Raw genomic sequence first — 72,089 nt, forward strand, 5'->3', positions numbered from 1 at the left:
AATAACATGACTATCGATTGTAGTGTTAAACTAGGGTGAGGATAGTACAGAATTGCATGGCACGTTCGTATAGGTCGTTGGAAAGAGTGATGATATATTCATAACGATGTGTTAATTAATGAGTATAGTCCTATTGATATGGTTTTATTCAGCGCACAATGATTTAAATGAGGTAGGATGTTGAAATGATGAACAGAGAATGTAATATTGAATAGTGTCGTCAAAATTATGAAGTGGAAGTGTAAATGCGTGTTCGTGAGTTAATGCGGAATTAATAGGTGTGTGCGAATAAATAAGGTATTAGTAGTTCACCTTCATGATATTATTTAAATGTATTGATGCGAATTTCGTCCGATAATATTTGAGAAGATCTTAGAAATGTTATGTAGCGGATTTCACACTATAAATTGAACCAAGCACTTCGAAAACGAGAGCGTATTTGGAAAATTGGTCCATCATTGTATTGCTATGTGTTGTATGAATATTAGTTGCTATTTGTTCTAGTTATTTTTTATCTCTATTTTTTTTTTTTTTTTTTTTTTTTTTGTTGCTTTTTTTTTGTATACTCTCTGGTATTTTGGTGACTTAGATTATTTATGTAATTTGTGTGTTTATCTTCCTTTTTTATTTGAAATGCCATTGTCGTTGGTGATTCCAAGTCTATTTTCCACTCAAGTATAGTAAGTTTGAAAGATAATTTATTCATGAGTACGTACTTTTGATATTTCAAATTAGATTATTTAAAAATAGTTAATTTTATGTCAAATTCAACTTGCGGAGGATTTATGTTGAGATATTTGAAGAAATGCGATACAGTTGTCACAAGCACAAATATTTATTTTTACCTGAGATTCGTACATTCAAATATTTTACTTGGAATTTTATAATAAATAGCAGTTGATTAGTGTAATATTTAATTAATGTTTATTAATTTAATTAGTGTAATGTTTAATTTCAATGATATAATCATATTTAAATAATTTATATAATTCAGAATGTTATAATGGAAAACTATTTTTAACATTGATAAAGATACTTCCAAACAGGATCGTCCACATTTCTTTGACCAAAACACGAATTTAACCTTGACGAAGAGTCATTAGTTCAATTAATAGACGTGTCCAATAATTTTATTGTCAATTCTTGTCTGTTGTTTATTTTGATACATAAATCTTAAATAAATATAAGAACTAAAAATATCAAGAGTTGTCACTTCATAGATTGGTAAATTAGATTAATTTTCTTACGAGTTATATCCCTTAAGTTAGAATCGAACTTGCGAGGAATATATCCGCCTCTCATAAGAATCTCGAACGCCCTGTGGGTAGTTTCTTGTTTCTCTCTGAGCAATGTCGTGGCATTAAACGGGTTTAACACCAAACAAGATAGACTTCACTAGCTTAAAATTTTGCCCATTGTTTCTGGTAGCAACCAGGAACATAGGGAAGCTGGATTCTATATTCTCACGCTGCTCTTGTTCCCAGGGAGTTGCCCTCCGCAGGGAATCACAAGTTAAAGACTTGCGTGGTGGACCATCCTGGGCAGACTGTAGACGTTTGTTCCTAGCCATACCCGGAAACATCCTCCGCGAATGCCACACACTTTGATCAGGGGCCTCTGTAGCCGACCAAGCAGCCAAGGAAATAGCCATCTATTCATAGCAGGCATTGCCCGCAGTCTGATGTTGGACGATGACTTATACGGGCTGACTGAGGCAATGAGCACTAGGTCTCCCTTCCTCAAATCAACCACTGTAGCATGTGTCCCATAGCGTGTACAGGATGGCAAGTATACATTTAAAAATAATAAACATTTAGTAATAATATCTTCTTCTGGCATTCGGCTGTATGGGGACGTGCATTGTCAGGCGGGGACTATTGCTGAAGCATGGCGCTCCTACCAAACTGCATTTTCAGGATACCGTTGGGTTTTCGACCGAAATCGCACACGTACGAGGCATCTTTCAAGCAGCACGCACATCAAAATTTGGAATCGGTATGCAACTAAACCTCAAAAAAATCCCCGACGGCCCCAAGAGCCGTTTAGTCGGCTTCTACGACAGGCATGGATTATCCGTGGATGTGCTCATACCCCCCCCCCCACCGCCATTCCCAGGGTGAGCAATACAGGGCAACAAAGCCATGATCCATTTTCGCACCTAGCTTGCCCCTTACGACAGGCAAGGGATACCGCGGGTGTATTCTTCATCTGCGTACCCCACCCACAGGGTATTTTTCCGTGCATGTCATTTGAAGAAAGATTTCCAGACTCAGCCGAGTGCTGGTAGCATTACGCGTACTTGCACGTCCGATCTCATCACGCTTACATCTTTTAGGATTGTTAGAAATATGGCATGTTGCTGTATGAAGTCCAGAAGTATGAAATTTAAATGTGTGTTGTTCATGCGGAAGGCTGTTTTTGTTAACGTCAAATGTAAATGAGGTGCCGCAATTTTACCGGTGGCTGCCAATAGCGTGAACCGTCGTAAATTAAATATGAAATCTATATAAATAAAATTGTAGGGGGTTCGCTGTCTGTAATTTCTTTTGTTTTGCCAATTTTTCAAGACCGAATCGGTGGTTTTCACGTTTCGTGTCTGTTTGTCTGTTTGTCTGTTTCACCATCACGTCGAAACGGCAGGATAGATCTCAACCAAACTGCATATTTAGGGTATACTCACCCCTGGGAAGGTTTCGATATGCATATCATTATAAAATCTTTGAATACACGGGGGGTTTATAGGAAAACCAGAATGGTTTTTCCACCATCACGTCGAAACGGCTGGATAGATCTCAACCAAACTTCATATTTAGAGTATACACATCCCGGGGAAGGTTTCCATATGCATATCATTTTAAAATATTTGAATAGACGGGGGGTTTACAGGAAAACCAGAATGGTTTTTCCACCATCACGTCGAAACGGCTGGATAGATCTCAACCAAACTTCGTATTTAGAGTATACGCATCCCGGAGAAGGTTTCGATATGCATATCGTTTTAAAATCTTTGAATACACGGGGGTTTATAGGAAAACCAGAATGTTTTTTCCACCATCACGTCGAAACGGCTGGATAGATCTCAACCAAACTTCATATTTAGAGTGTACTCACCCCGAGGAAGATTTGAATAGACGGGGGTTTATAGGAAAACCAGAATGGTTTTTCCACCATCACGTCGAAACGGCTGGATAGGTCTCAGCCAAACTTCATATTTCGAGTATAATCATCCCGGGGAAGGTTCCGATATGCAAATAATTTTAAAATCTTTGAATAGACGGGGTATTTATAGGAAAACCAGAATGGTTTTTCTCCATTTTCTCTCATACTATTGATTTTCTGTAAACTTCGCTTACCGTACGTGAAACGTCTCTTCATTATAAACAACTTTCGTTAAGTTCATAATTTACCTTACTCTTCACAGGACGGAGAAATTTACAATTTTCTGCTGGTATCATGCTCTGCATTTAGTGACCGACAGACCGACAACGAACCTACAGGTTACCATGGCAACGTCTCTGACTGCATCCCAGTAGGGAAGTAACGTATTGCCATTTTCCTCATCATGCTTTTAAATTCGTGGTTGTTCCTTGGGTAGATGGCAAGAGAGGCGTCAATCGGCCCATCTGCGGGATATTGGCGGAATATCGTTGGAGGTTATAACCGCCCTCGAATAGATTAAGTAATAACACCATTACTCATCTTCTTATTTGTTTACCTAAGAATCACTGGACCTAAATTTCTCCTCTGTTACCGCTTTATTATATCCATAACTCACACTAGCATAATTTATTTAGGGGCATTTGATTTTCCAATACATTCACTTGGCATTTACATATTTGTCGTTATCCGGCTGTCCTCAGTTATAATCCATTTTCTATTAGTTTCAACTTTCTTAACTGTATTATTTTCTTCCTTCATTACACCGTATGTACGTGAGTGCTAGAAACTACTGGATGCATTTCCACCAAGATTCGTATTTAGAATACACCTGTCCTTTATAGGTTTTAGGGCAAATATTGTTTCTAAATCTCTGAACTGACTGGGGGTTTATACGAAACCGAAACAGTGATTTTGCACTTCCACAAAATATACACAACCAAACTTAATGGAAGTCTACCTACCTTGATAGAAATTAATTTCTAAACCTTTTTTCTCATGTGCATAATTTCGATACGAGGATTAATAAGGGAGATATCATTAACGGACCGTTTTTCTGTACAAGTCCCATCGGACTTAACTCACGAGCGGGTGCGTGTAAAGCGTATTCCTTACAACTTGAAAACTACTGAAGACATTCGAACCAAAATTTATATTTAGCATCCACCTGTCCAAAGGTAGGTTTTAAACGTAAATAACATTTCATGTTCCGGAATGGACTGGTGGTTTATAGGGAACCAAAATGGTGATTTTACTCTTCCACAATATATACAGAACAAGACCAACCTGACTGGAAATCGACCAAACGTGATGGAATTCCACCTCTAAACCTTTCTTTCATGTGCATTTTTTCGTCAGGACGATTAATAAGGGAGATATCATGAATGGTCACTTTTGCAGGTTAAGTCCAGCGGACATAGCCCAATCGTAACGACTGTGTGCCTCTACACTGACTATTTTGGCGAAATGTTCGTACAGCTTTCCGTTTAAGGGGGAATAATGACCATCTCCATAATTTTTGGTTTAGTTTCCCGAAAGTCCTAATTTTTACCCGCCTCGCCCAAAATCCAGATTGCGGCATAATCTGCCAGAAGAAAAAGAAGACAATTGAATTTTGACAAAATTATACGTTTTAGCCTGTAACGAACGGAAAACATCCTAGATCATTACATTTTTCACTTTTTATCCCCAAAGAATATCGAAATATGCAGGCAATTTTAATGATGGTGCAGACCTTCGGAAATTCCTATCACATAACGGATTGCACAATCACCGTTCAATTTGGAATGATCTACAACCTTGGTCTTATTACTTTTTGCCGTATCTGTATCCCTTTTACGTTTGATTTTTCTCTATTAATCGATGTTAAGTCAATTTGGAATTTTCACATGCATAATTCATACTATCAATTACTTATATGAAATACAGAATCATCATACTCTTCACGAAAATTGGCCCACCCAGTAGGCATATGTGAGCCAAATGCTATGTATGTAGCTGTCACATAATTATCCGAAAAGTAATGTAATGTGAGATAATCTTACAAATCCTTTACCCTGTTCCACGTTTCTAACTCAATCTGACCCAAGAATAGATGACATATCATAGGACCAGCCATTTAGGCCACTAAATCCGGCGTGTCATATGGTATAATCCTTTGTCGATATGTCGTACGTTTAGTACCAGTTAATCTGTAAATGAAGGTCTTCAATATTTGTAAACACGCATATACTTTCGTATGTCTATCTATATACTGTATATTCACTGATGTCGATTTTTAGCGATCGAGAAGCGGTGGGTCTGATATTGTAATCAGTACTCCCCACATCGACTTTGACTGGCAGTAGGGAAGGGTTCCTTCTCCAACTCCTGTGTAACTGTCATTAGTAAGGAAGGCCTACAATTGTAATGAATAGTTCCCTTCTCGATTTGACTTGCAGAACGCAAGTGAGCATGTAGTTTTGTTTAAAACTCCCCTACCCGATTGTGTTTGGCAGTAGGCAAGGGTGCCCGCCATTATAAAGAAATGTCCTCATCTAAAATGTGACTGGCATTAGGCATATTGGCCTGCTATTTTGATGGAAACTCACCAACTTGGTGTGACTGGCAGTAAGCTGGCTGGCAGTAGGAAAATGGGCCTGGCATTATAATGATAACTGCACAACTCAATTTCGAGTGATGGTAGGATAATTGCCTACCATTATAATAGAAACTCCTCAACTGTAATCTGTCTGCAATAGGAAAGGGGGGCTGCCATTTTAACGAAAACTCCCCAAATCGATTTTGTCCGCGTAGTAGGCAATGGGACCTGCAATTATAATGTAAACTTCCCAACTCGATTGTGAATGCCAGTAGGCATGTAAGCCTGCCGTTATATCAGAAATCCGTAACAAACACTTTACATTGGAAACAACGTACGGGGACCTCCCCATGCTCTTTCTCGGATAACGCTAAGAGACATGCAATTTTAAAACAATCTTATTTACTGCATGTACACTATTTACTTCGATATTCGAATACAATGTAGAATACCGTAGCGAAGCACGGGAACATTCGCTAGTCTAAAATAATATAAACAGTGCTAAAGACTGGACACTGTTTAAATGTAAGAGTGACTAGGGATCACCAGTGTTATGGTCGCTTCTTGAACCCAGTTCCTAAATTATGTTTGAATAAGTAATCATGATAATTAAATGTGTCACGACGGTGCCACCGTACGCAAATGTGATATAAATTATTTTGTTTTAAATTGTGATTTGAGAGCACGTGATAATAATCATGCCCACGATCGTTAAATTCTTGTAGAGAAGAAAAATGACACCATAAGATCAACCGCGGAGGTTTACGTCAGAGAAACCAGTCAGTGATTATTATTATTATTATTATTATTATTATTATTATTATTATATGCGAAAAAGACCAGAAAATTGATCACGCAAAGCTCACTTAGAAGTTGTGCATTTCATTCTTTGCTAGGTAGCCTTCAATTTTTCTCTCATCGTGTTTCTTCGTTCTTCTGTCCACTTAGCTCCCGTCTTCTTCTTGTGGTTTCTCTCTGACTCTACTTCCCACTTGCTGATTTTCGTTCTGTAGCAGGTTCGGTCAGCGATGTCGGCCAATTTGATTCCTGACTTTTCCAGGTCTTGGCGGATTTCCGTTGTGCACCTATTTGTTTTGATGTTTTCTGTTGCCTCAAGTAAGATTCCTGCCAGTCTGTTTTCTGGAAGGCGTTTGATGTGTCCGTAAAATTTCAGGCGTCTTTTTCTGATGTCGGAAGCAAGGTTTGAGAGCTCCTCGGTTTTTGTACGAGATTGCAGTCTGTATCCTTCGTCAGTTAGTTTTGGGTCAGAATTTTTCTGATGATTTTACGTTCCTCTTTCAGGATGTCTTCGAGAACTGTTTTTCTGTGGAGATCCAGTGTTTCACTCGCGTACAGTATTTCAGGTTTGATCACAGTGTTGTAATGTTGAATTTTGCTGAAAACTGAAAGGCATTTTTTGTTGTAAATATTTTGCGTTCGGCCGAGGGCTCTCTTCATTATTATTATTATTATTATTATTATTATTATTATTATTATTATTATTATTATTATTATTATTATTATTATTGTTATTATGTTTGTTGTGTCAAAGGTCATCCTCTAATGGAACGAGATGCAACGAAATGAAACAATACCAATAAAAAATTCAACATTTATCCATTGACTAGAATTCAAAATGAATGATGATGAAAGAATGTCCATGAATCCAAAAATAAGTGGACCCAGGTCCCGATGCCTTCTTTTCTGAGATGGAATGGAATGGCGGATGGGTTTTATTGCCGAGAGAGTCCGAGAACAGGCTCGCCAGGTGCATGTCTTTTGTTTTGAGGCCCGTAGGCGACCTGTGCGTCGTGATGAGGATGAAATGATGATGAAGACGAATCATACAACCAGTGCTGGATTAAAGTGTTTGGGGGCCCTGGGCTATTTAAAAATATGGGACCCCTTCTTCGTAACGAAGGGCCGGGGAAGGTACCTGGGTCTTCGGGGGTGGCAGTCATTATTGCTACCACTACACCAACGAGATCGGGAATTTATTATTTACGACCCCGAGTATTCCATACAATGTGACTGAAGTTTAAAATACACATTAGGATTCCCTTTCATTTTTCCTAAAACCATCCTCCTAATGCTCATGCTTTCCAATTCCGTAAAGACCTAATCTCTCTTAAAAGAGCAGACTTAAGATATTACATTATTCGCTTACCTGTAGAAGATTTCAATTCACCAGTAACAGTCTCATCAGTCATCGATGCACTTGCAGACTTCCTATCAAAAAATTTTGGTATTTTCGGCAACTTATCAATTTCTTTCAAATGTTGTTCCTTCAATTTAAGTTTTTTGGCACCACTAGGATATTTTCTATCCATTTTACAAGAACATTACAGTTGTAACTTACGAATGGTTGAATAATCAGCGGTGAACTGGAAGTTCTCTTCCTCATGCAAAGATATGGTATAGCATGCACATTCCACCGTGCTTCCCCGGTCCCCTCCCGCTCACTTCCTAGACCTCTTCCGCCCTTCACCATCCGCCCGTACTCGCAAGCTGCCAGATTTTAATTTTCGTCAACAATAACCTTTACAATAATTACAGTGTGTAAGTAGCGAGCATTCGTGTCTCCGGACGGTAATTGATTCTAGCAGTGATGAAATACTAACGCGGACAGCTGATAACAAGGAAGGAAGAGTGCGTGTTCGATATTTTGCGAGCGTAAATATTCATATACATACACGGAGGTGGAGCAGCAGGCCTTTTTATACAATTTTAGGTTCGGCCAAGGGCCGGGCTCCCTTGGCACGTGGGGCCCGGGGCTGCAGCCCCTTTAGCCCCCCTCCCCTTAATCCGGCCCTGCATACTGTGACCTGTCCGGGGCTTCAGTGCACAATAATAATAATAATAATAATTCGTGAGTGCATCGGCCGAATGGAGAATACGTGATGAGATCTTCGACGAACGCCCCTAGAATCAAACTCTCATCATCCCTACTTCAGAATAACCACGGCTATAATTTTAGAGCATTACAGGTCTGTGATACGTTCGGACTAATGGGCATTAAATAAATTATTTATAAGTAGGGATCTCAATATATAAGAGGAATACAACGTCACTACTAAATCAGAAGAATGATGTTTTAAGGTTTTATGAATATCAAATTTATTATCAACTGAGAAAGAACATCCACAACTAAAATGAAAGGTGCCGTAAATAATCTCACTTACAAAAAAATGCGGGATTCAAATTAATGAAATTATTATTTAATTGTCTTGTGGAATTAGTATTCCACACCAATAATCCCGATATTTAGAGGCCTTTCACTTGTTACTACCTCTATTATTCACAACATAGTTAGGCATTTATTAATTAATTAATCAATTAATTATACATAATAATCGGCACTATAATGATCACCCTTTGGAATATCATTCCAGCTTTCTATTCATTAACTGGAGTTTTGAAATATTATAATTTCTTGTGATCATATCATTACGCAATCAAGGATTAAGACAGTATGTTAATTATGACAAACACATTCCAAAATATCTGAAAGTCATATTTAGCCCTAATAACTAACTTCATTATTATTTACAAAGGTGTAACTAATCGCATAGGCATATGTCGCCGGGATTAAAACAAAATACCATTTAATCATTTAACATAAAATAATACTGGACTTATGGATGACGCGCGGACACTAACACAATATTTTTACATGTAATAATACACTCAACTACTACAAAACATATAATATGACCCTTTATCATATATACAAGAATATATGGAGGGAATGGTCCTTCCATTACCAAAAATAGTAGCAATAATACATGTTGCCCTAGATGGGGTCGAACTCATGGTCTTCTCACTGCAGGATGCATGTTTTGAATTTCTAGATCGGATAGAATGAACAAAAATAAAATTGGGAGGAAGTCTATTGTTCCTACTATATTAATTCAGTCGCGGTGACATTTAGCTACTCAATGCGTAAATGTCCGTCGGATATTGTTAGAAAGTAAATGGCCATTGAACACTCCACAGTCAAGGCTTGTAACGTGCCCACAGCTTCATCAGCCCTTGTATCCAGCTGGTACTTTCTCTAGCGTAACGGTACATTCGTCCGCCTCCCTTTCGTACAGTCAGGGGAATATATCTCTCTTTAATAAGCTGCCTCGATATAAAATTCGGGCCAACACGGCTCATTCAGGCTCCACGCCAACATGTTAATTCACACATGGTTCTATTCAACCTAATCCCATTATAACTAGCATGGTGCAATTTTTCACGCTTTGCATAAATTATCTCTGGCACATATCTATATCGCCTTGACTATCAACCGACAAATATTCACCGACCATCACTTCCGGCTCAATACCAGAAACACTCGCATATATTTACATAAGGGATATTAATTCATGACATTCTAAAAAAAAATGTCATATTAAGTTCACGATCTAGAAATTATACTCGCATCTAAAAACCATCATTTTAACTCCTCAAATGCTCCGTCTTATGCATGACATACAAGTCATCCTCGTATTCTCTGAAGAGGCAGAACATCTCATTTTGTCATAACATTTGAGATTACCTAGATGGATACCACTTCCATCCATCACAACACTTCTTGAAGACAAAAAAAAAATCATTACTAGAATCTTATAACTAACATGCATTACTTTCCAAGGGAGTTTAAATTAACTGCTGGTCATCATGCCAGTAACAAACTTCCCACTACACAAACTAAAAGTTTTAATCCCTTCGAACAGCCTGCGATCATCATTCACATTTTTAATCTACTTGACATGCTAATTCTAACTATGTACAGGAGGGAAATGACTTCCAAACATAGTAAATTTTAAAATGTACTTATCTGAGTGATCATTCTTGTCCGAGGAAGCACACTCATAACAGCTTAAGCCCTCATCTTGCTGCCTTTGATGTCGTGAGGTCCTTGATTCGTTTCCGGGATGAGCTTCATCTTTTAGACTTCACCACGCATAATAATCCTGGAGGTATCCAACACAATGAGATGCTGGGTAGGTAAGTGACTCGTGTATTCTCTTCCCAGACCAGCGATCATTCGTTCCAATATGCAAAGGGGAAAACACTATGGTTATAATTGGGTCAACTTGTAATACGCACTACACTCAGGCAAGGTTAAATTTATCCCAATATAGCTGAACTATCACGTATTCACTTGCACTGTAATCCAACGTTAAGGGTCACTAATTTGCTTATTTCACATCCCTTCACAACGTAAGACAATTCACATCCACGTTTGTACTTTCAGCAGACGCTGCCCAATTATAATAATAATAATAATAATAATAATAATAATAATAATAATAATAATAATAATAATAATAATAATAATAATAATAATAATAATATATTAATATAATATATATATAATATATAATATATTAATTAATATAATAATATATTATTATTATTATTATTATTATTATTATTATTATTATTATTATTATTATGCGTGAATCGCAATTTCCTGAACAAATTTACTTTTTCGACGTTCTAATTGTAATTCCAATTGTGCTCCCACAACACTTCACTGTATTTGACTAGTAGTGAATTAATCTAGCCACACACGAATCCATCGAACATGTATCACAGTAGCTTGAATGCTACGCAGCTCATAACAGGTGGGTTATTCCTCGTTCACTATCCTCGGTGATTACACCATGATACAAAATGTTATAAATACACGAAATTTACACAATAAGTGCACGTCAATAATCACTGCGTTTAAATAATGATTTATACAGTACTTCTGCTAGTTAAATCTCACAATTGCAGTACTTCATCACTTAATGAAAGTATTGCACAATCTCACAGGTCGTGCAAAATATCAACACGTCTGAACAGCACGGAGACACAGTAGATAATGGGTAAGTGGTCTCCTGTCCGATTTCTTTTGTAAGACAGAGGAAAAAATCAAGAGTGGGAGTTAACTACGCCTTCGATGATGATTGATTGATGATTGTTGCTTAAAGGGGCCTAACATCTAGGTCATCGGCCCCTAATGGTAAGAAATGAGACGAAATGGAATGACATATTAAAAGTCTAAAATTCTCCACTGACCAGAATTCAAAAATGTGACAACGAAGAATGAATGGATGGACATGAATTTAAAACAATCAGTGGTTGCGACCCGCAATGTCGCACAGTCACATAAACGGACGTGACAATATCGTATTACTGACCAAGGGACTATTGCTATAGCATAACACTGAATCGATTATGCATGCAGTCAAAAGGGGGTCCTAAATCGAAGTTATCGGCCCCTCATAACGGTACTGATCGCTATCAAAATAGAACCATGGTAGCTGTCCTGTTACGGTACTAATCAAAAGTAGCAGAGACTTGCGGTATTCCACACATTATTGTACTACTCAGAGCTTATGAAATTCGACATTTAATACAGACCTATGTTTTCCCACTTTGCGGCGCCATTTACAGGCAACGCAAACCTATGGTGTTCATCACAGAAGAGTACTAACCACAGGGACCTCTCCCTATCCCGTGGTGTTCCTCATATAGTGGGTACTAATCATAGGCAAGGCAGAACCATGGTAGCTATCATCCCATGGTCCTGCTCATATGGTGGTACTATTCACAGGTACTGCAAAAGCCGACCGCGCGGTGCTCCTGTGTGCTGCTAATCACAAACCAATTTCGTACCTAATGTAGTGGTACTACGCACAAGTAAAAGCAACCCTTGGTGTTTCCCGCGTGATGGCACGAATCAAAAGCAGTTTCATGGTTCCAATTTAAACATCCCTTGGTCGCCCCTTTTAGTCGCCTCTCACGACAGGCAGGGGATACCGTGGGTGTATTATTCGTCTGCCTCCCCCACCCACAGGGGGTGTGTGTTTGGTCCGCGAGAGGTATTTTATTTCCCTCAAGTCCGCCGGCAAGCCGGTTAGGACCCCCCTATCCGCCACCTGGGACGCGCCACGTGGGAGTATCACCTCTCCCCCTGCTACGCCTGCGTAGCAGGTTCGTGGAACTACGCCTTCATGTCGGGGGTCGCTCCGTAAAAAAAACGTTTGTCGGCGTTGATCTGCATATCAAAAGATAGCTCTGACCTTCCATATTTTACCGATCGAATCTTATTCTCTTAGGATCGGCGGTTTAATTATAATCGCCAAAGGGTCATTTACCACTTGTGCAATGATTGACTTACGTCTTGCCAAACTCCAGGATAGGCTCACCCCGCCAGACCTGTGACGACGTTCTGTAATTCTCTGCACCGATTCAGATCACGTAATCAATGATAAGTTGAATAACTGGAAGATGTCTCGTTGTCATCTTTAACTAAATAATTCCCTGATCATGACAAGCTCTTATTCATGAATATGAGATGAGTAAGTCAATAATCACATGATTCTTATTATTATTAATATTGAAAATTCTGAAACAAATGAAGGTTTTGGTTGGTATCACTAAAATCACCAACAAATATTTAGGGAATTACTTCTCCCTAAGTTAACCCGACTTATTAAGTTTGGCTCGCGGGCTGTCACATGACCTTCTACTCCTTCCAACTCACTCGCACAGGAGAGAGAAACATCCTAATTGCTGGCTAGCGTATGACTCGCCCTTGTCATTACGCGCACAGAGCCTCTTGTCCTCTGAAATAGCAGCGCATCGTTCGTATTCCGCGCAGCGCTGTGGTCTGCTAGCTTTGCGGCTAAACGTCGTAGAATGGAGCGGAAAACGGCATATTATTAATATGGGATGTCACGATTTGATATCTATAGTACCGTGAACGGTCACAATACAATCAGCCCCAGTGCCAGCGAAATCAAACAATTATGGTTAAAATCCCCGACCCTGCCGGGAATCGAACTCGGGACCCCTGTGACCAAAGGCTAGCACGCTAACCATTTAGCCATGGAGACGGACATTTTCTGAGACGATGCTTGTTGACCAAAGGGGTCCAAAATCCAGGTCTCCGGCTCCTCATCATGGTACTAACTACCGATAAGGTAGACCCATGTTATTCGTCATATAGTGGTAGTAATCACAGGTAACGTAGACTCCCGGTGTTCCTCACATAGTGGTCCTAGAGCCATGGTTTTACTTATAACAGGTAACGCAGACCCATAGTGTTCCTCACATAATGGTACTAGTCTCAGGTAATACATACCTATGAAGTTCCTCTCATTGCGGTATTAATCACAGGTGCCTCCCAGACCCGTGGTATTCATTTTGTTGTTTGAGTCATCAGTCCATAGTCTGGTTTTGTTACAGCTCTCCAGAACTCCCTACCTTGTAATAACATTTTCAATTCTACATAACTACTACATCCTACATCTGTTCTAATCTGCTTGTCATATTCGTACCTTTGTCTCCTTATCGTTCTTACCACCTACACTTCCCTCAAAAACCAGCTGTACAAGTCCTGGGTGTCCAAAGATTTCCCCTATCATTCAATCTCTTATTCTCGTCAAATTTAGCCAAATCGATCTCCTCTCACCAATTCGATTCAGTATCCCTTCATTCATGATTCTATCTACCCATCTCGCCTTCAGCATTCTTCTGTAACACCACATTCCAAAAGCTTCTATTCTCATTCCTTCTGAGCTACTTAGCATCCATATTTCACTTCCACACGTACAATGCCACACTCCAGACGAAAGACTTAAAATCATCTTTCAATTCCTATATCAATGTTCAAGGTGAACAAATTTGTTTTCTTAAGAAAGACTTTCCTTGCTTATGCTAGTCTGCATTTTATGTCTTCCTTACTTCTACCATCGTTATTTTAATACCCAAGTAACAATATTCATCTACTTCCCTTAAAACATTTCCTAATCTAATATGTTCTGCATCACCTAACTTTGTTCGACCGCTCTCCATTAATATTGTTTTAGACTTATTTATTTTTATTTTGTATTCATTCCCCAAGACTCTATCCATACCATTCAGCAATTTCTCTTTTGCAGGGTCAGACTTAACAATATCATCGACAAATCTCAGTGTTTCCTTGGACTTGAATTTCTTTTCCAAATTATTCGTTGATTTCCTTCATCGCCTGTTCTGAAAAGGTGACGGGGCACACTGCAGCCTTGCCCGACTCCTTTCTGGATTGCTGCCTCTGTTTCAAAGTCCTCGATTCTTACCACTGCAGATTGATTTTTGTATCGATTGCAGATAGTTCTCCATTCTCGATATCTGATCCCGATTACCTTCAGAATCTCAAACAGCTTGGTCTAATCAGCATTATCGAATGCCTTTTCTAAATCTACGGACTCCATGTACGAAGGATAGCCTTTCTTTATTCGGTAGAATTTCTTTACGTGTTCCCACATTTCTTCCGAAGCCAAATTGATCTTCTCAGAACTCAGTTTCAACTTGCCTTTCTATTCTTTTGTAAATAATACGTATTAAAATTTTCTAAGCGCGATATACTAAACTAATGATGTGGTAATTTTGACGCTTGTGAGCACCGGCTTTCTTGGGAATAGGTATAACAACATTCAACCCAAAATGACACTTCTCCTGTATCATTCATATTAGACACTAAACGGAATAACCTCTCCACGCTGGTTTCTCCTAAGGCAGTGGGTGATTCCGAGGGTATGTCATCAATTCCCGGTGCTTTATTCCTATTTAGGTCTCTCAAAGCCCTGTTGAATTCTGAACTCACAATTGGGTCTCCCATGTCATCAGCATCAACAGACCTTTCATGTTCTAGAACTCTATCATCTACTTCTTTACCTTGATACAACTGCTGGATATAATACCGCCATTTTTCTGACTTGTCTTCCTTCCCTAGAATTGGTTTTCCATCTGAACTTTTAATATTCATACCTAGTTTTCCACTTACCAAAGGTTTCTTTGATTTTCCTTGACGCAGCATGCAACCTTCAACATCCTTTCACTTCCAGCCATTCTTCCTTAGCTGTCCTGCACGTTCTGTCTCCTTCGTTCTTTAGTCGCCTGTATTCTTTTCTGCCCTCCTCATTTTTTTGCATTCTTGTACTTTCGTCGTTCTTCAATCAGGTCTAATAACTCGTGAGTTATCCAATGTTTCTTGGTTGATCTTTCTTTTCTTCCTGATGATGATGATGATGATGATGCTTGTTGTTTTAAGGGGCCTAACATCGAAGGTCATCGGCCCCTAATGGTACGAAATGAAATAACAAAAATTTCAAAGGCATCCACTGACCAAAATAAAAATAAAATATGTCATGAAGAATGAATGGACATGAACCCAACAAAAAACAAAAAACAAAACAACAAACAAACAAAAAACAGTGGATCAGACTCAAAACAGATCGAAAATAATATTATTACCGACCAAGGAACCACTTATACAGCACAATGATGCTTGAGGTCTAAATGGGGTGCAAAATCCACGTCTAAGGCCCCACAGAATGGTACATGTCGCGAGTAAAATAGAACCATGGTATGTGTCATGTTGGGGTACTAATCAGAAGTAGCGAAGACTCACGGTGTTCCACAAAAGATGGTACTACTCACAAGTATTGCAATACGTACAAGTAACGCAGACCTATGGTGTGTCTCACACAATGGTGCAACTCATAGCCAACGCAAACCGAGAAGGTTCCCCACCTAGGTGTACTAAACACGGGCGCCGGTATTCCCGTGGTGTTCCTCACATAGTGGGTACTAATCACAGGCAACGCAGACCCACGGTGCTGCTCATATAGTGGTACAACTCACAGGCTACGCCCAGACCCGCGGTGTTGCACACATGGGTACGACGCACGGGTACTAGAATCCACCAGGCCAGGCTTTTACTGCTACTAATCACAAACCTATTTCGTACCTAATTTCGTGGTACTACTCGCAAGTACAGGCAACCTATGGTGTTCCCCGCGTGATGGTATGATTCAAAATTAGTTTCATGGTTCTAATTCAATCAGCCCTTGGTCGCCCCTTTGAGTCGCCTCTTACGACAGGCAGGGGATACCGCGGATGTATTCTACATGTGCGTCCCCCACCCGCAGGGGGTAGTGTGTTTGGTCCGCGAGAGGTATTTTAGTTCCCTCAAGTCCGCCGGCAAGCCGGTTAGAACCCCCCTATCCGCCACCTGGGACGCGCCACGTGGGAGTATCACCTCTCCCCCTGCTACGCCATCGTAGTAGGTTCGTGCTCTTTTCTTCCTAACTTTTCTTCAGCAGACTTACTGATCTCATTCTTAACGACTGTCCATTCTTCCTGTACTGTGTTTCCTTCAGCCTTCTCATTTAGTCCTTGTGTTAAATGCTCCGTGAAACAATCTCTCACACTCTTTTCTTTCTACTTGTCTAGATCCCATCTCCTTGCACTCCGTGATTTCTTCAATTTCTTCAACTTCAGATGGCATTTCATGACCAACAGGTTGTAGTCAGAGTCCAAGTCTGCTCCTGGATAAGTTTTGCAATCCAACACCTGGTTTCTGAATCTATGCCTAATCATAATGAAGTATATTTGATACCGTCCAGTATCACCAGGTCTCGTCCATGTATACAGCCGTCGTTTGTGGTGTTTGAACCGGGGGTTAGCAGGGTTTATATTAATTATGATCGGTGCAGAATTCAACCAGCTGTTTCCTCTTTCATTCCTTTGTCCCAATCCGAATTTTCCTACTGTATTACCGTCTCTACTGCATTCCAGTCTCCCATCGCAATTAGATTCTCCTCACCTTTTATATATTGTATTAAATCTTCTATCTCTTAATACATTCTTTCGATTTCATCATCATCCACTGAACTGGTAGGCATACAGACCTGCACTAACGTGGTGGCCATTGGCTTGGTGTCTATCTTGAACACAATAATCTCTTTACTATGCTGGTCGTAGTAACATACCCGCTGCCGTATTTTCTTATTCGTTATTAAACCAACTCCTGCATTTACCGTATTTGATTTGCTGAAAATTCTGTTAAAACCAACTACATCTAACTTTATTCTATTCGTGTCCATTTTCATACCACAACGATTCATACTTCTAACATTCCACGCTCTGACTCGCAGAATGACAGTATCCATCTTCCTGAAGATTAGCCCCTCTCTTGTAGTCCCCACCCGTAGATCCGAATGGGAAATATTTTACCCCGGAGGAAGCCATCATCACTACATCATTCATACAGAGAGAATTACATGTCATCGGGACTTAGTTTCGACTGTAGTTTCCCTTTGATTTCAGCCTTGTAGCAGTATCAACAGAGATAAGCTACGTTAAATATTATTACAAGACCATACCAGTCAATCATCTAGACCAGGGACTCTCAGGGTGCATGCGCCCGTGCACTGCACGGCGCAAGGTGCAGGACCTGGTGAGTTGGCCGTGCGGTTAGGGGCGCGCGGCTGTGAGCTTGCATCCGGGGGATAGTGGGTTCGAATCCCACTGTCGGTAGCCCTGAAGATGATTTTCCGTGGCTTCCCATTTTCACACCAGGCAAATGCTGGGGCTGTAATATATTTAAGGCCACGCCCGCTTCCTTCCAAGTCCTAGCCCTTTCCTATCCATTTCACTGATAAACAAGCCGTCTATCACCGAACGCTTCGTCGCTCTCAGCACACTACACCATCGGAGTCAAGCCGAGTTGAGCCGAGTCGGACTGATGCACAGTGCACGGAGTCTCTGCACCTCGATTTTCACGCGTGGGATTTTGGGCGTTTGAGAGGGCCTGATCTAGGCTGTTGCCCTTGCAACTTCCGAAAGGCTGCTACACCCCCTTCGAGGAACCATTCGTTAGTCTGGTCTCTCGACAGGCACGCATTCGATATTGTTGCACCTACGGCTGGGCTACCCGCTTCATTGGGACACGCAAGCCTCACCACCGTTGCAAGGTCACATGGTTCACAGTGGAGGGTTCTTTATATAGTGGTACTAATCACTGGTAACGTTGGCTCATGTTGTTCCTCACGTAATGATACTAGTCACAGAAAATCTCATGGTTCCGAACCCATCATTCCTTAGTCGCCCCCTTTTAGTCAGATCTTACGACAGGCACGGTATACCGTGGGTATATCCTTCGTCTGCGTTCCCCCACCCACAGGGGGTAGAAACAAATCAAGTGCTGTATTGGGTCAGTGAATAATATGCACTCTGATGAATATTTAAACCGTACTGTTGTCGTCGATGGAATAGAAACAGTGTCAACATTCACGTATAATAACTAATACTGCTCCAATGTATGAGCGGGAGAAGGATCTCTACTCCATGCAGATAAATAAAGGATCTACCAGAGAAATGAAAAATATATAAGCTTCCGGGCTACTGGAAACATTGAATATGAGCCCAAGGCTAGATAAATGAGTGTGCATGGGATTGCAGCCCTGTACAGTACGAACAAACAAAGACAGGCTGCTTGTATGGATATATTGTAGTGTCATGACCCGCGGGATCACAGAAGTTAATTCTCCGTAGAGGTGATAATGTAGTGGAATGCTAGTGATCACCAAAATTTAAAAGAATTTCAACAGGGTCAATAATAATAATAATAATAATAATAATAATAATAATAATAATAATAATAATTGTACCGGGAGGTACACCTCAACTCCGCTCTTTCAAAACAAGCGCCATAATGAACTCCTCTATCGACCAAACTGTGAAATTGCTACTACATAAAGTTGAGACTTTAATCAGAAGATGTCACTACTGAAATATTAAGTAACTGTGTTATTGTGAAGTTTCCTAAACTGACTGGTTTTCTCTTGGTTTTGTTTTTGCTGTACATCAAAAAGTTTGGACATTTTTCCACAGATGTCACTACCAAAAAACTATGGTCACGTACTCTGGTACCAGGAAGAACAATTTGTTATTGAAATAAATTTTGTTTTTATAGGTTTTCTCGAAGTTCATTTGTTTTTTATTTAATCCTAAGTTTGCAACACTTCTTCTTATTCCGCCAGTTTTGAATCTGGCCAATGAAAATGTTCTGTAATTAATTTTCAGCCAATCACAGGCTTCTTATTCTATTTTGAGTGTAACTTTTGGGTTCAGCCAATAAAAATGAGAGGGTGTATCCGAATTAGTCCAGAATCCTCTCGAACCTTCCCTGAAGGTATATAAACTGCGGCTTTTCTGGCTATCTTGTCAATTGATCGTCTTCTCTCTGAGTGGGTGTATTAAGGCAGGAGGAGGGTCTCCTCATTCTTCGGCAGGCAGTACATCAGCAAGGTAATGACCACCAGACTTAGTTTTCTGTTGCTACCTCCACAGACTTATCCAAGGGGAATGTCCGAATTTTTAACCATGTAACAAAATTTTCTAAAATGTAAATTTTCTTTCGGCTAATGCAAGATTTCATAAAGTATTTAACTGTAAATCGGGGATAGAGAGTGAGCTACCCTCTCGAGCTTCCCTTCATCTTGGTTTGAGGTGACTACGACCTCGTAACTGTTTTCTTTCCTGTAATGTATTAAAGTGCTTTCCATGCGAGCCACCTCAGTAGCTTGAGACTAGCCCCTGGTTCATCGGCCTGAGAGCCCTGTTAGGTTTTAATATTTCATTATCTAGGAGCGGAAGAGTACGCGTCCATTCATTTTGTGTTCGGGCCATTAATTTATCCTGTTATTCTTTTATACTCGAAGGCCCAGTAGGTTGGTACTAGATACCCCTGTGTAAAACTATTTCCTTTTGTAAATCATGCCTTGTGAGGCCTGAAAATGTAAGATTTTGATGTAATGTTGCCTTGAGTGGGCAGTAAGAAATCGAGAGCATGGAAGCTCTTTTCAAAGTTTTGTAATAGTAAGGGTTGCCTCTGAAAGGCTAAAGATTGTAACCTTTGGAGCAAGTGCTCTTGTTTTTAGGAGATGTCTATCTGTGTCTGAGTAATACCGCTTCTGAAATTGTGAACTAAGGGCCTGAAGCTCAAAATTGTTAAATTCCCTATCCTAGGGTTTTTCTGTTTTAATCCACAAATTTGTTATTGTTCACTCAGTGAAGAAATTTGTTAAGTTTGATATTCTAAAGAAATATAACCTTATAAGTTTTAATTCAGTTCTTGATATTGAAGTTAGAGCCATTCAAGCCCGCACCTTCTTTCACCTCTCTGCGTTCCACGGATACCTCGGAATAATAATAATAATAATAATAATAATAATAATAATAATAATAATAATAATAATAATAATAATAATAATTGTACCGCTGGTACACCTCTACGCCACACATTTGAATTTTCCGCATTAAAGTACTCCTCTACAGGAGAAACTGTGAACTTTAAACGGGACCTACTTAAACTTTTGCTCGGAAGATGTCACTGTGTGAATTTCAACTTGTTTTTGTTTTCTGTTTATCAAGAAGTTTGGACATTCTCTCACAGATGTCCCTACTAAAAAACTGTGATCATGCACCCTGGTGCGAAGTGGAGGAACTTTCGTGAAGAAATTTTGTACTCATAACTTTTTCTTTGCTAAATTTCGTTCTTTCATTTGTGGGTTGGCAATATTAGTCTTTTCTTTCCGCCAGTTTTGAAGTTAGCCAATCAATCATTTCTGTAATTAATTTCCCACCAATCATAGGTTTCTTCTTCGATTTTGTGTGTAACTGTGTACTGTAGCCAATAAAAGCCTGTGGGTGTGTCTTAATTATTCATGAAAGGCCTCGAAACTTCTCCGAGGGTATAAAAACTGCTGATTTTCCTGTCTCTCGGCCACTTCATCAACATCTAAGTGTATGGACGTGTAGCAGGAGGCGGGAAGCGCCTCTTTATTCAGGCAGCTGTTCTTCAGTAAGGTAATGGCCACTTAACATCCTTATTTCTTGCTAGCTCAGCAGTTTAACCCGCGGGGAAGGTCCGAAACCTTTACCATGTAACCTATCTCTATAAACATGTAAAATTCTTCTAGTAAAATCTTCAAATATCTCAAACTGTAAATCGGGGATAGAGAGTGCTTTACCCTCTCGAGCTCCCATTCATATTGATCTCAGGTGACAACGTTTTCGTAACCGATTTTCTACTCTTCCTTAATGTGTTAAATTTTATTCTGAATACGAGTCACCACCCTAGTTTGGGAATAGCCCCTGTTTCTTCGGCCTAGTGCCTTTTAGGTTTTAAAATGTGTATTTAGGAGTGCAAATTCACGCCTCCATTCATTTTTGCATTATGGGCCATTTACTTAACCTATTATTTTTCTACTAGGGCCCAGTAGGCTGGGTACAAGGTACCCCGTTTCATTTTGTGTAAGTTGTGCTTTGATGGTGATCGGTCATCATGGAGCATCTATCTAAAAGGAAAATATAATGGAACCGTTTAATTCTCAAAGGAATTGAGTTAATACAAGGTTTATCACAGTATTGAGAGGACAAAATTATCTTAGGTCTGAAAATATACGCAAGCAAATCACACAGTTTCCATCCGACCAAACTGATGGCCGAAACTATTAATCAATTGGGGTCGAACACCAATCCCTTCTGTATGACACACCCTGTGTAAAGCTTGGTATTAGCTTTAATACGCTTGGAAAACTGAGAGCGGGTCAGCTCTTTTATGAATTGGAAATGTGCCTCTAGGAGGCTTGACATTGCTAGGTGGGAGCAAGTGCTCCATGTTATTAGGGGATTTCTGCCCTTTGGTAATTATGTGTTTGTGAGCTTAGAGCTCAGAAATTGTAAAACTTGGGGCTTGAAGCCCAGATTGTTAAAATGTCTCTAAATCTTGGCTTTTCCTGGTCTTGTACCTGATTGTCGGTTATTTGTTGAATTGTTGTTATTTGTTAAACCTTGAAATTCTATGTGAAAATTGTTAAGTTTTGTCATTTTCGAAAATATAACCTTTTAAGGAAATTTTATTTCATCTCTTGACAAAGTAGTTAGACCCATTCACCCCAGTACCTTCTCTCACCTCTGCTGTTCCACAGATACCTCGGAACAACAACAACAATAATAATAATAATAATAGTGGTGGTTGCCTTTAGTCAGGCTGTGTAATTGCCAACAAGTTAGGCTTTTTTCCGGAACCTTCTGGTTAAGACCACAGCTGGTGAACACAATGATCATGATTGTGAGGTTTCAACATTACCTTCCTAGGATTTTATGTGTTGAACTGACGATGTAAATAGCAAGGTATGGTTATTCAGTCGGGTTGATACTGGCATTCTCGTACATCTGGGCGTTTAGGCTAGGATCCCTCCATCAAATCCCCTCTTGTTAACGACAGAATTTCTTAGGTAGGATTCCGGGCTAGAAGTAGTAAGTAGCTCTAGGGTAGCTCATCGCGGGGAACGTAGGGGCGACTTCAAGGGTCATTTTCGATGCGCGCCCACGGCCCCCAATTGCTCATTGATTCGACCCATACATGTTGGAGTTCGACAGGTTATGTCATACAGAAGGGATTGGTGTTCGACCCCAATTGATTAATAGTTTCGGCCATCAGTTTGGTCGGATGGAAACTGTGTGATTTGCTTGCGTATATTTTCAGACCTAAGATAATTTTGTCCTCTCAATACTGTGATAAACCTTGTATTAACTCAATTCCTTTGAGAATTAAACGGTTCCATTATATTTTCCTTTTAGATAGATGCTCCATGATGACCGATGTTATCTTCCCAATCCTATTACGGAGCCTGCCATCACAGCCCCCTTTAAAAATAATAATTTCGTGTGGCTATTTCTAGCCGAGTGCAGCCCTTGTAAGGCAGACCCTCCGACGAGGGTGGGCGGCATCTGCCATTTGTAGGTAACTGAGTGTTATTGTGGTGGAGGATAGTGTTATGTGTGGTGTGTGAGTTGCAGGGATGTTGGGGACAGCACAAACACCCAGCCCCCGGGCCACTGGAATTAACTAATTAAGGTTAAAATCCCCAACCCGGCCGGTGATCGAACCCGGGACCCTGTGAATCGAAGGCCAGTACGCTGACCATTCAGCCAACGAGTCGGACACAGCCCCCTTTGATTTAACATGGATGCGCCCTTATCCCTATAAAGTGTTGCATGCCCCGTTCCCCCATATAATATTGTTTGAGCAAATTACTTGAATATATTTAGATTTTATTTTTAGAGATGAACCGAACACCCCTGGCGAGAGCGAGCTCAATACCATCAATGTTATAATATATATACGTATGTGGGGCGACTGTGTGGTATACGTAGTTTTATCACACAGCACCCACAGGTGTCTCACACCTGTCACCACGCTATCGGATTAAGGGCTTGATTAACACAACACATAGACATTCCATTGCGAGAACTTTATTTAGGGAAGTTATTAGTGCGGAGGTGCTTTTACATTAACAGAGCAAGAAGAAATTTCATAATTCAGCCATGGTTGCAGGGGTTGATGTATAAATGCGGCGCGTTCAATGCAGCAAAATGTGGTGCTCCTTCTCAGTCTGATGGTGATGGTGAGGTTGGTACCGATGGTGGTTCTTGTGGTTGATCTAGGCCTAGTGGTTGAGGTTTTGGAGCAGCCTGCACCGCTGCCAGACACATTACTGCCACCATCATCAGCAAGAAAACCTACAAGGAAACAGAGAATATTACATTAAATATTAAGAAGTACAGGAATTCTAATTCAAAGGAAAGATGATGATTAGTAATGAGAATAATGATGAAGACTCATATTTGAAAAGGTCTAGCGTATACTTTATTATATTCTTGTTATCACGATGAGAGTTAATAATAATAATAATAATAATAATAATAACAATAATAATAATAATAATCATAATAATATAGCTAATAATGGAAAGACAGAGCGAGTTGGCCGTGCGGTTAGGAGCATCGCTGTGAGCTTGCATTCGTGAGATAGTGGGTTTGAGCCCCACTTTCAGCAGCCCTAAAGATGATTTACCGTGGTTTCCCGTAATAAAGGCCACGACCGCTTCTTTCCCACTCCCAATCCTTTCCTACCCTATCCTCGCCATAAGATCTGTGTCGGTGCGACGTAAAATAAGGACCGTATTAGAAAATAAAAATGGAAGGTGTTATTGTAGCATTGATAAATATGGGTAGTTGCCAAACAAATGCAACAATAAAAGAAAGGTTTCAGCAAACGAATTCAACTAGTCTCTTTCACTAGAACTCCAGCACGCAACCTATTAGAAATGCCCCTGTTAAGGCGTGCAACAAAGAAGAAGGGTAGATAATTATGCCTGTGGAAATCAAGATTGGCGAAACGATCTGTGTTGGCGAATCACAATGATGGTCCACAGCTTCAGCGGTAGATGTAGAATGCTAATCCTAACGATATTGTCCGTTAGGTGTGGCTATTTAGAGCCAGGTGCAGCCCTTGGAAGGCACACCCTCCGACGAGTTTGGGCGGCCTCTGCTGTGTATAGGGAACTGCGTGTTGTGGTGTAGGATAGTTTTAGAGTCGTGTGTGATTTTCAGAGATGTTGGGCGCAGCACAAACACCCCGTCCCCAAGCCAAGGGTATTAACCATTTAAGGCTAAATCTCCGACCCCCCCGGGAAATGAGCCCGGCGCCCTCTAAATCGAAGAAGACTACCCTGACCATTTAGCTAACGAACCGGGCATCTTACTGTTGAGAAATGTGGAAGAAGTAGCTTTGAAATGTAAATCCATATAATAAACTAGTGAAATATGGAATCCGAACACCAAGAAAGTGTAAACGAAATTTCGGAGGTTTTTTGCACATAAAAAATGACGCCTGTTGAAATTTGCGCATTAGCTACGAAGAATGGTATTAGCAGGGCCATTATGGCCTTGAAAAGCAAGTTTGGTTTAAATGCGTGGTGTTCACTTCGTAAGAGTTACGGTAGACATCGTCCGGTGTTGTAGTTGACGCTGTGCACCGTAGGTGTGAGTCAAGCATGTCTTGCTTACTGAGCTGGAACGAGACCATGCAATAAGGCTAGAAGATGGATTTCTTTTCGCGATATTGCAGAAAGACTTGACAGGCATGTGTCCACAGTGCATCGTTGTTGACGACAATGGCCACGGGAAGGCACTGTCTCAGGAAGACCGGAGTCCGGCCGCACACGGGCCTCTACGGAGAGGCAAAGCCATCGTATTCGACGAATGGCTGTGGTGGATCTTACTGAATCTGCAGCAGTCATTGGCACTAGTGTGACGCAGCAAACTGGAACAAATCGATTGCTTGAGGCACAGCTCCATGCCAGACGTCCTGTTAAGCTCTTGCCACTAATTTCGAATCACTGCCATCTGCTATTTCAGTTGTGTCAATTGTGACCTCATTGGAGGGCGGAATGTAGATCTGTTGAGATCAGATGGGAGCCATTTCTGGCATGGTGCCAGTGATGGTCGTAGGTTGGTAAGAAGGAGGCAAGATGAGCACTTGGAACCCACCTGGCTGAGGCGTGGAAACACTGGACCTACACCAGGAGCTATATCTGGGGAGCGATTTCCTTTGAAGACAGAGCACTCTCCTCGTTATTCCCAGCACCTTGAAAACGTATTTGCACGTCAAACTAGTCACTGCACTGCCATTCATTCGCAGTATTCGGGAGGGGCGTGTTTTCCAGCAAGATAACGCTCATCCACATACCGCTGCTGTCACCCAACGTCCTCTACAGAGTGTCGACCAGTTGCCTTGGGCTGCGTGATCACCATGCCCTTCGCCCGTTGACCACACGTATGGGACATTATGGGACAACAAATCCAGCGTCATCCAATATCAGCATTGACCGTTGCTGGTTTGACTGCTCAAATGCAACAGGCGTAGAACTGCATCCCACAAAATGACGTACGGCACAATGCGACCTGGAAACTTTCATCAAATTAATATGTTACCGAGATAATTGTCTAGCCTACACTGCATTCCTCTAAACGAATGTCTTCTTGGTGTTGAGATTTCAAATTTCGCCGGTGTATGCCTGATCCGTTAACGGTCGATGTTGCAGTCAGCGTGTGTGTCCAGGTCAGGATTGGCTGTTAAAACATGCATGGTCTAGTTGTAACAGTGATAGGACATTCCAGCTTTGGTTCCAAGTGAATAAAGTCATATAAACTACCATTATGGGAAAACACAGATCGGAAACTATCCTAGCCAGTTCAATCCGGGGCCAGAGAAATTCTGGCCTAAGCAACACATTGGATTCTATGGGCTCCGCACTCTCATACGGGGTTCGATAGGAGAATGAGAATCCCTCACCCCACAAAATCAGCACCAAGAATAATTACTTCTTATGGACGCTGAAAGTAAATACTCTCCTAAGACTTGATAAAGGGACAAAGCTAGTCAAGAACAGTAGAAAAATACCAAATCAAACACCTTGCTGTAGAGCGAAATATATTTCATTCAAATTAAGTATCAACAGGCTACCGAAAGGGGTGGCAGTTTGCGATCAGGGAAAATAAAGCATATTCGAGTCAGTCACCCAACAAGATCAGGACCAACAGGAAATTCTTCTTAGTGACGCTCGAAGTCAATACCTTCCTAAGTGTTGGTAAACAGACAGAGATATTCCAGAAAACCAGAAAAATCAAACTCTTCGCTGCACAACGAACATTCCCTTCAAATGAAGTATCAACGGGGTACCGAAGGAGCAGGCAGCGGTCGGAGAAAACAAAGCAGTTAATAAAAGGAAACCACCATGACTTCCGAAGAAAAAAGTGTTTATTAGAATGCTGTAATTATTTGTGCTTTTATTATCCTAATGATACCGTTAATAGCTGATAGTCTGCAAAAAGTAAGGAATATAAATTCACAAACAGCGTCACAATATTCAATTAACGTGCTCGGACATGGGCCATTCTCAAATAATTCAGCATTTACTGATGAAAAGTTATCATGATTTCCTTTATAACGGATATAAAGCATTAATCGAAAATTATAAGCAAGGTACCCAATTTTAGGTCAATTTATAATTTAAAATATAAAAATACGCATAATATCTTTAGAAATGAACTGAATTTACGATATCCTCACACATTAGTGCAATTTTCTTTTAACCATTTCAGTAATTCACACCCTCCTTCGCTCCGTGCTCTTAATTCTGTTGACAACTGGATCTCATTCCAAAAGTCCGGAATTTTTAAAACTACCATCTTACTTGCTCTCACTGGACTGTTTTCCTCAGGATAAGCTAGTTCGACTGGAAAACACACATGTTCATATGAAACTCCACGCAAAGCAAACTGAAATGTATGGAAAGCTATCGCATTTATTACGGTATATTCTGTCACAGTCCCAATTGCATCACCAGGGAAGATATCCATTGGAGTTGAAGCAGTTTCCATTGACCGAGCCGTCTTCGTATGTAGTTACTTCCACCAGGTCTTGAAGTGCCAGATTTCAGATGTGTGTACGACATATAGCATGAATCTATTCTTAATAGTAGAGACGATGGTTAGTTCTATACAGTCCTTTACTGTATAGGTTATGTCTGTACTTCGAAGCTTCCGTTTTATGCAACCAAAGTCTCAGGCGCATGACAAGAAAGAGTGACCTCTAAATATAAGATCAACGATCCTGAACATCCCACTGTCCACTGAAGCTTGACGTAATTAGATTAAAAGTGTATTTTTGTTTTGTGCAGGGCAGATGTCAAAAACAGATGAAGTTCTTTAATATCATCAGAAACAATTTTTTTTTTTTGCTAGGGGCTTTACGTCGCACCGACACAGATAGGTCTTATGGCGACGATGGGACAGGAAAGGCCTAGGAGTTGGAAGGAAGCGGCCGTGGCCTTAATTAAAGTACAGCCCCAGCATTTGCCTGGTGTGAAAATGGGAAACCACGGAAAACCATCTTCAGGACTGCCGACAGTGGGATTCGAACACCCTATCTCCCGGATGCGAGCTCACAGCCGCGCGCCTCTACGCTCACGGCCAACTCGCCCGGTCCAGAAACAAATGTAGTTAAATAATGTTAGAGTAAAGTAGCCACATTATTTGCTGCTTTAAGGGCTATTCCTTCATGATAAACATAAGAAACTGAGGTGTTGGTTTTCATGTTATTAATTCCAAACACACTGACAATCTCTTGCCGCAAGTAAAACGAATCTTGCAATGGAATTTTCTGAAGATATATATTCTGAAAGTAATTAAAAGTTAGGTCCAAAATAGCTTCGTTTTCGGTTGCAAATCTCTGGCTACCTTGCAAAAGAGCATAACATTTTTTTAAGCCTTTATCTTATGTACTATCTATTCACACACGCAGCACATATAGATATTTCACTCTAAAGTTCCTTTTGATTTTCACATATAACATCTCACATTCACAGCTCGTGCCACTTGCGGACTGCCGAAATGTAACTGAAAATATTGGTTTAAAATGTTGATATAGTATTCATATTCGACGAGAGAATCAGGATGGTTTTCTTTGAAAATATTCTTCTTCTGTTCAGGCCAGCACTTAAACAATGGTACTCCTTACCTGAATGGTGGGATTCATTGCTCACAAAAGAGGATAATGCTGTAGGTCAATGGACTTAGCAAATTCGTAGTCAGGTAGGCCGTACTGCATTGCCACTTTTTCCTTTGCCTCTCCCATTCTTGGGACATTAGGCATGTAGAAGAAGCTGGCGAATTCTTCTGACTCGTTTTTCATCGACTGCATGCCAGCTTAAAACGGCTTGCCGACAAACCTCAACACGATTTGTTCCAATCGTACCGAGATATTTGAAGGAATACTTCCTTAGGTTTTTAGCTGCCCTACGTCTCTGACGTTTAACGTCCCTAGCATCTATTAGACCTTGTAGATATGATACAGGTCTTGCTCTTTTTTCGTACTGAAATCAAGGAAGTGGCTTATAACTGACAACTGGTCATTTTGACTTAAAGGAACAGAGCATTTACTGTGACAGTTACAAGGTGGTCTTTTAGTTTGGGCAGGAATCAGATTGCCTTTGTGATTACGATGTTGTAACTCCTTTACCTTCAAATATTTTATCACATATATGTAGAAATGTAAACCAGTTTTCATTTTCATGGTATTATAAACTAGTACATCTTCACATTCTTGCGAAATCACTTTCTTGTTCACCCGTTTTCACAATACAGAACAACGCTGAACAACAAGAATACTCATTTGTTACCCCAAAGAGACTAGAGCTTTGTTTTAATTTTCATGCAACTCACGGCCTTCTGGAAAAGTTCCGCGCGTGGGTTGAACTCAGAATTTATTGAATGCAGAACTGCCCAATGTCCCGGACATGGGGATTTTAACACTCAACGCTAACTTCACGTTGCTATATCTGCCGTTATTGTATTAAAACACGGATCGTTACTACACTCGACGGTGGTTACACCCCTGAGGAACTAGGAATTTTCTGAAAAAAGTGATTCAGTTAATGAGTTAACTCTGTAAACCATTTGAGACAAAAACGGACAGAGATGGTCTTTCTGTATTACTCTTCCCAGAAAAGGTCATCAGAGAACGGAGATCACGAATGGCCGAAATACGGTCCCAGAATGCGACAAAGATCGGTTTTGAAAAAGTGTTCTCTCTTTCGATTGTCTAGTCTTCGCATATGAGTCTTACTTCAAGCAGACAATCGCTACTCAACAGCACCCTTAAAGTGGTTTCAAAGATTAAAAGTGTGGCCGCGGAAACAAGATTAAGAATTTCCTTGCAGAAAAGAAAGAAGCATAATTATATAGACTAAACGGATTACACCGGTAGAAATGAAACAAAATCAATCGCATTCATAACTTAAGTACCGGTGAAAAATTCTCACTCACCATGGGAATGAAATGGAAGGCATAACAGAGAGAAAGGAGAGGATATCGATAGCTTTAAGACTATGTCACTACACGTGGAATTCCAAGTCCATCGTCGTTCCAGCCAAATTCTAGTTTTACTGCACAGTGGTCATAATTGAGCGCTTCTGCGCAGTTGAAACCCCGACGAGGGTAGGGAACTAGTCAATAAAAACAGAGAAAGGAGATTGCTTACTTCTAAACATTTTGGGTCAAAGAAGGTCGAAAACGGATCAATTCACTATATGAAACCAAATGAAACCATCGAGGAAAAATAATGACAAACATGAGGAAACGGAGGCTGACATTTTATGGACCGTCAAAAAAATGAACGAAGAGAGGCTGGCCAACAAGAAAAATGGAAAACCTAACCTCGGTGGCTTACTACGCAGTTGCAAGAAAAGACATAGGAGAAGTGAGTATAGCCGAGAAAGAGAAACAGGAAGGAGATGCGTTTAGAAAAAATATTGTAAGAATGAGGGATGCAACCGAAAGACATCTTTGCAAGCCGAGGAACATGACAGTATAAGAGCGAGGAAACGGGTGAAAGACTTACGTAACTTCCGCGTGAGTGGAGAACAGAGAGACTGTATAAATATGGCCAGCAGACGGCCATAACGATGACTAATAAAAATAACATTCGGCTCATTGCTTAGGAATGCTCGCCATCACACAATTAGCGGCCTTATTTGCAAAAGCCTTCTGCGATAACGGGTGAGAAGTATATGAAGAAGTGAACTGCTTAGCTGAAAACGGTTGTTCGATAAGAGTAGATATTGCAGTCATCGATAAACAGAGAGACCGATTTGTAATATTGGACTCAACAGTACGTCTCGAAACAAGCGAACAACTGCCACACGATGTACACTCTTGAGAAGCAGGTAATTTATTTCCAGTATACAATTACATCACGGAGAAATATCGCGTAAAGTCCGTCATCGTTCACGGATTATTGGCGGGTACAAGAAGTAGGAAACATGAGATGACGGCCGAGTTGTAGAAGAATTTGACCTCAAAGAAAGCTACCTAGCCACGGTTGTGAAGACAGCTGGGAGTGGGCCGTGCTTCATTTAAGGAACCACTTACAATACGGTGTCTTAAGGCAAACCTGTTGAAGATCAGTTTCCTAAATAAAGGAATATGTATACAAGCAGATATCAGAGTAGACGTTTTGGAAATCTAACGTATCGTTGGAATTAAAAACATTTGACAAGGTGGAACATGTACGCTAAGGTTGAGGTAAGTTAAGAACATGAATATTACACAAAGAACTCGAATAAAGCGACAAAGGTGCTGTTCAGAATTAAGGAAAGCGAGTTGATATCGTGATCATAGCCATTGAATGAGAGGAATGTGGTATTTCATACCAAAACTCACAGGTGCATTGGCCGCGTAACGTTAAAGAAATGATCGGGGTTTAGAAGTAACTTATTATTTGCAAACTGAAAATGCAGATTTAAAAAAAAATGTAACAATCTGGATGAGGTGAAATTTACATATCCCTGCATGTGCACAAGAAATCATTCGAGTTCTAGTTCGAGCCTTGGTCTTAGAATAGGCTCATGAATTGTTTGGACGTTTGAAGCATTTAGGCCTACCTCTGGCTCGCTTTGTTTTATGAGTGACAGGTAAACACCCTGTTGGCACCAACAGGCTGCTCCACACGAACAGTGACGTTGTCAAGGTACCCGTATTTTAATTGTCCTATCGAACAGCTCCGTTGGTTGCTTATACAGAAATAACGTTGTTTGTACTTCATTTGTATACTTTTACCAAGGTCTCTACACTTTGTTTCCCAAATACACACGTAAAACTTTCACAATTATATGTTACAATAGCTCCTTTAATTGCAGGCACGTGCGAAAGAAGCGTGTCAAAACAATCACCTTCACTTTACATGAAAAAAAGACATCAAATTGGTCGAATACCTGTTTATGGGCACCAAAGGTTGTTTCTATTGCTAGGTCGTCTCTTATGCCAGCTTGATAGGAGGTTAACACTGCGAATGAATCGACTTCAACGAAAAATCGTTCTTTTGCTTCTTCTGGTATCTTGCCCTCTGAGAAGGTCAGTAGCCATAATACAGCCATTATTTAGTGCTTCTCGCATCAAAAAACAAACCAAACCCCATGACACTACAGCCCTTGAAGGGCCTTCGCCTACCAAGCGACCGCTGCTCAGCCCGAAGGCCTGCAGATTACGAGGGGTCGTGTGGTCATCACGACGAATCCTCTCGGCCGTTATTCTTGGCTTTCTAGACCGGACTTGCCGCATCACTGCTTTTTAATATTTAAGAATTATTTGTAATGACTTCCGGGGTCTTGTGCATTCAGACGTATTAAGATTTCAGACGGCTGTTGGAGGTTGCGCGCCCATATCCACGTTAGCTGTCTTCTCCATCCGAGAAATAAATTGATGACAGTTTTGGGCTACGCAGCTGGTACTATTCCCTATTCTTCCTTGAAATGGGATGCACAAAATTATTTCGACTCGTGACAAGGCGTGTGTAAAAGTTTGTACTGGGAATTTTACAAACCTCAGGGCCAAAGTACTTCTCATCAAAGAGGAAATACAAGAATGGACGAAACAGTGGAACATACAGCCTATTGTCATCCTTGCCCACCAAGACTGGCAGTAGTCAGCGTAATGATGTCCTCTAGCCGTGGTTTTCTTCATCAGTTCGATGTCCCTCGTATGAGACTGGCCCTAACTTGGTCTCACCTTGAAGATGGTTTTCCGTGGTTTCCCATTTTCACATCAGGAAAATTCTGGGGCTCTGTTTTAACTAACGTCAAAGTCGCTTCCTTCCCGCTCCTAGCACTTTCCTATACTATAGTCACCATAAGACTTCTCTGTGTCGGTGCGAGGTAAAGCAAATTGTAAAACTGTTGATCTCACGTGGCCCTCATTTCGGACTGTTACAGACATGTTAACACTATACCCCGCAGTCCTCTACTGTCTCAATAAACACTCTAAGGTCCAGCCGGCAGAATACGATATGGACCGAGCGATTCGGCTACGCGCTTCCCGTCACGCAGCTGTGAGCTTACATTTGAAATATGATACGTTCGAATCTAATCGTTTTTCATGGTTTCCCATTTTCATACCTGGCTGTAAGCCTACCTTTATTAAGGGGACAGCAATTCTTGATCAATCCTAGCCCTTTTCCATTGTTGTGTCGCCGAGAACACTCCATATTCTGTACGTTATGTTAAACCAGCAGCAACAAGGAAAACGGTGGGGGCCTGTGGTGGAGCCACGACCGTAGGGCCACTCACGTGGTTGTTAGAAATGTAGTTTTAAAAATACCTACATTGCTGGACTCTTCTTTTTCAAATATTGTCAAATCACACTATTTCCAATCTTCCTTGATGTTATTACATCTTGAGTGTCGTAGGGAGTATCTTTACCTCCTCAAGTTAGACGTACTTTTTGCGCTTGTGGCGCTCTGCCGCCGCGGCTTGCATGTGGGTTCAGCCTCGGTTATTTTGGATTTGTTCCATTCCTTTCGCTTCAGCATGTCGTCTCGTTTCCTCTAGCGGGAGGCTTGAAACTTTTTAAAATTAAGTTATTGAGACCTTGCGAAAATCTTAACAAAGTTCACAATGATTTCACAAGTTTAACATTCCGAAGTCAAATTTCCTCAATAATGATATTAAAGACATCGATGGAACTCGTGCAGACCAAACGAACGACACGGCGCAGTCACGAATTGTACTGATTTACGCACGCACTGGAAACTCCGATTTCACCTCAAAATGGCTAATGTGTGGCAACCTTGCAAGCTTTGTGGATAGACTCCTCAGAACTTCGTCGTTTCAAGTCGGTTCTTATCATATTTTTGCTACATTTTACGTTTGTAGAATTATTGAAGTATGGTGGACACATTTTTGAAAAACATGGATTTCTAGGAAGAGGCCCAGTACTGCAACGGAACGACCATTAAAAAGAGATGAAATCGATGAAAATGCGTGAAAGTAATGTTCCGTACTTTCAAACTAACATCATTGTGTGTTCCTAGAGTAGGGTATTATTATTAAGGTGATCTCAATGAATAAAGAGAATGCTTCCCGCGTTTCTAAAGCTATCAATCAGCTGAGACTGGAGAGATGGACAATTTCTAAGTTAACATCCCCTTTCAACCGGTCGTAAATGAGCAGTACTCGGTGACGTAACACCTGCTAATTCTATTCTCTAGAAATGGGTTATGAGAACAGAAATAAAAACAAGGATGGAGAGAGCCCGAGTCACATATTTCAGGATGAGAAATATTCTTTGTAATAACAAAAGTTTGAAATTAAAAATCAGGCTTCTCAGATGATATTTTCTCCACCCTATTTAACGAAATAAAGAGCTGGTTGTTGATAGATGCACAATGAAAACTGCTTGATGCAACTGAATTGTGAAATTATAGATACGTAATCCGCAGAAGCTGAGTTGTTAAAGTAAGAAATGTGGAGGGCCAGCTTGAATGTTTTGCCAACACTTGCGATGCCCGAAGGAAAATAATCTCTTGCACATCGTAATGCAAGATCGAACACAAGCAAGATCCCGATGGAACATCAAGATTGTGGGTAAAGAATCTGAAGGACCTATATGGGAAATCTACCTTCAAACTTTTTCGAACAGCAGTCGATAAAGAAATGATCGCCAAACTTCGTTAAGCGGATATGCCGCAAGAAGACGAAGGAGATGTAGATCGGTATTATCTACTCACCAGATACTTCATGGTAGCGCAGCAGTAGTTCACAGTTCTCGAAGAGTCTGTTGAGTTGTAGCACACCGAACACGTACGCCTGTATTTATATGGAAAACAGAAGCTCATAGCTTTGGATGAGGCAACATTCCATAAATATGTTTTAAGCCTCTCAACGAATATTACTGTTTCTTGTGTAATGTTACATTACCAGTTTTATGACTTAAGTATTGTCCACTTAAGGGTAATTCTTTCTGCCCCATGACCTCACACACTGATGTTAACACTTCAATTATTGCAAGCTATGTGGGTAGACCTTTCAAAACGTCACTTCAAGTCGATTCTTATCATATTTTTGATGGATATTACGGTTAAGAAATGATTTAAGGAAGTATAGTGTACACATTTTTGGAAAACATGGACTTTTATGTAAGAACACAGTACTGCAAGGAAACAATCGTTACAAGGAGAGGAAATCGAAAAATATAAGTGGAAGTAAAGTTCCGTACTTTTGAAACCAACATCGTTGCGAGACACTAGAGCAGGGTATTATTAAAGGAATCGTAGAAAATAAAACAGCATCCCTCATTTCGAAATGTGTTCATCAAATAAGAATAGAGAAGTAGACCACCTCTAGGCGGGGGCGGTAGAGAGACTCTGCCTGTCGTAAGAGGAAACTAAAAGGGGACCGAGCTCGATAGCTGCAGTCGCTTAAGTGCGGCCAGTATCCAGTAATCGGGAGATGGTGGGTTCGAGCCCCACTGTCGGCAGCCCTGAAGATGGTTTTCCGTGGTTTCCCATTTTCACACCAGGGAAATGTCGGGGCTGTACCTTAATTAAGGCCACGGCCGCTTCCTTCCAATTCCTAGGCCTTTCCTATCCCATCGTCGCCATAAGAAATACCCGTGTCGGTGCGACGTAAAGCAAAATAGCAAAAAAAAAACTAAAAGGGGTACCAGGGAACGTGGGTTGGCGACCACGAGACCCCCAGCTGCGTCCTAGCATTGCTTTAACTTACTTGTGCCAAGCTCCTCAAGTTCATCTATCCTATCCCACCTTCCTTGGTCAACACTTGTTCTTTTCCGACCCCGACAGTATTAGAGTACTGGAGGCCTAGGGTGTCTTTCATTTTCACGCCCTTCGTAGCCCTTGTCCTTCTTAGGTCAATACCTTCATTTTTCAGATTATCTGGTCACTTCTATTATATCTCTCTGACTAGAGAAGTAGGCCTCAAGAAGACGAAGGACGATGATAATGCTTGTTGTTTAAAGGGGCCTAATCACTAGGTCATCGGCCCCTAATGATAAGAAATTAGACTAAATGTAATGAAATTCATCCAATGGCCAGAATTCAAAACATGATGGTAAAGAATGAATGAATGAATGAATGAATGAATCAATTGAATGAATATCATTTTAAAATAATCAGCGGATCCAATTCACAATATTGAAAGTTAAATTAATTCCAAAATCATTTTCCTGAAGTTTTTTTTGCATCCGGGAGATAGTGGTTCACAACCCCACTGTCCGCAGTCCTGAACAGTCCAACCACTACAGATAAATACAAGCGAATCATAACAAAGCGTGTGATTTTTTTTCTTTCAATAATTGGTCCCATAACATATTATCTATCTCACATTCAAAATAAAACTCATATAACAAAATTTCATATCCAAGACACTTGAGTTTATACCATAAATATAGTGACTGGACGAAATTCACAGAGTCCAACCCACACCATCAAGAAGAAGAAGAAGTTGAAGAAGAAGAATTCATAATACCGGTACATTCATTCTGGCGATATTGCAAATTTTTAATCCAGTCACGCAGTGATAGTGGTACGGTACACTACTCTACTTGTGCGAGTTAGAGGTGCGCGGTAGTGGTAACCACTTGTGTTTTCGTTCACGTGTGGTGCGGGAGTGACAAGCAATGGAGACCGACAGTGGAGGAACGTCGGCGGTAACCGGAAATTCCTTACGAGTGGAGCGTGAAATTGTAGTACCTATGGAAGAGGAACCCATAACCAATTCATCCAGTAATACGACACGGCAGCAAGGTTCTCAGTCCACTGAGTCTGATGTACAGAGGCGTAATACCGAAGTGGTAGACCGTTCTAATTCTGAACAATCTAACAATCAATCCGAGGCGTCCCAAGTGGCTTCTACCCCGGAATATTATAATCGTTTTCATCATGGACCTTTCTTTGTATTTGTTGAATCCATAAACGAGCAAAACATCGGCAATTTACACCCTATGGCACTTGGTCGCCGATTTTATGAAACCAAACTCAATGTCAAATCGATCCAACGTAAAGGACGTAATCGACTACAAGTTACCTTTCATACGGCTTCTCAAGCAAACGCCTTTCTGAGTAATCCTATGCTTGAAACCCTCAAAATTAAAGCGTACATTCCATCCTCACAAGTGTTAAGAGTAGGCATTATTCGTGGAGTTGAAAAAGGTTTATCGAATGATGACATACTACAGTACCTGGAATCCGAGGCACCAGTTAAAAGCGTGCAACGACTTAATCGCCGTGCAATTCAAGATGGGGAAACCCAATACCTGCCTACGGGTTCAGTAAAAATTGTTTTCAGATCACAAACATTACCCTCCCATGTCGCCTTATATAAGGTGTATATGGAAGTTGAACCTTACATCTTTTCACCCATTCGCTGCCGCAAATGCCAGCGATATGGCCATACAATTCGAAAATGTCAAGCGAAAAACGCTCGTTGTGGGAAATGTGCGCAACAACATGAAACCCAGGCCTGCACGGAGCAATTTACGCAATGTGCGTACTAAAAAAAACCATGTCACAGGTTCATCAATTTGTCCAGAACATAAATATCAGGTCACCATTAAAAAATTAATGAGTACTGAACACATATCTTTTCCCGAAGCTAAAGCCCGAATCGCCCTTCCCATTTATCATTCCGAGCAACAAGAACAGTCCGTCGTTTCCCATTTTCACACCAGACAAATGCTGCCCCTTAATTACGGCTACGGCCGCTTCCTTCCCACTCCTAGGCCTTTCCTATCCCATCGTCGCCATGAGCAAGTTGTAAAAGGAAACGTTTTTATTAACATAATCACACTACTTTTATATTATAGACGCATTCACTTGAAATTGCAATGGCAAAATAATGTTGTAATATACTCTTCTAAACGTCTCCCACAGTGTGATGCAATCAGCGGTATTTTATCAGTCGCTATTAAAAGATCTGGAGGGTGTTGTCCTTCAGGACGCACGTATTCTCATTTATACTGACGATATACTAATATACACGTGTAAAAACACTTTAAACGAATGCAGGGAAACCCTCGCCGTTTTGCTAACGAGTGCTCGCAGTTGGTTTGTTAATAATGGATTGGAGATATCCCAGTCCAAGAGAACAGCCTTGATCTTTATCAATAAGCGGAAATACGATACGAAGCCGATACAATCTGACTCCCTTTCCATTCTGATCAGCACAATTCATAAATACCTGAGAATTTATCTAGATAAAAACTATCCTGGAGAAGTCATTTTGAAATGTTAAAAAACAAATTAACAAATTAATTAGTAAAATTAGAGGAGTTGTAAGGAGAAAATAGGAGGCGGATCCTGTTATAGCAATCATGTTATACAGAAATACCGTAAGGATTAAACTAGATTATGGGTGGTTGTTTTTTAGATATTGGTTCATAAACCCCATTACAAAAGCTTTATGCCATTCAATATAAAGCATCCGACCCCTCCAACTAAGAACACCGTAAATTATATTTTTGTGTTCTTGAGATCATTTGCTTTTCATACACAAAAATGAGCTCTATCAGGTGGACAATTATTCCGCCCTGATTGGCAATATATTTTTTGTTAACTCAGTATTTAATAACATTGTAACTGATATAATTTAATTTGTTCCCATTAATAACATCGTAACGAGCGCTCCTTCCCCTACCACCACTACACTGTGACAGCGAGGAGACCTGAGACAGACGGACGATGTTCGGACCGCGCTGGCTAGATACGTACGTACAGTCGTGCGGCCGACGGCTTTTGTGGGTTTGTTAACATTATATTGATAGGGCTGTTTTGCCATAACAAATATACCGCATATACAAACCGAAAGGTATTCCGATGTATGGAATATGTAGGAAACGAAAGCAAGTGTTAAGTAAAGAATACAGTAATGCGATTAATTCAAAACTGAAATTTGAGCATACCTGAGAGGAAAATTCAGGAACATTTTACCAATATTCTTAAACAATTACGCGAGTTTCTATCACTCATCGTTGCACTTTTGGTAAGCTTAAGAACCGAAAAGAAACGCTCACAAATGTTCGTTGAGCCGAACATTGACAGAACTTGACATGCATGTTTATGTAAAAGGGTGTATTCCTCTTGCGGAAAGCCGCTGTAAAATTCTTCCAAACTTCGTGACATTAGAAGGCGGTCTTTAAGACGAACATTGCACTGCAGTTCAAGCAACTCTAATTGAAATAGGTGTGGAGCACTGCCAGCACCAAGAGAAAATGTTCGAACAAATACATGTAACACCGCTAGGAGTTCTGATAATTCTGAAAATCTCTTTTCAAACTCTTCTTGTAATTGGCGAATTAACTGCAAGTACTCATCAAAGCCGACACCTTATTTCACTGTTTCAAGCAATGGAAAATGTCCTGTGTTCCTTGCACGCAACTGGTTTTCTCACAAAATCAATTTCCTTTTGAACGCTTGCATTCCTTTTACCAAATCGCAGATATTGTGCTTTTCACCCTGAAGAGAAGTGTTTTTCCTTTACTATTGGCTTTACGTCGCACCGACGATGGGACGATGGAACAAGAAGCCCAGGAATGGGAAGAAAGCGGCCGCAGCCTTAATTAAGGTACAGCCCCATCATTTGACTGTTGTAAAAGTGGAAAACCACGGAAAACCATTTTCAGGGCTGTCAACAGTGGGGTTCAAACCCACTATTTCCCGATTGCGAGCTCACAGCTGCGCGCCCCTAACTACACGGCCAACTCGCCCGGTACTCTCTGAATTGACGGTACGTGAGTCCATGGGTTCGAAGAAAATTTACCACTCGCACAACTGTTCCGATTACGTCTTTAAGCTTGTCGACTTTTGCACAGGTTGCCTCCTGGTGTATCAAGCACTGGATCGCCGCCATTAGGGTAGTACCGCTCTCAGTCAATTTTAATTTCATATAGCTGAGGAACCCCGTGCGTAGACTACGTAATGCAGGAGATCCATCCCTCGTTACACTCGTCAACCGCTCCCATTTTAATCCCATTGACTCAAAAACACTCCGCACTGCTTTGAAAATATCGAAACCGATAGTGGTGTCTTTGAGAGCTACCAAGTCTAGGACCACCAACCTACTACGCTGGCGTAGCAGGGGGAAAGGTGATACTCCCACGTGGCGTGTCCCAGGTGGTGGATTGGGGGGTCCTAACCGGCTTGCCGGCGGACTTGAGGGAAATAAAATACCTCTCGCGGACCAAACACACTACCCCTGATGATGATGATGATGCTTGTTGTTTTAAGGGGCCTAACATCGAAGGTCATCGGCCCCTAATGGAACGAAATGAATGACATGAGACATGAAGTTAAAATTTTAAAAAGTACCCACTGACTAGAGTTAAAAAAGAATGGTGATGAAGAATGAGGGTGAGAATAAAACAGTCAGTGGATCTTATACGCAATGCCTTATGTTCTATTAAAATAACAGAAAGTACAGGAAATCGAAGGAATAAGGCATTGCCCAGTAATACAGATATTAACACATAATTTACGTAAGACGTTCAAATAACACATTAAAATGCGCAACATAAACTAAAATAAAGTCAATGAGATAAAAGCGCAACTGACATAAACAACACTAGGACAAAGGACATCATCACACACGATAAAACAGACCGCTATCCCTCATAAAGCGGATGACGAGGTCTGCTGACTGCTCGTCATCGCGCAAGATAAGGGAGATAGTACTCGGAAGGTTAATACTACGGCGCATATCGACCAGGTCCCGCACTCCGTAAGGATGTGTACCACGGTAAGATGGTCGCCGCAGGTACACACCGGAGGGGGTTCTCCTTTCAGTAGATGGGAGTGCGTCAAGATACTGTGGCCGATCCGAAGGCGACATAATACCACGGCTTCCCTCCGCGAAGCCCGAAGGGAAGTCCTCCATACCTTCGTTGTTCCTTTTATCGCTCTCAGCTTATTGGGAAGTGGGATGGCCTGCCACTCCATCTCCCAATGAGACATGACCAGATGTCTCAGCTGAGAGCGAATATCACTTGCTGGAACCTTGAAAGGCAACGGGGGCAGTGTAACTGCCTCCTTGGCAGCCTGATCTGCTAACTCGTTTCCCTCTATGCCCATGTGGCTGGGGAGCCACACAAACGTAATTCTGGTGCCGGCATCCGAACACCCGGCCAGCAGGTCCTGGATCCGCTGCACCAGAGGGTGTCGAGGGAAACAGGTATCAATAGACTGAAGCGAACTCAAGGAGTCAGTACACACAAGAAAGTGTCGGCGCTCATTGTCTAGTGCGTACCTCAGAGCCTCACAGATAGCATAGAGCTCTGCCGTGTACACACTACAGGTGTCCGGGAGAGCAAAAAGAAACCGATCATTGTCGACAACGAACGCACAGCCCACCTTCGTATCTGTCCTTGAACCATCCGTGTAAACGACGACTGAACCTGGATAGCGGCCAACAACGGACAGGTAGATCCTCCGATAAATCGAAGGGTCCGTGTCTCCTTTCGGGCCAGTGTGCAAATCCCCGATGATTTCAGGTCGTCGGACAACCCACGGAGGTACCCCACTTGGTTGTCTGACAAGGCAAGGAATCGAAGGTACATCAAACAATTCAATCATGCCCATCGGTTCTGGTAGCGACCAGAAACCTAGGGAAGCTGGATCCCATTCCTTCACGCTGCGCATGTTCCCAGGGAGTTGAACCTCTCAGGGAAGCAAAAGTTAAAGACTTAGTTGGGGGACCACCTTGAGAAGGACGACTTCGTTTGGAAGCCATTCCCGATAGCATCCTCCCCGAATGCCATCCACTCCGATCAGGGGTCTCTGTAGCCAAACCAAGCAGCCAAGGCAATACCCACCTGGTCGTAGCAGGTACTGCTCGGGGTCCGATGTTGGACAATGCCTAATACGGGATGACTGAGGCAATGAGCACTAGGGCTCCCTTCCTCCAGTCACCCGCAATAGCATGTACCCCATAGCGTGTACAGAGCACTAAATATAGAGAAAAAATTAAAAATAATTAATAATAATATGTCCTTCTGGCATTCGGCTGTGCGGGGACCTGTGTTGTCAGGCGGATACCACTGCCAAGGTACATGGCGCTCCCACCACGCAATGGTCCTGGGTGGACAGTTGCGGGCTTTTGGGCGTAATCGCACACGTAAGAGGCCCATCTCCGGGCAGCACGCACATCAAAATTTGGAATGGTCTACATCTGACCCTCGCAAAAATAATAAAAAAAATACAGAGGGGACCATGGCCACATGACCCTTTAAGTCGCCTTCTACGACAGGCAGGGATTACCTGTGAATGTACTCGACCCCTCCCATCCACAGGAGGTCCAACACATTATACCAAACCGCAATCCATGTCCGCGCCGAGGTCGCCCCTTTTAGTCGACTTATACGACAGGCAGGGGGTACCGCGGGTGTATTCTACATGTGCGTCCCCCACCCGCAGGGGGTAGTGTGTTTGGTCCGCGAGAGGTATTTTATTTCCCTCAAGTCCGCCGGCAAGCCGGTTAGGACCCCCCTATCCGCCAACTGGGACGCGCCACGTGGGAGTATCACCTCTTCCCCTGCTACGCCTTCGTAGCAGGTTCGTGGCGAGTGCGATGGAGATGGGTACAAAATTTGCTGCCTTCTCCATGAATTGCTGTTCCATATCAACAGCCATATTGTCTATTCTGCGAGCCACAGTTTAAGGAGAAAGAGATATTTTTTGAAATTTCTCAACTATCTTCATAGAACAAATACATGCCGCCGCGTCCATTAGGTACTCCTTGATTACATTCCCTTCCGCGAAGGGTTTCCGAGCTTTGGCAATTCGCGACGAACGTTTGTAGCTTGCTCGTAAAGTGGGTCCACCAACCTCACTCTCTTCAATCTCCTGTCAGACAAAAATACGGCAAATCACATCTTTAGTGTTCTTTAGATAATTCAATCATTCATTCATTCCCGTTTGTAAACAAGCATTTGGAAATTAAAACAATAATACTTACAGAACAGTGCTGCTTGAAATTTTCTTTCAATTCTTCCAATTCAATTGGCAACTGGCGTCTGTCAAATCACCGTAATCTTCTCTGTATTGCCGTTCCAAATTGTGTTTTTTAACACATGAAATCTCGTTGGCACACTAAAAAATCGGCTGCTCTCTTCGGTCCAGCGGGCAGACCGCTCGCTCAGCAAGCCAAGCTCCTCCCACCTCTACCGAAACTACCTTCCCCCAAAGCGCTCGGAGCACTGGCTTGGAGCGCGGCCAGAGCGCTAGCGCTCGGGGAGCGCTCTTTAGATGGCCCTGCGCTATAGTGTACAACGATCGCTGCTACCTTAGCATAACCTATGTGCATGAACTTAAAGCACAAAAAGTAGCTATGTTTAAAAGCGTGTACACATCACCTATCGACTATCGTAGTAAACTTCTTCCGCTAGAGTTACAACAATCGCTGCTACATTAGGATAACCTATGTGCGCGACCTTAAAGCATAAAGAATAGCTATGTTTTAAAGCGTGTACACATCACGTATCGATTTTGCATGCGTCGACTCTCGTACTAAACTTTTCCGCTAGAGTATACAACAATCGCATTGCTATCTTAGCATAACATATGCACACTAACTTCAAGCACAAAGAATAGCCATGTTTATAGCGTGTACACATCACCTATCGATTATGCATGCATCGACTATCGTACTAAACTACTTCCGCTAGATTGTGCAGAAATCGTTTAAATGTGCTGCTAACCTACGTGCACTAATTAAAGCACAAAGAATAGCCATGTTTTAAAGCGTGTACACATCACCTCTCGATTATGCGTACATCGACTATCGTACTAAACTTCTTCCACTAGATTATGCAGAAATCGTATAAGTGTGCTGCTATCTTAGCATAACCTATGTGCGTGAACTTAAAGCACAAAGATAGCTATGTTTAAAAGCGTGTACACATCACCTATCAATGATGCATGCATCGACTATCGTACTTAATTTATTCCGCTAGAGCGTACAACGTTCGCTGCTATTTTAGCATGACCTATGTACACGAACTTAAAGCACAAAGAATAGCAATGTTTAAAAATATTGTGAACATAGCAGCAGTAAGAATAGCGATGTTTAAAAATCTTGCGAACATGGTACCAGTATGAATAGCAAGGTTTAAAAGCGTGTACACATCACCTATCAATGATGCATGCATCGACTATCGTACTAAACATCTTCCACTAGAGCGTGTGACCATCGAATGTGTGCTGCTATCTTAACATAACGTATGTGCACGAACTTAAAGCATAAAGAATAGCTATGTGTAAAAATCTTGAGAACATAGCAGAGTTTTAACCACGTAGGCGTGGATATCGAACTTCGCATGCAGACGTAGCATACCACGTGACCATGACGTCACGACCACGTGCTCTTGTTGGTAAACAAAGCCACGTGCTTTTTGACAGCTGTCATCTTGACTTACCCTAACCTCACTTTTAAGGACAATAGAGCATCGCTAACCTCACTGCTGCCATCTTTACGGCGCTAAACCTTATGCATGTTGTAGCGCAGAATTTAAAATCCAACAACAGAACATCGCTAACCTTACTGCTGCCATCTTCAAAAGTTCAGTGTTCCAAACACTTAAAACAATAAAGCAGATACTGATTTCTCTTAGGAAAACGCAACTCATCGCACCACTAATAGGTCGGGGATTTTATTCTTTATTAGGTCATTCTGATAAAACATGACCCTTGAGTTCCATTCCCGGTTATGTGTGGTATGAATGTCTTCGGTTCTGAACACAAAACCATTTACCAATAGAGATTAATTTGCTACACTTAACAAAGTAGAAGCGGTCTTGCTGATAACAATCGATGAGGGTGTTGCTGCTGTTAAAAATGTACCAACTTCAGCTAACTCCTTCCGGGAGGAGGAGGGCTTAGTGTGGTGGTGGAGAAGCCCATTAGCCCTAGGAGGAGGAGGAGGAGAAGGACGTAGTCAGGAGGAGGAGGTGGAGGAAGAGTCCTTTCATCCTTTTGCCCTTGTGATAAGACATAACCCCTGGGTTCCATTCCCTACCACGATTATTTGTTCGGTTCAGCATTTTGCATAGTAGTCCTCGCCTGCACAAGCTACATGCTTGTAACCCATGCCAACAGATTGAAATAATATGTTTCCGAACCGATATTTCATGTAACATGTTTATGCGATAACTTGTTAAATGTAAGCAGCGTATTCCTTATAGCACTAGGCGTTCTGTTTAATTTTTACCTTCCGCATAAGTTACATGCTTGTAACCCATGCCAACAGATTGAAACAACATGTTTCCGAACCGATATTTCATGTTACATGTTTATTTGATAACTTCTTCAACAGCTAGGGGCTTAAATGTAAGCAGTGTATTTCTTATAGCACCAATCGTTCTGTTTAATTTCACTTTCCGTCTTTGCGATAATAGAACAGGGTTTGAATCTATGTATTTTCTATTGTAACTAAATCAGATTATCGTTTACCGAGCGAGTTAGCTACGGGATATGTGCACGGTGTGTTTTTGATTTTCGTACTAGGCAAATCATTGAAGTTGTACTTTGCTGTATCGTTTACTGAGCGAGATAGCTACGTGATATGTGCACAGTGTGTTTTTTGATTTTTACACTAGTTGTACTTTTTCAATATCGTTTACTCAGCGAGTTAGCTACGCGATATGCGCACAGTGTGTTTCCATAGTTTTTGATTTTTACACTAGGCAAATCATTGAAGTTGTACTTTTGCTCTGAACACATCAAACAATATTCTGATCACATGTTGGGCCGATGACCTTCGATGTTAGGCCCCTTAAAACAACAAGCATCATCATCATGATCACATGTTGAAGTTAACAACATCGAGTACAGTGTTCGATTCTAGTCTTGTTATGTTTAAATCTAATCATCTTAGAACAAAGATATCCCCTAACTTGTTCTAAACTCATGATGTATCGAGTACAGTGTTCGATTGTAGTCTTAATCACTTATGTAGTGTTCTGAACTCATCAATCAATGTTCTGATCACATGTTGAGGTTAACGACATCGAGAAAAGTGTTTAATTCTAGTCTTGTTATGTTTCTTTTGTGATCTGCGAGCCTAAGCATGCACAATGATGTTATCGCTGCACACGCTTGCCTTCGCGATGCAGGTTTAAACTTGTTCGATAACGCTATGCCTTGACATAGGACGAGGAGGAGAAGGATAATGCCTTAACAGCCTATGTATAGCCGCCATTGTTTAAAGATGACAGCTGTCAAAAAAGCAGGTAGATTTTTTTTATTACCCGCCACCACATTTCAAAGGTATGAGGTTTAGTGCTGAAAAGATAGCAGCACTATGCTCTGTTGATTAAAGATGGGAGCTATCAAAGTAGCACATTACTCACCACCACACGTATAAGGATGAGGTTTTCGTGTCATAAAGATAGCAGCACGATGCGTTGTTGTTGAAAGATGGTGGTCGATAGCTATCAAAACCACGTAGATTTTTTTAAATTGCCGCCACCACCTGTCAATGGTAGTAGCTAAAGTTGGCAGCACGGTGCTCTGTTGATTAAAGATGGCCGCTGTCAAAAAGAACGTAGCTTTGAAGAGCACGTGGAATTTTAAATTGCCCTCTACCACATGCATAACAGCAGCCGCCATCTTGCGCAGTAGACTCTAAGCTCGCTTTCTTCATAAGAGCCGCCACCATTTCGTGCGAGCACCCCTAGGCCGTCTCATAAGGAGTTGTGTATAGCCGCCATCTTGTCGCTGCCATCTTGCGCAAGCATCCCTAGGCCGTCTCATAAGAGCAGCAGCCATCTTGTGCAAGCACCCTTAAGCAGTCTCATAAGGAGCCGTGTATAACCACCATTTTGTGTCCACCATCCTGCGCAAGCATCCCTAGGGAATTTCAAGCCATCTTGTGTAAGCACCCTTAAGCAGTCTCATAAGAAGCTATGTAGCCGCCATCTTGTAGAATTAGATAGCTGTCAATGCCAAAGGGCCTAAGTAGGGATGATGATGCTTGTTGTTTAAAGGAGCCTAACTTCGAAGGTCATCGGCCCCTAATGGAACGAGATAAACGACATGAGAGGAAGTTAAAATTTTAAAAACCATATCCACTGACTAGAGTTTAAAAAAATGGTGATGGAGAAAAATGAGGGTGAGATTAAAACAATCAGTGGACCTAATACGCAATGCCTTATTTTCTAATAAAATAAGAGAATATACAGGAAAACTAAGGAATGAGGCATTGCCTGGTAGTACATAATTTACGTGAGACGTAAAAATAACACATTAAAATACGCAACACATACTAAATGAAGTCAATGGGATAAAAGCGCAAATGACACAAAACACACTAGGACAAGGGACAGCATCACACACGAATAAGACAGACCACTATCTCTCATAAAGCGGACGACGAGGTATGCTGACTGCTCGTCATCACGCAAGATAAGGGAGATAGTACTCGGAAGGTTAAGACTACGGCGCAGATCGACCAGGTCCACACACTCCGTAAGGATGTGCACCACGGTAAGATGGTCGCCGCAGGTACACACCGGAGGGGGTTCTCCTTTCAAAAGATGCGAGTGAGTCAAGATAGCGTGGCCGATCCGAAGACGACATAATACCACGGCTTCCCTCCGCGAAGCCCGAAGGGAAGTCCTCCATACCTTCGTTGTTCCTTTTGTCGCTCTCAGCTTATTGGGAAGTGGAATGGCCTGCCACTCCATCTCCCAATGGCACATAACATGATGTCTCAGCTGGGAGCGAATATCACTTGCTGGAACCTCGAAAGGCAACGGGGGCAGTGAAACTGCCTCCTTGGCAGCCTGATCTACTAACTCGTTTCCCTCTATGCCAATGTGGCTTGGGAGCCACAGAAACGTGATTCTGGTACCAGCATCCAAACACCTGGATCCGCTGCACCAGAGGGTGCCGAGGGAAACAGGTATCTATAGACTGGGGCGAACTCAAGGAGTCAGTACACAGAAGAAAGTGTCGGCGCTCATTGTACAGTGCGTACCGCAGAGCTTCGCGGATAGCATAGAGCACTGCTGTGTACACACTACAGGTTGCCGGAAGAGCAAAAAGGAACCTATCATTGTTGACAACGAATGCACAGCCCACCTTCGTATCCGTCCTCGAACCATCCGTGTAGACGGCGACTGAACCTGGATAGCGGCCAACAACGGACAGGAAGAGCCTCCGATAAATCGAAGGGTCCGTGTTTTCTTGCGGGCCAGTGTGCAGACCCAGGATTATTTCAGGTCGTCGTACTACCCCCGGAGGTAACACACTTGGTTGTCTGACAAGGCAAGGAACCGAAGGTACGTCGAACAATCTGTAACTGCTATCAAAGCGTATTCCAACCGGCCGCGCTGCTCGAGGACAAGCAGCGTACAACAAACGGTTGCCATTGTTGAACACGCAAGGATAGTTTGGATGAAGTGGCATCTGTCGCAAATTTGCAGCATACGAAAGAAGCATTTGCTGGCGCCTCAGATGTAAAGGCGGCATGCCAGACTAAGCGAGGAGGCTGGCAATGGGGCTTGTATGGAAAGCTCCCGTCGCCAACCTAACCCCGCTGTGGTGGATGCTGTTCAGCTTCCCAAGCACGCTTGGCCTTGCTGAGCCATATGCTGCACTGCCGTAGTCTAACCTGGATAAAATGTGTGCCCTGTAAAATAGGAGGAGCACCACGCGGCCAGCTCCCCAATTAGTGCTGCTAAGAATCCTCAAGAGGTGAAGCCTCTTGGTGCATTGCACTTTTCGCTCCCGCACGTGTGGCTCCCACGGTAATTTACTGTCAAAAAGGAGCCCAAGAAATCGGTAAGTGTCAACAACTGGAAAAACGACATTTCCTAAATAAAGCTCAGGATATGGGTGAAGAGTACGTTGACGACAAAAGTGGACAACGGAGGTCTTTGCGGCAGAAAACCGAAAGCCATGTTCTAAGGTCCACTTATGCACCCTCCTAATAGCTTGCTGTAATTTTCGCTCTGCGACTGCCATACTGCACGACCTATAGTGCAGAGCAAAATCGTCCACATATAGCGACGGTATCACTGCTGGACCAGCAGCAGCAACAATACCGTTTATGGCAATCGCGAACAGAGTGACACTAAGGACCGATCCCTGTGGGAATCATTTACCTGAACGTGATATTGCGAATATGTCCTCCCTACTCGGACACGGAATAGACGGAGGGACAAAAAAATCGCAATAAATACCGGCAAGTTACCTCGGAATCTCCACTGATGCAGGACTGAAAGGATATCATATCGCCATGTGGTGTCGTAGGCCTTCTCGAAGTCAAAGAAAACGGCTATCAAGTGCTGTTTACGGAGAAACGCATCCTGGATAGAGCTCTCCAGGCGGACCAAGTGGTCAGTGGTGGATCGAGCGGCTCGAAAACCACACTGGTACTCCGACAAAAGTCCTTGTTTCTCCAGACACCACACGAGTCGGCGATTTACCATCCTCTCAAATAGTTTACACAGGGAGTTGGTAAGACAAATCGGCCTCTAACTTCCTGCATACTTAGGATCTTTGTCAGGCTTGAGGACAGGAATGACTATGCCCTCTCGCCACTGAGACGGAAAATCACCCTCCATCCAGATACGGTTGAATACACGAAGGAGATAGAGTAGACTATCATCACTAAGATGTTTCAACATCTGGTTATGGATGTTGTCCGGTCCAGGAGACGTGTCCTTGCAAAGCGCTAGGGCGCTGCGGAGTTCCCACTCCGTAAAGGGCACGTTGTAGTCCTCTGAAGATTGAGAGGCAAAACTAAGGTGAGAACGTTCCGCCTCTCGCTTCACAGCTAGGAAATCAGGATGGTAATTCCCGGAGCCAGATACATCCGCGAAATGACTGGCTAGATGGTCAGCAATCAGAAGGGTTTCAGTGACGGTATTGCCTGCAATGGAAATTCCCGGTACAGAAGGTGATCCTTGGATACCCGAAATACGCCGAACTTTAGTCCACACTTCAGATGATGGAGTGTGTGACGTCATATACGACACATATCTCTCCCATGAAGCCTTCTTACTTTGTCGAATAAGAATCCGCTCCTTAGCGCGGAATTTCTTAAATGTTACCAAGTTGGCCGCAGTAGGCTGTCTACGGTAACGTTTATGAGCACGACGGCGTTCTTTGATAGCTGCTGCTATTTCTTCGCTCCACCAAGGAACGAGTTTTCGGCGAGGAGTCGCCGAGAAGAACGGAATATACTCCCCAGCAGCAGCAATTATAACTTGTGTGATGTACGTTATTTCCTCGCCGACTGTGCGCCTGATACAGTCGTTAAGGACAGCTAATGATGTGTACTTTGGCCAATCAGCATGTTTAAAAATCCATCGAGGGGGAGCCTCAACGGATTTTTGGTTCAACATACTAAGAAGGATGGGGAAATGGTCACTGTCACAAAGATCGTCGTGTGTGTTCCACCGAAACAGCGGAACCAACGTTCGGCTGCATAGACTTACGTCTATGCGAGAATATGTGCCGTAACGTACACTGAAGTGTGTTGGTTCCCCTGTGTTCAAAATACATAAATCCAGGTCTGTTACCAATGTTTCCAGCTCTCTTCCCCGGGGCCAAGGCGTCTCAGAGCCCAAGATGGGATGTTGGGCGTTAAAATTGCCCAACAAGAGGAAGGGAGGTGGAAGCTGATCTAGAAAATCAGTGTCATCGTTAATGTTAAGAGGTAGCCCTGGCGGAAAGTAGACATTACACACTGTCGTTATGACAGGCAGCGGAACGCGAACAGCTACAGCCTCCAGCGGGGTTCGTAGTGGAACCTCCTCGCTGTAGGTATCAGAACAGACAAAAATGCCAACGCCACCGGAAGCCCGATGAGCATAATGTCGTTCTGTCGAGTATAGTCGAAAACTTCTCATGACCGTATGGTGATCTGGTCGGAAATTTGTTTCCTGAATACAGACTATACTCGCCGAATACTCGCTAATGAGCTGGCGCAGCTCAGCATGATGCTTATCATAACCGTTATAATTCCATTGTAACAGTGCCATATTGTAAGTGTGGACTTCTGAGGATTTGGATAGGAGCAGCGTGTTGCTACCTAACCTAACCTACACTCACATCCCCATCCGAAGATGGAGATTCGTGCTCCATGTGCAGCGCCTCGTCACTAGACGAGGTGATGCAGGCCTTCAACTTCTTCGACGTAGTCCGGGTGCGGGGTTTCTGCCCACGAGGGGAGCGCGCAGGTTTCCCCGCAGGAAGACCTGCTGACGCTGAATCAGGCCCTCCAGGTGGAGGACGTGACGCCCCAAAGGTTGGAGATTTGGAGGAGCACCTATTAAGGGCGATCTTCTTCCCCGCCGTCGATTCTTGTTTAGACGGGCTGGGAGGGGAGAGGCGCGGCTTTCGCCAACATTGTAGGGGAAGAAGACTAGACGGCACAGGCAGATTGGTGGTAGAAGGCCGGGATGGGCCAGCCTTCGAACTTGTTCTCTTTGCGGCGTTGCTCGCAGGAGCAACCGCCGCCTTGGGCGCAGCGATCTTCTGGACAGGTGTTGCAGATGAAAATGAGGAAGCGTGCAGGGACTGAGCTATCAAGCTGAAGTCTAGTGTCTTGACCGGTGCATTCAGGGAATTAAGCTTACGGCGCGCTCCCTGGTAGGAAAGACCATCCAGGGTCTTGATCTCCTGGATCTTCTTCTCACTCAGATAGGTCGGACAGTTCCGATCCCGAGGAGAATGAAGACCAGAGCAGTTAGTGCACTTGTACGGAGGTGTTTACTCCTCCGCGCCGTGAGCTACTTTCCCACATGTCCCACACACTGACTGATTCGAACAACGAGATACCATGTGTCCGAATTTCTGGCATTGATAGCACCGCATAGGAGGCGGGATGTACGGCCTCTCATCGCAACGATAGGTTGTCACCTTGACTTTCTCTGGCAACACTGACAATTTGAAGACTATAAACGCACCCGTGGCAACGTCTTCACCGTTGACGTTGCGTGCGATACGCCGGACGTGGGTCACGCCACGGTGCTTCATGTCTTTCATCAATTCATCGTCAGTGTTAGGTCGAGATCACGGTGGAAAATCACTCCACGAACCAGATTCAAGGATTTTTGTGCTCTTCCACTTTGACGGGGATGTCGCCAAAATGGTCACACTTAATCAACCGATCTGCTTGGAGCGCAGTGCTCGTCTTCAGTAGCAAACCACCATTGCGCATTTTCTTCAGGTCCTCAAGTTCACCGTAGACACCTTCAATGTGGCGACTAAATAGAATCGATTTCACCAGCTTGAAGTCGTGCCTATCGGTCCTGGTAGCAAACAGGAGCCTAGGGAAGCTGGAACCCAGACCAATTCGCTGCGCTCGTTCCCAAGGGGTTGCACCCCTTAGGGAATCAAATGTTAAAGACTTGCGTAGCGAACTACCCGAGGTGGCAGGCGGACGTTGTTTCGACCCCATGCCCGATATTATCCTACCCGAATGCCACCCACTCCGATCAGGGGTCTCTGTAGCCGAACCAAGCAGCCAAGGCAATACCCACCTGGTCGTAGCAGGTACTGCCCGGGGTCCGATGTTGAACGATGCCTAATACGGGATGACTGAGGCAATGAGCACTAGGACTCCCTTCTTTCAGTCACCCGCAATAGCATGTACCCCCATAGCGTGTACAGAGCACTAAGTATAGAAAAAATAAATAAAAATAATTAATAATAATATGGTCTTCTGGCATTCGGCTGTGCGGGGACCTGCGTTGTCAGGCGGATACTACTGCCCGGGTACATGACACTCCCACCCGCCGCGTCCTGGGTGGCTGCTGGCACGGGGTTTTGAGCGTAGTCGCACACATAGGAGCTCCATCGCCGAGCACCACGCACATCAACATTTTGAATGGTCTACATCTGACCCTCGGAAAAAGAATAAAAAATAAAGAGGGGAACATGGTCACATGACCCTTTAAGTCGCCTTCTACGACAGGCAGGGATTACCTATGTATGTATTCAGCCTCGCCCATCCAAAGGAGGTACATCACATTATCCCAAACCGCAATCCATGTCCGCGCCAAGGCGCCCCTTTTAGTCGACTCATACGACAGGCAGGGGATACCGCGGGTGTATTTTACATGTGCGTTCCCCACCCGCAGGGAGTAGTGTGTTTGGTCCGCGAGAGGTATTTTATTTCCCTCAAGTCCGCCGGCAAGCCGGTTAGGACCCCCCTATCCGCCACCTGGGACGCGCGACGTGGGAGGATCACCTGTCCCCCTGCTACGCCAGCGTAGTAGGTTCGTGGTACCAGGCAAAGTATTCACTGGCATCTTGGAAGGCAGGGTGCGATCAGTCGTTGAGAGGAAGTTGGATGAAAACCAGTGTGGTTTCAGACTACAGAGAGGCTGTCTGGATCAGATTTTCAGTATCGCCAGGTAATTGAAAAATGCTACGAGAGGAATATGCAGTTGTGTTCTTCGTAGATCTAGAGAAAGCATATGACAGGGTACCGAGGGAAAAGATGTTCACTATACTGGGGGACTATGGAATTAAAGGTAGATTATTAAAATAAATCAAAGGCATTTATGTTGACAATTGGGCTTCAGTAAGAATTGATGGTAGAATGAGTTCTTGGTTCAGGGTACTTACAGGGTTTAGACAAGGCTGTAAACTTTCACCTTTGCTGTTCGTAGTTTACATGAATCATCTGCTAAAAGGTATGAAATGGCAGGGAGGGATTCAGTTAGGTGGAAATGTAGTAAGCAGTTTGGCCTATGCTGACGACTTGGTCTTAATGGCAGACTGTGCCGAAAGCCTGCAGTCTAATATCTTGGAACTTGAAAATAGGTGCTATGAGTATGGTATGAAAATTAGCCTCTCGAAGACTAAACTGATGTCAGTAGGTAAGAAATCCAACAGAATTGAATGTCAGATTGGTGATACAAAGCTAGAACAGGTCTATAATTTGAAATATTTAGGTTGTGTGTTCTTCCAGGATGGTAATATAGTAAGTGAGCTTGAATCATGGTGTAGTAAAGCTAATGCAGTGAGCTCGCAGTTGCGATCAGCAGTATTGCGTAAGAAGGAAGTCAGCTCCCAAACGAAACTATCATTACATCGGTATGTTTTCAGACCCACTTTGCTTTACGTGAGCGAAAGTTGGGTAGACTCAGGATATCTTATTCATAAGTTAGAAGTAACAGGCATGAAATTAGCAAGAATGATTGCTGGTACAAACAGGTGGGAACAATGGCAGGAAGGTAGTTGGAATGAGGAGATAAAAGCTAATTTAAGAATGAACTCAATGGATGAAGCTGAACGCATAAACCGGCTTCGGTGGTGGGGTCATGTGAGGCGAATCGATGAGGATAGGTTACCTAGGAGAATAATGGACTCTGTTATGGAGGGTAAGAGAAGTAGAGGGAGACCAAGACGACGAAGGTTAGACCCGGTTTCTAACGATTTTAAGATAAGAGGTATAGAACTAAATGAGGCCACAACACTAGTTGCAAATCGAGGAATGTGGCTTGCGGACTAAATGCTGAAAGGCATAACAGTGTATGTAATGTATGTAATGTATGTACGTATAATAATAATAATAATAATAGTAATACTGGTGGTTGCCGTGAGTCAGGCTGTGTAATTGCCAAGTTAGGCTTTCTTCCGGGAGCTTCTGGTTAAGACTACGGCTGGTGAACACATTGATCATGATTGTGAGGTTTCAACATTACCTTCCTAGGATTTTATGTGTTCAACTGACGATGTAAATAGCAAGGTAAGTTTGTTCAGTCGGGTTGATGCTGGCATGCTCGTACATCTGGGCGTTTAGGCTAGTCTCCCTCCATCAAATCCCCTCTTGTTAAAGACAGAATTTCTTAGGTAGGATTCCGGGCTAGAAATAGTAAGTAGGTCTAGGGTAGCTCATCGCGGGTAACGTAGGGGCGACATCAAGGGTCATTTTCGATGCGCGCACACGGCCCCCAAATGCTCATTGTTTCGACCCATACGTGTTGGATTTCGACAGGTTGTGTCATACAAAAGGGATTGGTGTTCGACCCCGATTGATTAATCGTTTCGGCCATCAGTTTGGTCGGATGGAAACTGTATGATTTGCGTGCGTATATTTTCAGACCTAAGATAATTGTGTCCTCTCAATGCAGTGATAAACCTTGTTTTAACTCAATTCCTTTGAGAATTAAACGGTTCCATTATCTTTTCCTTTTAGATGGTCCATGGTGACAGATGTTATCTTCCCAATCCTATTACGGACCCTGCCATCACAACCCCCTTTGATTTAACATGGATGCGCCCTTATCCCTATACAGTGTTGCATGCCCCGTTCCAACATATAATACTTGAGCAAATTACTTGAATATATTTAGATTTTATTTTTAGAGATGAACCGAATACCCATGGCGAGAGCGAGCTCAGTACTATCAATGTTATAGTGTATGATATATGGGACAAGTGTGTGGTATACGTAGTTATATCACACAGCACCCGCAGGTGTCTCACACTTGTCACCACGCTATCGGATTAAGAGCTTAATTAACAAAACACATAGACATTCCATTGCGAGAACTTTAATTAAAGCATGTTATTAGTGCGGAGGTGCTTTTACATTAACAGAGCAAGAAGAAATGTCATAATTCAGCCATGGTTGCAGGGGTTGGTGTAATAATGCGGCGCGTTCAATGCACCAAAATGTGGTGCTCCTTCTCAGCTTGATTGTGGTGCTGATGGTGGGGGTGGTGACTGTGGTGGTCCTTGTTCTGGTGGTGCTGGTTCTGCTTCTTGTAGTTTTGGAGCAGCCTGCACCACTGCCAGACAGATTACTGCCACCATCATCAGCAGGAGAACCTACAAGGAAACAGAGAACATTACATTAAATATTAAGAAATACAGGACTTCTACTTCAGAGGAAAGATGATGATTAATACTGATGATGCTTGTTCTTTAATGGGGCCTAACATCGAGGTCATCGGCACCTGATGGTACGAAATGAAATAACAAGAAGTTCAAATTCATCCGCTGACCAAAATATAGAAAAATCGTCATGAAGAAGGAATGGACGGACATGAACCAAAAAAGAAAAAATAACAACAACAACGAGCAAACAAAACAAATAGTGGATCCAACTCAAAAAATGATCATAAATAATTTATTACTGACCAAGGGACCACTCATAAAGCACAATCCTGAATCGAGGATGCTTGATGTCTAAAGGGGTCCAAAAGCCAGGTTAAAGTCCCCTCAACCGGGCGAGTTGGCCGTGCGCGTAGAGGCGCTCGGCTGTGAGCTTGCATCCGGGAGATAGTAGGTTCGAATCCCACTATCGGCAGCCCTGAAGATGGTTTTCCGTGGTTTCCCATTTTCACACCAGGCAAATGCTGGGGCTGTACCTTAATTAAGGCCACGGCCGCTTCCTTCCAACTCCTAGGCCTTTCCTATCCCATCGTCGCCATAAGACCTATCTGTGTCGGTGCGACGTAAAGCCCCTAGCAAAAAAAAAAGTCCCCTCAGAATGGCACTTATCGCTAGTAAAGTAGAACCATGGTATTTGTCATCTTGGGGTACTAATCAAAAGTAGCGAAGACTCACGGTGTTCCACACAAGATGGTACTATTCACAGTATTTTACTTCGTACAGGTAACGCAGACCTATGGTGTTTCTCACACAATGGCGCCACTCATAGCCAATGCAAACCGATGAGGTTCCTCACCTAGGTGTACTAGTCACGGGTGCCGGTATACCCGTGGTGTTCCTCACATAGTGGGTACTAATCACAGGCAACGCAGAACCACGGTGTCGCTTATATAGTGGTTCAACTCACAGGCAACTCCCAGATCCGCGGTGTTGCTCACATGGGTACAACGCACGGGTACTAGAAACCCACAGGAGAACCTCCTCTTCTGCTACTAATCACAAACCTATTTCGTAACGAATTTAGTGGTACTACTCACAAGTACAGGCAACCTATGGTGTTCCCCACGCGATGGTACGAATCAAAAGTAGTTTCATGGTTCTAATTCAATCACCCCTTGGTCGCCGCTTTTAGTCGCCTCTCACGACAGGCAGGGGATACCGTGGGTGTATTATTCGTCTGTGTCCCCCACCCACAGGGGGTAAAGAGAGAGAGAGAAAAGAAGAAAGAAGGGATCCGTCACTTCGAAAGATGAATTGACGGACTAAGAAGGGCAAGGGCCACGAAGGGCGTGAAAATGAAAGACTCCCTAGGCCCCAAATGCTCTAATACTGTCGGGGTCGGAAAAGAACAAGAATTGACCAAGGGAGGTCGGATTGGATAGACGAAAGTGAGGAGCCTGGTACAAGTAAGTGGAAGCAATGTCAAGACTCAGCTAAGGGCCCCCTGGTCGCCAATCCACACTCCCAATTGAGAGCCCCTTGGGCCCCTTTTAATCGCCTCTTACGACAGGCAGGGGATACCTCGGGTGTATTCTACTTGTGTGTCCCCCACCCGCAGGGGGTTGTGTGTTTGGTCCGCGAGAGGTATTTTATTTCCCTCACGTCCGCCGGCAAGCCGATTAGGACACCCCTATCCGCCACCTGGGACGCGCCACGTGGGAGTATCACCTCTCCCCCTGCTACGCCAGCGTAACAGGTTCGTGGGATTAATAATGAGAATAATGATGAAGAACCATGTCTGAAAAGGTCTAGCGTGTAGTTTATTATCCTCTTGTTATCACGATGAGAGTTAATAATAATAATAATAATAATAATAATAATAATAATAATAATAATAATAATAATATAGCTAATAATGGAAAGACCGGGCGAGTTGGCCGTGTAGTTAGGACTGTGCAGCCGTCAGCTTGCATCCGGGAGACAGTGGGCTCGAGCTCCAATGTCGGCAGCTCTAAAGATATTTTCCGCGGTTTCCCATTTTCACATCAGGCAAATGCTGGGGCTGTAATTTAATTAACGCCACGGCCGCTTCTTCCCGACTCCTAGTCCTTTCCTATCACATCGTCACCATAAGACCTGACTGCGTCGGTGCGACGTAATACAAAAAAAAAGGGAAGAGTTATTGTAGCATTGATAAATAGCAGTGGTTTCCAAACAGGTGCAAAAATAAAAGAACGGTTTCAGCAAGCGAATTCAACTAGTTTCTTTCACTAGAACTCCAGCACGTAACCAATTAGAAATGCCCATTTTAAGGCGTGCAACAAAGAAGAAGGGTAGATAATTATGCCTGTGGAAATCAAGATTGGCGAAACGATCTGTGTTGGCGAATCACAATGATGGTCCACAGCCTCAGCGGTAGATGTAGAATGCTAATCCTAACGATATTGTCCGTTAGGTGTGGCTATTTAGAGCCAGGTGCAGCCCTTGGAAGGCACACCCTCCGACGAGTTTGGGCAGCCTCTGCTGTGTATAGGGAACTGCGTGTTGTGGTGTAGGATAGTTTTAGAGTTGTGTGTGTTTTTCAGAGATGTTGGGGGCAGCACAAACACCCCGTCCGAAAGCCAAGGGTATTAACCATTTAAGGCTAAATCTCCGACCCCCCCGGGAAGTGAACCCGGCGCCCTCTAAACCGAAGAAGACTACCATGACCATTTAGCTAAAGAACCGGGCATCTTGCTGTTGAGAAAGGTGGAAGAAGTAGCTTTGAAATATAAATCCATATAATAAACTAGTGAAAAATGGAATCCCAACACCAAGAAAGTGTAAACGAAATTTCGGAGGCTTTTTTGCACATAAAAAGGTACGCCTGTTGAAATTTGCGCATTAGCTACGAAGAATGGTATTAGTAGGGCCATTATGGCCTTGCAAAGCAAGTTTGGTTTAAAAGCGTGGTGTTCACTTCGTAAGAGTTGCGGTAGACATCGTCCGGTGTTGAAGCTGACGCTGTGTACTGTAGGCGTAAGTCAAGCATGTCCTTAAGGAGACAGAGAAGGCAGTATCAGCAGCTTACGGAGCTGGAACGAGACCATGCAATAAGGCTAGAAGATGGAATTATTTTCGCGATATTGCAGAAAGACTTGACAGGCATGTGTCCACAGTGCATCGTTGTTGACGTCAATGGCCACGGGGAGGCACTGTCTCAGGAAGACCGGAGTCCGGCCGCACACGGGCCACTACGGAGTGGCAAAGCCATCGTATTCGACGCATGGCTATGGTGGATCGTACTGAATCTGCAGCAGTCATTGGCACTAGTGATGATTGATGATTGTTGTTTAAAGGGGCCTAACATCTAGGTCATCGGCCCCTAATGGTACGAAATGAGACGAAATGGAATGATATATTAAAAATCTAAAATTCTCCACTGACCAGAATTCAAAAACGTGAGAACGAAGAATGAATGGATGGACATGAATTTAAAACAATCAGTGGTTGCGACCCGCAATGTCTCACATTCACATAAACAGACGTGACAATATCGTATTACTGACCAAGGGACTACTGCTATAGCATAACACTGAATCGATTATGCATGCAGTCAAATGGGGGACCTAAATCGCAGTTATCCGCCCCTCATAACGGTACTGATCGCTATCAAAATAGAACCATGGTATTTGTTCTGTTGCGGTACTAATCAAAAGTAGCAGAGACTTGCGGCATTCCACACATTATTGTACTACTCAGAGCTTATGAAATTCGACATAATACAGACCTATGCTTTCTCACTTTGCGGCGCCATTTACAGGCAACGCAAACCTATGGTGTTCATCACAGAAGAGTACTAACCACAGGGACCTCTCCCTATCCCGTGGTGTTCCTCATATAGTGGGTACTAATCATAGGCAAGGCAGAACCATGGTAGCTATCATCCCATGGTCCCGCTCATATGGTGGTACTAATCACAGGTACTGCAAAAGCCGACCGCGCGGTGCTCCTGTGTGCTACTGATCACAAACCAATTTCGTACCTAATGTAGTGGTACTACGCACAAGTAAAAGCAACCCTTGGTGTTCTCCGCGTGGTGGTACTAATCACAAGTAATTTTATGGTTCTAATACAATCAACCCTTGGTCGCCCCTTTTAGTCGCCTCTCACGACAGGCAGGGGATACCGTGGGTGTATTATTCGTCAGCCTCCCCCACCCACAGGGGGTGTGTGTTTGGTCCGCGAGAGGTATTTTATTTCCCTCAAGTCCGCCGGCAAGCCGGTTAGGACCCCCCTATCCGCCACCTGGGACGCGCCACGTGGGAGTATCACCTCTCCCCCTGCTACGCCTGCGTAGCAGGTTCGTGGCATTGGCACTAGAGTGACGCAGCGAACTGGAACAAATCGATTACTTGAGACACAGCTCCAAGCCACACGTCCTGTTAAGCTCTTGCCCCTAATTTCGAATCACTCCCATCTGCTACTTCAGTTGTGTCAATTGTGACCTCATTGGAGGGCGGAGTGTAGATCTGTTGAGATCAGATGGGAGCCATTTCTGTCATGGTGCCAGTGATGGTCGTAGGTTGGTAAGAAGGACGCAAGATGAGAACTTGGAACCTACCTGGCTGAGGCGTAGAAACACTGGACCTGCACCAGGAGCTATATCTGGGGAGCGATTTCCTTTGAAGACAGAGCACTCTCCTCGTTATTCCCAGAACCTTGAAAACGTATTTGCACGTCAAACTGGTCACTACACTGCCATTCATTCCCAGTATTCGAGAGGGGCGTGTTTTCCAGCAAGATAACGCTCATCCACATACCGCTGCTGTCACCCAACGTCCTCTACAGAGTGTCGACCAGTTGCCTTGGGCTGCGTGATCACCAGGCCCTTCGCCCGTTGACCACACGTATGGGACATTATGGGACAACAAATCCAGCGTCATCCAATACCAGCATTGACCGTTGCTGATTTGACTGATCAAATGCAACAGGCGTAGAACTGCATCCCACAAAATGACGTACGGCACCCGTACGACACAATGCGACCTGGAAATTTTCATCAAATAAATATGTTACCTAGATAATTGTTTAGCCTAAATTGCATTCTTCTAAACGAATGCCTTCTTGGTGTTGAAATTTTAATTTCCGCCGGTGTATGTCTGATCCGTTAACGGTCGATGTTGCAGTCAGCGTGTGTGTCCAGTTCAGGGTTGGCTCTTCAAACATGCATGCTCTAGTTCTAACAGTGATGGGACATTCCCGCTTCGGTCACAAGTGAATAAAGTCATAATAACTACCATTATGGGAAAACACAGATCGGAAACTATCCTAGCCAGTTCATCCCGGGACCAGAGAAAATCTGTCCTAAGCAACACATTGGATTCTACGGGCTCCGCACTATCATACTGGGTTCGATAGGAGAATGAGAATCCCTCACCCCACAACACCAGCACCAAGAATAAATACCTCTTACAGACGTTGAAAGTAAATACTCTCCTAGGACTTGGTAAAGGGACAAAGCTAGTCAAGAACAGTTGAAAAATACCAAATCAAACTCCTCGCTGAAGAGCGAAATAGATTTAATTAAAATTAAGTATCAACAGGGTACCGAAAGGGGCGGCAATTTGCGATCAGGGAAAATAAAGCATGTTTGAGTCAGTCACCCCACAGGATCAGGACCAACAGGAAATACTTATTAGTGACGCTCGAAGTCAATAGTTTCCTAAGTGTTGGTAAACGGACAGAGCTATTCAAGAAAACCAGAAAAATCAAACTCTTCGCTGTACAACCAACAACATTCCCTTCAAATAAAGTATCAACGGGGTACCGAAGGAACAACCAGCGGTCGGAGAAAACAAAGCAGTTAATAAAAGGAAACCACCATGACTTCCGAAGAAAAAGTGTTTATTAGAATGCTGTAATTATTTGTGCTTTGATTACTGTAGGGATCCTAATGATACCGTTAATAGCTGATAGTCTGCAAAATGTAAGGAATATAAATTCACAAACAGCGTCACAATATTCAATTAAAGTGCTCGGACATGGGCCATTCTCCAATAATTCAGTATTTACTGGTCAAAAGTTATCACGATTACCTTTATAACGGGTATGAAGCATTAATCGAAAATTATAAGCAAGGTACCCAATTTTAGGTCAATTTATAATTTAAAATATAAAAATACGCATAATATCTTTAGAAATTAACTGAATATACGATATCCCCACACATTAGTGCAATTTTCTTTAACCATTTCAGTAATTCACACCCTTCTTCGCTCCGTGCTCTAAATTCTGTTGACAACTGGATCTCATTCCAAAAGTCCGGTATTTTTAAAACTTTCATCTTAATTGCTCTCACTGGAATGTTTTCCTCAGGATAAGCTCGTTCGACTGGAAAACACACATGTTCATATGAAACTCCACGCAAAGCAAACTGAAATGTATGGAAAGTTATCGCATTTATCACGGTATATTCTCTCACAGTCCCATATGCATCACCAGGGAAGATATCCATTGGAGTTGAAGCAGTTCCATTGACCGAGCCGTCTTCGTATGTAGTTACTTCCACCAGGTCTTGAAGTGCCAGATTTCAGATGTGTGTACGACATATAGCATGAATCTATTCTTAATAATAGAGACGATGGTTAGTTCTATACAGTCCTTTACTGTATAGGTTATGTCTGTACTTCGAAGCTTCCGTTTTATGCAACCAAGGTCTCAGGCGCATGGCAAGAAAGAGTGACCTCTAAATATAAGATCAACGATCCTGAACATCCCACTGTCCACTGAAGCTTGATGTAATTAGATTAAAAATTGATTTTTGTTTTCTGCAGGGCAGATATCACAAAACAGATGAAGTTCTTTAACATCATCAGAAACAAATGTAGTTAAATAATGTTAGAGTAAAGTAGCCACATTCTTTGGTGTTTTAAGGGCTATTCCTTCATGATAAACATAAGAAACAGGTGTTGGTTTTCATGTTATTAATTCCAAACACAATGACAGTTTCTTGGCGCAAGTAAAACGAATCCTGAAATGGAATTTTCTGAAGATATATATTCTGAAAGTAATTAAAACTTAGGTCCAAAATAGCTTCGTTTTCGGTTGCAAGTCTCTGGCTACCTTCCAAAAGAGCATAACATTTTTTAAGCCTTTATCTAATGTACCACCTATTCACACACGCAGCTCATATAGATATTTCATTCTAAAGCTCCTTTTGATTTTCACATATAACGTCTCACATTCACAGCTCGTGTCCACTTGCGGACTGCCGAAATGTAACTGAAAATATTGGTTTAAAATATTGATATAATATTCATACTCGACGAGAGAATCGGGATGATTTTCTTTGAAAATATTCTTCTTCTGTTCAGGTCAGCACTTAAACAATGGTACTCCTTACCTGAATAGTGGGATTCATTGCTCAGAAAAGAGGATAATGCTGTAGATCCATGGACTTAGCAAGTTCGTAGTCAATAGGCCCCATTGCATTGCCACTTTTTCCTTTGCCTCTCCCATTCTTTGGACATTAGCCATGTAGAAGAAGCTGGCGAATTCTTCTGACTCGTTTTTCACCGACTGCATGCCAGCTTAAAACGGCTTGCCGACAAACCTCAACATGATTTGTTCCAATCATACCGAGATATTTGAAGGAATACTTCCTTAGGTTTTTAGCTGCCCTACGTCTCTGACGTTTAACGTCCCTAGCATCTATTAGACCTTGTAGATATGATACAGGTCTTGCTCTTTTTTCGTACTGAAATCAAGGAAGTGGCTTATAACTGACAACTGGTCATCTTGACTTAAAGAAACAGAGCATTTACTGTGACAGTTACAAAGTGGTCTTTTAGTTTGGGGCAGGAATCAGATTGCCTTTGTGATTAGGATGCTGTAACTCCTTTACCTTCAAATATTTTATCACATATATGTAGAAAGATATGTAAACCATTTTTCATTTTCATGGTATTATAAACTAGTACATCTTCACGTTCTTGCGAAATCACTTTCTTGTTCACCCGTTTTCACAATACAGAACAACGCTGAACAACAAGAATACTCATTTGTTACCCCAAAGAGACTAGAGCTTTGTTTTAATTTTCATGCAACTCACGGCCTTCTGGAAAAGTTCCGCGCGTGGGTTGAACTCAGAATTTATTCAGTGCAGAACTGCCCAATGTCCCGGACATGGGGATTTTAACACTCAACGCTAACTTCACGTTGCTATATGTGCCGTTATTATATTAAAACACGGGTCGTTACTACACTCAATGGTGGTTACACCCCTGAGGAACTAGGGATTTTCTGAAAAAAGTGATTCAGTTAATGAGTTAACTCTGTAAACCATTTGAGACAGAAACGGACGGAGATGGTCTTTCTGTATTACTCTTCCAAGAAAAGGTCATCAGAGAATGGAGATCACGAATGGCCGAAATACTGTCCCAGAATGCGACAAAGATCGGTTTTTAAAAAGTGCTCTCTCTTTTGATTGTCTAGTCTTCGCATATGAGTCTTCAAGAAGAAAATCGTCACTCAACCGCAACCTTAAAGAGGTTTGAAAGATTAAAAGTGCGGCCGCGGAAACAAGACTAAGAATTTCCCTGGAGAAAAGAAAGAAGCATAATTATATGGATTCGGACTAAACGGATTACACCGATAGGTTTGAAACAAAATCAATCGCATTCATAACTTAAGCACCGGTGAAAAATTGTCACTCACCATAGGAATGAAATGGAAGGCATAACAGAGAGGATATCGATAGCTTTAAGATTATGTCACTACGCCTGGAATTCCAAGTCCATCTCCGTTCCAGACAAATTCCAGTTTTACTGCACAGTGGTCATAATTGAGCGCTTCTGTGCAGTTAAAACCCCGACGAGGGTAGGGAACTAGTTTTTAAAAACAGAGAAAGGAGATTGGTTACTTCTAAACATTTTGGGTCCAAGAAGGTTGAAAACGGATCAATTCACTATATGAAACTAAAAGAAACCATCGAGGAAAAATAATGACAAAAATGTGGAAACGGAGGCTGAAATTTTATGAAACGTCAAAGAAATGAACGAAGAGAGGCTGGCCAACAAGAAAATGGAAACCCTAACCTCGGTGGCTTACGCAGGTGCGAAAAAGGCCCTAGGAGAAGTGAGTTTCGCCGAGAAAGAGAAACAGGAAGGAGATGCGTTTAGGAAAAATATTGCAAGAATGAGGGATGCAACCGAAAGACATCTTTACAAGCCGAGGAACATGACAGTATAAGAGCGAGGAAACGGGTGAAAGACTTACGTAACTTCCGCGTGACTGGAGAACAGAGAGACTGTATAAATATGGCCAGCAGACGGCCATAACGATGCCTACTAAAAATAACATTCGGCTCATTGCTTAGGAATGCTCGCCATCACACAATTAGCGGCCTTATTTGCAAAAGCCTTCCGCGATAAAGGGTGAGAAGTATATGAAAAAGTGAACTGCTTAGCTGAAAACGGTTGTTCGATAAGAGTAGATATTGCAGTCATCGATAAACAGAGAGACCGATTTGTAATATTGGACTCAACAGTACGTCTCGAAACAAGCGAACAACTGCCACACGATGTACACTCTTGAGAAGCAGGTAATTTATTTCCAGTATACAATTACATCACGGAGAAATATCGCGTAAAGTCCGTCATCGTTCACGGATTATTGGCGGGTACAAGAAGTAGGAAACATGGGATGACGGCCGAGTTGTAAAAGAGATTTGACCTCAAAGAAAGCTAGCTAGCCACGGTTGTGGAGACAGCTGGGAGTGGGTCCGTGCTTCATTGGAACCACATACAATACGGTGTCTTAAGGCAAACCCGTTGAAGGTCAGTTTCCTAAATAAAGGAATATGTATATAAGCAGATATCAGAGTAGACGTTTTGGAAATCTAACGTATCGTTGGAATTAAAAACATTTGAAAAGGTGGAACATGTACGCTAAGGTTGAGTTAAGTTAAGAATATGAATATTACACAAAGAACTCGAATAAAGCGACAAAGGTGCGTGATCATAGCCATTGAATGAGAGGAATGTGGTATTTCATACCAAAACTCACAGGTGCTTTGGCCGCGTAACGTTAAAGAAATGATCGGGTGTTTAGAAGTGACTTATCTTTATTTGCAAACTGAAAATGCAGATTAAAAAGGAATTGTAACAATCGGGATGAGGTGAAATTTACATATCCCTGCATGTGCACAAGAAATCATTCGAGTTCTCGTTCGAGCCTTGGTCTTGATGCTTGATGTTCTGTACCCTCTCGAATCAGAAACCTTATGGTTCTTAGTAGAACAGGCACGTATATTGTTTGGACGTTTGAAGCATTTAGGCCTACCTCTGGCTCGCTTTGTTTTATGAGTGACAGGTAAACACCCTGTTGGCACCAAAACGCTGCTCCACACGAACAGTGACGTTGTCAAGGTACCCGTATTTTAATTGTCCTATCGAACACCTCCGTTGGTTGCTTATACAGAAATCACGTTGTTTGTACTTCATTTGTATAATTTTACCAAGGCCTCTACACTTTGTTTCTAAAATACACACGTAAAACTTTCACAATTATATGTTACAATAGCTCCTTTAATTGCAGGCACGTGCGAAAGAAGCGTGTCAAGACAGACAATCACCTTCACTTTACATGAAAAAAAGACATCAAATTGGTCGAATACCTGTTTATGGGCACCAAAGGTTGTTTCTATTGCTAGATCGGCTCTTATGCCAGCTTGATAGGAGGGTAACACTGTGAATGAATCGACTTCAACGAAAAATCGTTCTTTTGCTTCTTCTGGTATCTTGCCCTCTCAGAAGGTCAGTAGCCATAATACAGCCATTATTTAGTGTTTCCCGCATCAAAAATCAAACCAAACCGCATGGCACTACAGCCCTTGAAGGGCCTTGGCCTACCAAGCGACCGCTGCTCAGCCCGAAGGCCTGCAGATTACGAGGGGTCGTGTGGTCATCACGACGAATCCTCTCCGCCGTTATTCTTCGCTTTCTAGATCGGACTTGCCGCATCACTGCTCTTTAATATTTAAAAATTATTTTAATGACTTTCGGGATCTTGTGCATTCAGCCGTATTAAGATTTCGGACGGCTGTTGGAGGTTGCGCGCCCATATCCACGTTAGCTGTCTTCTCCATCCGAGAAATAAATTGATGACAGTTTTGGGCTACGCAGCTGGTACTATTCCCTATTCTTCCTTGAAATGGGATGCACAAAATTATTTCGACTCGTGACAACGCGTGTGCAAAAGTTTGTACTGGGAATTTTACAAACCTCAGGACCAAAGTAATTCTCATCAAAGAGAAAATACAAGAATGGACGAAACAGTGGTACATACAGCCCATTGTCATCCTTGCCCACCAAGACTGGCAGTAGTCAGCGTAATGATGTCCTCTAGCCGTGGCTTTCTTCATCAGTTCGATGTCCCTCGTATGATACTGGCCCTACCTTTGTCTAACCTTGAAGATGGCTTTCCGTGGTTTCCCATTTTTACATCAGGAAAATTCTGGGGCTTTGTTTTAACTAACGTCAAAGTCGCTTCCTTCCCGCTCCTAGCACTTTCCTATACTATAGTCACCATAAGACTTATCTGTATCGGTGCGAGGTAAAGCAAATTGTAAAACTGTTGATCTTACGAGGCCCTCAGCTCGGACTGTTACAGACATGTTAACACTATACCCCGCAGTCCTCTATTGTCTCAATAAACACTCTAAGGTCCAGCCGGCGGAATAACGATATGGACCGAGCGATTCGGCTACGCGCTTCCCGTCACGCAGCTGTGAGCTTACATTTGAAATATGATACGTTCGAATCTGATCTTTTTTCATGGTTTCCCATGTTCATACCTGGCTATAAGCCTACCTTTATTAAGGGGACAGCAATTCTTGATCAATCCTAGCCCTTTTCCATTATTGTGTCGCCGAGAACACTCCATATTCTGTACGTTATGTTAAACCAGCAGCAACAAGAAAAACGGTGGGGGCCTGTGGTGGAGCCACGACCGTAGGGCCACTCACGTGACTGTTAGAAATGTAGTTTTAAAATTACCTACATTGCCGGACTCTTCTTTTTCAAATATTGTCAAATCACACTAGTTCCAATCTTCCTTGATGTTATTACATCTTGAGTGTCGTAGGGAGTATCTTTACCTCCTCAAGTTAGCCGTACTTTTTGCGTTTGTGGCGCTTCAGTATGTCTTCTTGTTTCCTCTATCGGGAGGCTTCAACCTTTCTTAAATTGAGATATTCAGACCTTTAGGAAATTTCAACAAAGTTCACAATCATTTTAGAAGTTTTACATTCCGAAATAAAATTTTCTCAATAATGATATTAAAGACATCGATAGATGTCGTGCAGACCAAACGAACGACACGGCGCAGTCGCGAATTGTACTGATTTAAGCACGCACTGGAAGCTCTGATTTCACCACAAAATGGCTGATATGTGGCGACATTGCAAGCCTTGTGGATAGACTCCTCAGAACTTCGTCGTTTCAAGTCGGTTCTTATCATATTTTTGCTACATTTTACGGTTGTGAAAATATTGAAGGGGGTATGGTGCACACATTTTTGAGAAACATGAATTTCTAGGAAGAGGCCCAGTACTGCAACGGAACGATCCTTAAAAAGAGATGAAATCGATGAAAATGCGTGGAAGTAATGTTCTGTACGTCCAAACTAATAGTTGCGTGTTCCTAGAGTAGGGTATTATTAAGTGGATCTCAATGAATAAAGAAAATACTTCCCGCATTTCTAAAGCTATCAATCAGCTGAGACTGGAGAGGTGGACAATTTCTAAGTTAACATCCCCTTTCAACCGGTCGTAAATGAGCAGTACTCGGTGACGTAACACCTGCTAATTCTATTCTCTAGAAATGGGTTATGATAACAGAAATAAAAACAAGGATGGAGAAAGCCGAGTCACATATTTCAAGATGATAAATATTCTTTGCAATAACAAAAGTTTAAAATTAAAAATCAGGCTTCTCAGGTGATATTTTCTCCATCCTATTTTACGAAATGGAGAGCTGGTTATTGATAGATGCACAATAGAAGCAGTTTGATTCATCTGAGTTGTGGTATTATAGACACATAATCAGCAGAAGCTGAGTTGTTAAAGTAAGAAATGTGGAGGGCCAGCTAAAATGATTTCCCCACACTTGCGATACCCAAAGGAAAATAATCTCTTGCACATCGCAATGCAAGATCGAATGCAAGCAAGATCCCGATGGAACATCAAGATTGTAACTGAAGAATTTGAAGGACATGTATGGGAAATCTACCTTCAAACTTTTTCGAACAGCAGTCGATAAAGCAATGATCGCCGAACTTCGTTAAGCGGATATGTCGCAAGAAGACTAAGAAGATGTAGACCAGTATTATCTACTCACCAGATATTTCATGGTAGCGCAGCAGTAGTTCACAGTTCTCGAAGAGTCCGTTGAGCTGTAGCACACCGAACATGTACGCCTGTATTTATATGGAAAACAAAATCTCAGCGTTGGATGAGGCAACGTTCCATAGCTATATTAATTGCAAGCCTCTTAACGAATATTACTGCTTCTTGTGTAATGTAACATTATCTATTTTATGACTTAAGTATTGGTCCATGACCTCACACACTGATGTTAACAATTCAATAAAGCAAGCTATGTGGATAGACTCTTCAGAACGTCGTTTCAAGTCGATTCCTATCATATTTTTGTTGGATATTACGGTTGAGAAATTATTTAAGACAGTATAGTGTACACATTTTTGGGAAACATGGATTTTTATGTAAGAACACAGTACTGCAACGAAACAATCGTTACAAGGAGAGGAAATCGAAAAAAAATTAGTGGAAGTAATGTAGAAGGAATCGTAGAAAATAAAACAGCATCCCGCATTTCGAAATGTATCAGTCAAGTAAAAATAGAGAAGTAGACTCCCTGTGGGTGGAGGCGGTAGAATAATACCCACGGTATCCCCTGCCTGTCGTAAGAGGGAGACTAAAAGGGGTACCAGGGGCTCTCAACTTGGGAGCGTGGGTTGGCAACCACGAGGCCCCCAGCTGCCTCCTAGCATTTGCTTTAACTTACTTGTGCCAGGCTCCTCAAGTTCATGTACCCTATCCGAACTTCCTTGGTCAACACTTGTTCTTTTCCTACCACGACGGTATTAGAGCACTCGAGGCCTAGGGTGTTTTTCATTTTCACGCCCTTCGTGGCCCTTGTCCTTCTTTGGCCAATACCTTCATTTTTCAGATTGTCTGGTCCTTTCCATTATTTCTCTCTGACTAGAGAAGTAGGCCTCAAGAAGACGAAGGACGAATGATGCTTGTTGTTTAAAGGAGCCTAATCACTAGGTCATCGGCCCCTAATGGTAAGAAATAAGACTAAATGTAATTAAAATTAAAATTCCAAAATTCATCCAATGAGCAGAATTCAAAACATGATGATAAAGAATGAATGAATGAATTAATTGAATGAATATCATTTTAGAATAATCAGCGGATCCAATTCACAATAGTGAAAGTTAAATTAATTCCAACATAATTTTCCTGAATTTTTTTATTGCATCCTGGATATAGTCGTTTAGAACCGCACTGTCGGCAGCCCTGAAGATGGTTTCCGTGCTTTCCCATTTTCACACCAGGCAAATGCTAGGGCCTGCCCCTTAATTACGGCTACGACCGCTTCCTTCCCACTCCTAGGCCTTTCCTATCCCATCGTCGCCATGAGACCTATGCGACGTAAAGCAAGTTGAAAAAAGGTTTCAATAACATAATCAGACAAGTTTTATATTACAGACGCATTCAGTTGAAATTGCAATGGCAAAATAATGTTGTAATATACTCTTCTAAACGTCTCCCACAGTGTGATGCGATCAGCGGAATTTCATTTGCCGTAATTAAAAGATCTGGAGGGAATTGTCCTTCAGAACGCACGTATTCTCATTTATACTGACGATATACTAATATACACTTGTAAAAATACTTTAAATGAATGCAGGGAAACCCTCGCCGTTGTGCTAACGAATGTTCACAGCTGGTTTATTAATGATGGATTAGAGATATCCCAGTCCAAGAGCGAAGCCTTGATCTTTATCTATAAGCGGAAATACGATACGAAGGCGATACAATCGGACTCCCTTTCCATTCTGATAAGCACAATTCATAAATACCTGAGAATTTATCTAGATAAAAACTATCCTGGAGAAGTCATTTTGAAATGTTAAAAAAGAAATTAACAAATTAATTAGTAAAATTAGAAGAGTTGTAAGGAGAAAATAGGGTGCGGATCCTGTTATAGCAATCATGTTATACAGAAATACTATAAGGGTTAAACTAGATTATAGATGGTTGTTTTTCAGATATTGGTTCATAAACCCAAATACAAAAGCTTTATACCATTCAATATAAAGCATCCGACCCCTCCAACTAAGAACACCGTAAATTATATTTTTTTAAATCTTGAGATCATTTGCTTATCATACACAAAAATGAGCTCCATCAGCTGGACAATTATTCCGCCCTGTCTCGCAATATATTTTTTGTTAACTCAGTATTTAATAGCATTGTAACTAATATAATTTTGTCCCCGTTAAAATTGGCGATATTACGAATATTTTCAGCAAGTGGAGAGTAAAAGTTTATTGTCTGCGTGGAACTGCAGCATATCATTTGGGGAGTTGTGGCGAGCTGAGAACGAGTTTTTTTCGTCGTTCAGAGGGGTGACACACCGGCAAGACTGTGCCAAGGTCAGAGCAAACCACGTGACTGCCTTCGCACGCGCGCAACCCAGCTTGTTTCTGGAATAGTCTGAGCCAATTAAATGAGACCATCAGCCAATTACCGCTCTCGTTGAAGAACACACCTCCCAGGCTAATTAGATAAAAGGCCTTGTTTCGAGTAAATCGCTCTCTTAATGCTCTTAATACTCTGAAGTTCTGAAGCTCTCACTCTAAATATCCTTCGTCGTGTTATCGGGCCACGTGGAAAGTTACAGCTTGTGACCGGCA

At 42.4% G+C, this 72,089-nt stretch overlaps 1 long non-coding RNA gene across 1 annotated transcript; it reads right to left on the reverse strand.

Annotated features, from left to right (window-relative positions):
• Positions 1-23,852: 23,852 nt before the first annotated feature.
• LOC136871830 (uncharacterized) lies at positions 23,853-35,130 on the reverse strand. Its single transcript, XR_010859825.2, has 2 exons — positions 35,025-35,130; positions 23,853-24,139 (listed from the first exon to the last, which is right to left on the reverse strand). It is a non-coding gene; the product is annotated as an uncharacterized lncRNA (long non-coding RNA).
• Between the last annotated feature and the right edge of the window lie 36,959 nt (positions 35,131-72,089).

This window comes from Anabrus simplex, chromosome 4 (genome assembly GCF_040414725.1).
Source record: "Anabrus simplex isolate iqAnaSimp1 chromosome 4, ASM4041472v1, whole genome shotgun sequence".
In the NCBI taxonomy this organism is placed as follows: Eukaryota; Metazoa; Arthropoda; class Insecta; order Orthoptera; family Tettigoniidae; genus Anabrus; species Anabrus simplex.